The 72,089-nt window shown below is 36.3% G+C and overlaps 3 protein-coding genes across 4 annotated transcripts; all 3 read right to left on the bottom strand.

The window, feature by feature from the left end:
• Positions 1 to 4,311: 4,311 nt before the first annotated feature.
• Positions 4,312 to 7,344, bottom strand: LOC149814591 (alpha-glucan phosphorylase, H isozyme-like). The gene is made up of 5 exons (XM_089989176.1): positions 6,392 to 7,344; positions 6,204 to 6,264; positions 5,924 to 6,015; positions 5,431 to 5,554; positions 4,312 to 5,302 (listed from the first exon to the last, which is right to left on the bottom strand). Exons 2-5 carry the CDS (start codon positions 6,237 to 6,239, stop codon positions 5,150 to 5,152), a joined length of 405 nt encoding a protein of 134 aa, XP_089845302.1. The 5' UTR covers positions 6,240 to 6,264; positions 6,392 to 7,344; the 3' UTR covers positions 4,312 to 5,149.
• A 15,946-nt stretch (positions 7,345 to 23,290) lies between these two features.
• Positions 23,291 to 59,195, bottom strand: LOC149814592 (uncharacterized). Its single transcript, XM_089989106.1, has 3 exons — positions 59,098 to 59,195; positions 23,723 to 23,866; positions 23,291 to 23,580 (listed from the first exon to the last, which is right to left on the bottom strand). Exons 2-3 carry the CDS (start codon positions 23,799 to 23,801, stop codon positions 23,468 to 23,470), a joined length of 192 nt encoding a protein of 63 aa, XP_089845232.1. The 5' UTR covers positions 23,802 to 23,866; positions 59,098 to 59,195; the 3' UTR covers positions 23,291 to 23,467.
• LOC149814593 (uncharacterized) lies at positions 23,753 to 59,161 on the bottom strand. 2 transcript variants are annotated; one of them, XM_089989108.1, is made up of 4 exons: positions 59,098 to 59,161; positions 47,671 to 47,814; positions 47,392 to 47,528; positions 23,753 to 23,866 (listed from the first exon to the last, which is right to left on the bottom strand). In XM_089989108.1, the coding sequence occupies exons 2-3, from the start codon at positions 47,747 to 47,749 to the stop codon at positions 47,416 to 47,418; spliced, it is 192 nt and encodes a 63-aa protein (XP_089845234.1). In that variant the 5' UTR covers positions 47,750 to 47,814; positions 59,098 to 59,161; the 3' UTR covers positions 23,753 to 23,866; positions 47,392 to 47,415. The 2 variants fall into 2 exon arrangements, with proteins under 2 accessions (XP_089845234.1, XP_089845233.1); XM_089989107.1 differs by lacking the exon at positions 23,753 to 23,866 and having other exon boundaries at positions 47,016 to 47,528.
• Positions 59,196 to 72,089: the final 12,894 nt, after the last annotated feature.

The raw sequence follows: 72,089 nt of genomic DNA on the forward strand, positions 1-72,089 counted from the left end.
TGTCTTAGGAAAGTTGGTTTTAAGAACAACCAGAGAGCAGATAGCTAATGTGTTCCACTTATTCAATAGGGTATATGGTCGGTTTGTGACCCCTGGATGCTGAAGACATCCTTGGGGTGATCTTGTAGTTTTTATGGGGTGGAGACGATGGGGTCGGTCCATAAATTTTCCTTCATTTTGCCATATTTGGAACAATACGGATAGCTTAGTAATCAAGTAAAGGCTCTTTGTTGGGCAGTCTCCTTTCGAGAATTCCCAACAAAGGGTTGCACTATAAAAAAAAATTGTTAATTTTTTTTAGCTTACGCTCGGAGGACTCGCTTCAGCTTAATTGATTAGGCCTTTGGGCCTAGGCTTTTTTGTTGACTGAGTCACATGGGTCTTCCCCCTCTGAACCCCACCTACTTGGTTGAGCAACTTGAGTGAAAGGCGCATAGCCTTAGATTATGAAAAAGGAAAACCTAACTCCATACAAAGCTGGTGAGATAGAGGGAGTTGTGCCCTTGTCCCTACGTGGACTCAATGTTGTTAGAGTTGTTGTTCCTTAACCTAAAGATTAATGAGCAGCTTGAGTAAAAGGCACGTAGCCTTAGATTATGAAAAAGAAAACCTAACTCCATACAGAGGTGGTGAGATAAAGGAGAAGTGCCTCGTCCCTATGCAAACTCAAATGTTGTTAGAGTTGTTGTTCCTTAACCTAAAGGTTAATGAGCTACTATTGATGTTGGTAGGGAGAAAGAAAATATGGATTGTTAGTGAATTTGGCAATAACCAAAGATTGCTTTGCTATTACTATCCATCTTCTCTTCTATCTACGTGGATATGTATATTTATATTTGTTTCAAGTGTCGATTATGATCTATTTTTTTTATATATGATCCATTTATATGGTTATAGTTCGAGGAAATAAAAAATAAAATATAAAGTCAAAATAAATAATAATGTAAGTTGTACACCTCATTTTCCTGGGATTGTAGTTCAATTGGTCAAAGCACCGCCCTGTCAAGGCGAAAGTTACGAGTTCAAGCTGTGTCAGTCCCATCTTGGGATCCTATGAATCGATTGATTCATCTCTCCACTTTCTGCGAAGAGGGGGAGACAAAGAGCATGATCTAATTTCCGATGGAAGGATCCTTATTTCACATTTTTCATTGGGCAAGGGAAGCTCAATTACTAATTAGATTGAGAACAATCTCTTTATCTCGCCCAAATTGCACACTTGATTCTCAATTTATACGTCTCAAATAAGGAAGGATGATACATATACAAAAGATCAATCAAGATTGTATCCTTCTATTCTAGGGGTGAAAAATAAAAAATAAAATGAATAATCTTTTTTTTCTCATTTTCTGTCTTTCAAGAAGATTAGATTATCACAAAAACTTAGCTTAGAACATAATTTGTTTTCCAGTTCACTTCTACTGTTTGTATATATGATGAATGGAATCCTGGTTGAACCCCATTCATATGATATTTTATAATGAATGAGTACGACGGGTTATAGAAAAGAACGAAAGAGTAGAAAAATATGAGAAATTCAAAAGGATTCTTGGTTATGGGTCAAGAATGGAATTTTTTGATTCGGTATGGACAAAAGATCTTCCTATGTTATACTATTCAATTATTGATGATAAATTGATTTGATAGATCAAATAATGTTATTCATGATATTATAATCCGATTCAGTATCTTCAAGATTCAATTAATCCAATTCTATTGAATTCCAAAATTATGGAGAAAGATTTATGGAATCTGTTTCAAGCGTATATGACATGGTTCTTTATTTCAGCAGGGTGCAAATATATAAATTTCATCCTTTTTGATACTTTTTTAGACCCATTGTCGATGCTAAGTAGCAACCACAAATTTGTATCATTTTTTTATGATATTACGCATGGATCAGATATATCATAGTCAATTTTCCAGATTCCATTGTAGGCGATTCTTCCACAATGGAATCTGATAAGTGAGATTTCAAGTAATTATTTACAAAATCTTCTTCTGCCCAAAGATATGATTCATTGAAATAATGAATCACTCATTCCATTGAAATGGAAACATTTGAGAACACCAAATGTTCTAAAGTTTCTTTATTCAATCATTTTCCTTTTTATTGTTGGGTATCTTGTTCGTACACATCTTCTCTTTATCTATGTGGATATCAAATAAACAAAGTAAGATTTTGTGTAATTTGTTGTGTTGATTAGGCAACACCAGAATTTGAATTGAGGAGAAAGGATTTATAGTCTCTCGACTTACCACTAGGCCATGTCGACAAAAAATAAATGGGCATAAATACTCTTTTTTTGAGAGGGTTATTGAATCGTGAATCATTGGTTTTTATTGGATTTGCATCTTCCAATCCTGTTTTCCTTATCCATCTTTTTACCCAACTTACTCGTCATCTAGTTGAAATCATTTTCTTAGATTGATTCAAATCTATAATATCTCAACATAATAAGACCTAGAAACTTCTTTTTTTATTGATTGCATTGAAAGAAAAAGAAAATAAAGAACAAATTTTCAGTTAGAGCCATTCAATACTTAATTGAAACCATTAAATATTGAAGACGAATGTGAATTTACGAATGGCTCTTTGGATCTTCAACTGCCTTACCTTAATGTCATAAGAAAATAAATCAAATTGATACATGACAAATCAATCTCAATCCTTTTCAATTCCAATTAATTATAATAATTGTGTTTAAGTAAACCCCAAACAGGAAGATAGCTTGTGAATCATGATCCATTTGAAATAGAAATTCTTGATATAGCACAAACAAGATATATATCCAAGTGGAACTATGATAAAAGATGGGCTAGCTAGATAAGCTAGCTTCGCATTACTTCATTGATACAACTCCTCTTACGTACCGCAATCATATTCTAATAACAACTAAAATGAAATGGTCAAAATATATCTCTCATTTCTGTGAATCATCTTTTAAACAGCGAAATCATCGAGTTAAGTGCTAAAATAAAAGCCACTCAGATTTTTCTAATGTTCCTGATTAATCTGTTGTCTCTCTATTATTTATATAATATAGAACAAATCAAATCCTGAATCAATTCATTTTTCTGATTCCCAACATGGTCATAATATCATAGATGATAGATAAAAGGTAGAACATAGATAAAGAAATTGGATCGGATACATCTTTTTATATTCTCTAATAAGATTCAATAGGTATGGTATCAATGGCAGAATCCAATTTGTTTCCATGAATGTTTCGATCAAGTCATTTACATTTGCATATGTTGCTCGAATTGTAGTACAAAATTCTCCTTCTCCCTCCCTTCCTCCGTCCATACATTCCATATATATATATATATATATATATATATATATAAAACGTGTGTGTGTGAGGTTGGATAAAATAAAATTTCATGTGATTTAATAAACGGAATATACATTCCATCTATCCGTACGGTTTGGTAAAGAGTGAGCCAATAATGAGATTTTTTTAAAAAACAGAAAACTTAAGATGCTCCATGATGGTAGAGATGAGGGAATGTTTATAATAACTAGATTTAGTCATATCCAATTTGAGGAAGGTTCATTGATCAGGCTTGATGGAAGAACTTCATCAATTTCTAAAAATTGAGAATACAAATCAAGAAATTGAATTTCAATTATTTGGGGAATCAATTGGTGGAACCTTTGATAAAAGGAGATGTTGTGTATGAATCAATTACATATTCCTCTGCAGGGTTAATTTGAAGAACTGATAGAAATATGCAAGAACAAACCATATTGCTTGGAAACATTCCTCTAATGAATTCCTCAGGAACTTATATAATAAATGAAATTTACAAAATTGTCATCAATCAAATATTGCAAAGTCCAGGTATTTATTATAGTACAGGATTGGATCATCACAGAATTTCTATCTATACTGGCACCATAATATCAGATTGAGGAGAAAGATCAGAATTAGAGATGGATAGAAAAGAAAGGATATGGGCCCGTGTAAGCATGAAACATAAAATTTATATTCTAATTCTATCATCAGCTATGAGTTTAAGTCTAAAAAAAAATTTAGACAATGTTTGCTACCCTAAAATTTTCTTGGAAAACATAAGGTGGTTCAATACTATGTACCGTGCAGTGGTACACACTCGTTTGTAGATCAAGCCACCAAATATCAGATCCAACCATATTTAGCATGTGTTTAACATAGTTTATTTACTACGTTCGAAGGTTTTATAATGTCTAATTCACCATAAGATTTCATTTTTGACACGGTGAAAAATCAATATCTCACAATTCATGAAGTTGAAGGTGGTTTAAAAGTGACATAAAACATCATGTTTGAATCAACTTTAATAATTGAATAAATAGAACATGCCAAAGATGATCCAAGGTTTAGATTTTGCTTTTGGAGCATATATCTATATAGTCAACGCTCTCCTGCAGTGAGCTTCTTGGGAAGGAAGCTTTAAAGTTATAATAATAATGAAAAGAAAACTAACTTTTGCAAAAAACAAAAGCTAGTTTGCTCTTTTCTATATTCATATGTAGAGTTACAAGAAGAGAGGAGGATGGCACATTATATGGCCTTTCTACTTAATAATTTAGTCATCCCCCAAAAGGATCTAATATAGATGAGAAAAATCATAGCACAACTTTACATCATTTGTGCTTGAAAATATGTTGCCGGTGCATTGCATGAAATGTGCCTCTAGGAATACCCTCGTGAATATGAACAGTTCATCTTTCCAAGATGAGATCAACCAAGAACCAGAAATCACACCAGCAGAATTCAAAATTAAAAGAGAACGAGGATAGTAGTCCATTCTGAACAATGATTTTCAAGCTTGGAAAACCCATTGTGTGTGCCTGAGAGAGAGAGAGAGATGCTTGACCTCAACTTCAACCACTGAGTATACCATCAGTAGCATTGTAAGTCCTTTCCTCAAGTAGGTAGCTCTAGATCATGTTGCTGAGAAGGCTTTCTTTTCTTGTGCTGAAGCAAAGGAAATCAATCTCTCTCTCTCTCTCTCTCTCTCTCTCTCTCTCTCTCTCTCTCTCTCTCTCTCCATTGTAAATCCTTTCCTCAAGTAGCCTCTAGATCATGTTGCTGAGAAGGCTTTCTTTTATGACTTGTGCTGAAGCTCAGGGAAATCTCTCTCCATGAGCTTTTCTTCATCAAAAAGGACACCTGCAAGACTGAATATTCCATGTCTTCTCTGCATATTCAGCAACTGTTCTGTCGCTGCTGAATTTACCAGATCCTGCTGTGCTCAAAATGCTCATCTTTGTCCACTTGTCTTGATCAACAAATGCCTTATCAGCTGCAGCCTGTTAATGCGCCCCAGGCAATTTCAGAAACCAGAAAATAAAACATCATTATCCATGCTTTACACACATATCTTGTTAACAAACCAGGCATGCAATGCGCATAACCACAGAAAAGAACATGAATCCACCTGTGCTTCAAGATAGCTCATGAAGTCATATCCAAGGAGATAGAAATCACCACCAATATCATCCACACTGTTGCATAATGACTTGAAGTAATCCTTGTGGCCAAAATATCCATCTCGGACCATCCTTGGACAGTCATGTGTTGAAAAACATCAAGTTAGTGATTTCTATACATTTATGAAGATTAAGCATTTGTTCTACGAGAGTAGAGGGCATGATGCTGATTTTTGGCGAGTTGATGGGATATTGTTGTGAAATTTAAAGAGAAACTATACATGTTTCTCCTATAACATGACATGTAAATGAACCCATAGTGAAAAATTTAACCAATCTTAAGCAAAAGAAGCTGGACCATAAACAATCTTAATGCTGATGCATCATAATAAATTCAGCTGGTCTGATTGAACACAAGGTGCAATGAATGTCAGTAAAATAAACATTAAGTTTAGTTGATCTAAATAAAGGCTCACAAGGCAGCAAAGCTAATACACATACCTGACCACACGTGCAAATTGAAGAGGTGGTTGAAGACCACGCTTCTTTTCTCTTAAAGCAGGGACTTCATGAACATTGGCACCAAGTATGAACTGCACAAAGAAAACAAAAATTTGAATTCTGTTGGCATGATAATATTTAACGGCCAAGCATAACCACCAAAGAGACAACACATCCATCTGGAAGATAGTTCAGTGTTAAACAAGCTTGCTTGAGGACATGATGAAAGATAACATGCAGAAATTTCATACAGAAGTCTAAAAGTGTGCTTGCTGCTTACATTTTTTCTTCCACACAATTCAGCACACACGTACATTCACAAACAGCTTTTGCTAAAAAATCTGTATAACATGTAAGCTTATACAAAATTAGTTAAAAAAGCGAGAACAGCACTACAAGTTCAAATTTAGAATATACCCAAATAAAGAATCAACTCTTGATGGTCTGCTTTTATGGGACAATACTTACCATGTTATCTTCTCCTATCTCTTCAATAATTTCGCATGTTGAGCCATCAGCTGTTGCTAAAAGTAAACAGCCATTCATCAAAAATTTCATACAGCTGGTTCCTGATGCTTCATGCCCAGCCGTGCTGCCAAAACAGAACCCAAAAGTATCAGATGAGACACAAATGAAATTCAAGAGCTGTATAAAGTGATACTTCCAAGAATGCAAATTCTACAATAAGAGGACATTATGCATATTCTTTTGATTGAATTGCATATATAATTGGATAAACATATTGACTGCACTATCTCGAGACGGTTGTCAGTAGACATATGCTGGTTACAAAAGTCAAAAGAAAGTCTTTCATATCTTAAAAGAGAAAGAAAAGAAAAAAAAGAAAAGGAAGGGATCTTGTTTGTGGTGCTCAGAACCAGGATAGATCTTCAGGTACTGGGATTTTCCCCTGTGGTTAAACAAAATTAATCTGCGGGTCCTCTTTAAATGAGTGAAAAACCGAAGTGTGCAAAATAGCTTATATATACCTTTGTTATTTTTTGGAGGGAAATCTTATCTATACCTATATATGGGAATAAAAATGATATTTTTCCCACTTTTTCATAGATGTCTTGCTGCACATCCTCGCACCATTTTTATCATTTTCTCCTTCGCATTTGAGATGCTCAGCAGAATAAAGATAAAGATCGAGAAACTTCCAACATACATACAGGTAAAATATACAAATTTCAATTGCATAACTTTCCTCAATTATATTTTACTTTCTTTTATTTGGTACAAATCAGTCCTCTGCATGAGACCATGGTCACTAGGTTTTCTGGTGTGGATATGGTAATAAATGCACCAAAACCTTGGTACACTGAGGTAGGTTCTTTTGAACTAAAAATGATTTTATACTAGAAATGCAAACCACAATACAATACCCAAAGTGCTCTGGATGAAACACCATTTTCCCAAAAAAAAAACCACGTAGTTTAAGAATTTATGGTAATTTCAGCTGTATTTCATGTATTAGTTTAAGCACCAAACCATGGTTACCATAAGCTTCTACCTATGTTGGGAAGTTGCTTCAAAAGATAGAAAGTAAGGGTACATTTGGTTGTGTTTTTGAAAGGTAAAAACACTGTTCAAAAGAAATTCACTTTCAAAATCTCACAAGATTTCAAATCTCACGAGACCTCATGAGAAAGTGAATCTCACACAAATGAGATTTACTTACTAAATCTCACTTTTGGGATTCTGTACCAACTCACTTTTTATGAGTTTTCTTATGGGGTTCTTGTAAAAGTATCCTCAACAAGATACTAAGATCAAGACCTTAATATTCTTGATAACAAATACATGCACACATGCACGATAAGAACACTTGTGCACAAATGCACTAAAAGAATAAAAGGCTTTATTGAATGCTTGGGCTTTGACCCAAAGCCATATATAAATACAAAGGGGAGAGGCCCTATTTATAACAACCAAAAGGAGCCTTGGAGGGGCTCCACTCATAGACGTTGAAGCCCCTCCAACGGTCACAAATGTGACTGTTGGAGGGGCCCAACGTCTATTTGAGTGGGGCCCCCAAGGTACCTTTTGGTACTTAAAAGAAAAGAAATAAAAAATAAAAGAAAAAGAAAAAAAAATAAGTTACAATCATATTCATAAAAGTGAATGTGTGTAACAGTGAAAATGACTAAACTACCCCTATGACTAAAATATATATTTTATATATATAAATGGATAGATACATATACATATATATATATATATATAAAATATATAAGATTGCAAGGTTTCGTAACATAATTTAACAGTTCTGGGCAAACCAAATTTTATGTTTGATTGTTTTTTGAGTACTCTTCAAATGGGATTCACTTTCTAAAGTGTATTAGGAAATGAACCAAACATGCCCCAAGTACTTCTCAAACTCGCATCAGATTTTCAACATAAAAAATGACTTTTCACTAAAAAACAATATATTTATGTAGAAGGTAGATGTGATGCACAGACACCTGGGTAGAGAGAGAGAGAGAGAAAGAGAGAGAGTCGGTTGAACAATAAGAGAACACGTTAAGATGTTATTAGGGCTACTCTCTATGTTAAATAGAGAGAGACCAAAAAGAATAAATTACATCTAAGTCCATCATTAAATTAAAATTTCAAATAACCTCTAATCTAAGAAGACTTAAACTTAAAACCACCTAATCTCAACACTCCCCCTCAAGCTGGAGCATAGATATCAATCATGCTCAGCTTGTCACAACATTTTGAGAAATTTGGTCTAGCAAGAGGCTTTGTAAACATATCTGCAACTTGGTCTTCCGACTTTAGATATTTGGTAGTGATATGACCAGCTTGAACCATATCTCTTACATAGTGTCAATCAACCTCAATGTGCTTTGTTCTCTCATGAAAGACAGGATTGTTCGCGATATATGTTGCAGCCTTGTTATCACACATCATGGTCATAGGAGAGGAAACCTTCACCTGAAGATCATGAAGAACAGTACGAACTCACATAAATTCAGCAGTTGTTTGGGCCATAGCCCGATATTCTGATTCTGCACTCGACCTAGAAACCACATTTTGTTTCTTACTTCTCCAAGAAATCAAGTTGTCTCCCAGAAACACACAGAATCCTGTGGTAGATTTTCTATCCACTACAGATCCAGCATAGTCAGCATCAGAATAGGCCACTATCTCCAGAGTTCCACCTTTCCTGAACAATAACCCTTTTCCAGGAGAAGATTTTAGATATCTGAGAATCATTATAGTTGCATTCCAGTGTACCTCAGTTGGTTTGTCCATAAACTGGCTAACTTTGCTCATTGCTAAAGCAATATCCGGCCTGGTTACAGTTACATACAGTAGCTTCCCTGCTAGGGAGCGATAGCTTTTGCTATCAACCGGTTTTGACCCTTCTTCAAACAACTGAAGTTTATGGTCCATGGGAATATTTGTTGGTTTAGCTCCCAACATTCCCGTTTCCTTTAATAAGTCAAGAACATACTTCCGTTGAGACAAAACCATCCATTCACGGCTCCTAGCAACTTCTATACCCAGGAAATATCTAAGTGAACCAAGGTCTTTTGTAACAAAGTGTTTTTAAAGATGAGCCTTTGTGGTTTCAATATCTTTCACATTGTCTCCTGTAAGAATAATGTCATCCACATATACCACCATAACAACTATGCCTGAGTTAGTTTTCTTGATAAATAGTGTATGATCTGCCGCTGACCGATTAAAGCCAAAGCGTGACATCACTTCAAACAACTTTTGAAACCATGCACGAGGACTTTGTTTCAATCCATAAATCGCCTTTCTCAATCTACACACCTTCTGACACTCCCCCTCAACCTCGAATCCTGGAGGTTGTTTCATGTAAACGGTCTCAAATAGATCCCCGTATAGAAATGCATTTTTCACATCTAATTGGCACAAGCTTCAACCATGCTGAACAGCTACTGAGAGAACAAGACGAATGGTACACATCCGTGCAACAGAAGAAAAGGTTTTCAAAGAAATCAATACCATATGTCTGAGTATACCCTTTGGCTACTAATCTGGCCTTGTACCTTTCAATAGAACCATCAGATTTGTACTTTATTGTATATACCCATTTACATCCAACAATGTCAGCATCTGCTGGGGAATCAACTAGATCCCATGTATGCTGAGATACTAAAGCATCCATTTCTTCTTGCATAGCCAGCTTCCAGCGGTTATCAAGCGCTGCCTGTTGATAGTTCAGAGGAATAGTTTCAGCAGATAAGGCTGAAATAAAAGTTTTCATCTGATTTCCAATTCTGGCATCGGAGACAAAATGAGATATGGGATATAAGGTACATTGTCGTGTCCCCTTGCGTAGAGCAATAGGCCTGTTATCATCATCATGAATATCACTATTGTCAGTAGAACTTACCTCAGGGGAAGAAGAAGATGAAGGCACTTGCGGAGGTGGAGCTCTACGCAGATATACCAATGGAGGATTATTAAATCTTGAAGAGGATGAAGTTTGGTTCGGTAATGAGGGCACAGATTCCAAAGGAAAAGGAGGTATAGGTAATGGAAAAGACTCAGCTGGATCAACCTGCAGCGGGGAACCGGTACTAGAGTAATATGGAGTGGATTCCAAGAAAGATACATCCGCACTGACATACTCTCGGCGAGAAATAGGATCATAACATCGATATCCCTTCTGATTTTTGGGATAACCTATAAATATGCATTTTGTAGCTTGAGCAGCTAATTTATCACGATCAGGGCCAAGTTTGTGTACAAAACAAACACATCCAAATATTTTTGGCGAGAAAGAGAAGAGTGGGGCATTAGGTTTTAGGATATGTAATGGAATTTGATCACCCACAGAAGATGAAGGCATGCGGTTGATCAGATAACAAGCAGTGGTAATCGCATCACCCCAGTATAACGCAGGAACATTAGATTGAATCATAATGGTCCGGGCAACATCAAGCAGGTGCCGATGTTTTCGCTCAGCCACCCCATTTTGTTGAAATGAATAGGCACAGGAAGTTTGGGGTTGAATGCCATGATCTTGGTAAAATTGTAACAGAACTTTTGATTTAAACTCAAGAGCATTATCAGTGCGAACAATCTTGACAATAGATTCAAACTGAGTTTGTATTTCAAGAATTAAGGATTTGATAATACTTGGAACTTCAGATCGTTCTTTTATTAAAAACACCCATGACAACTTAGAGAAATCATCAACAATAACAAGATAGTATCGACACTGAGTCCTAGTAGGAATCTTACTAGGACCCCATACATCTGCATGAAGAAGTTCAAAAACTTTATTACTAGATTGACTCTGACTCGAAGGGAACGAACTTCGATGATGCTTGCCCAACTGACATGCTTCACACTGAAATGATGTAGTGAAAGCAATTTGAGGAAAGACCGAACGAAGCTTTGACAATGAAGGATGACCAAGACGACAATGCCACTGAACAGGACTGAATGAGTGTTTCACTGCAGCATGAACATTACCCACTGGATGATGTCGGTAGTAGACTCCATTTTCTTCATAGCCTCCACCAATCTTCTTCCCCGTCAACAAATCCTGAAAATGACAACCCATCGGATCAAATATTACTCTACAATTTTGTTCTTTTGTAAGGCAACTAACAGAGAGTAAACTTTGAGGAAAGTTAGGAGCATGAAGAACATTTTTCAACTGTAAGGTGGAGGATATAGAAATATTTCCCTGACCGACAACCGATGAGGAACTTTCATCGGCTAATGAGACTCCTCGATGAACAATAATATCCTTTAGATCTGAAAAGACAAGCGAATTTCCACACAAATGTCTGGATGCACCAGAGTCAATAATCCACTTACTATCATTCAGATGAAAATGATTCCCTGTTGAGTAGGCAACATCGGCTACAGGCGGGGTGGAACTCGAAGGACGAAGAGCTATCAGCTCATCATATTCAGCACGACTGAGGATGATACTACGGTCACTTGCAGAGATATTATCCTGTACATTTGTTTCCTCGAGAGTAGTAACATTTGCTTTAGGAGCATATGACTTTGATGAAGAAGAGGTTGGCCGACCATGCTTATCCCAGCAACGATCTTCTAAATGTCCAGATTTTCCACAGAATGTACATTAAAGCTTTCCTCTACCTCCCATACCTCGTCCACGACCTCGTCCTCTGATATTCTGAATATTTCCACGCCCATAACCAGATGAGACAACAAGAGCAGATGACTGAGTCACAGGCTGAGATTGTGGAAGAGAGATCGCAAGTCTACTCAGACGATTGTATGCATCAGCAAGAGTAGGTACATCTGATCCAGTCAACATTTGGACTTTTGCAACAGAAAATTCTGAAGAGAGACCTGTAAGAAAGCGAGCAACCATAGTTTGTTCTTGATGATCCTTTTGCTTCGAGCAACAAAGAGGCCTGTGAGCATTGAGTCTTTCAAACGCAGCTTTGACAGAGGCATAGTACTGGGCCAAGGTCTGATCTCCCTGCTGCAAATTATATATCTCCTGTTCGACTTGCAGGATACGACTCACATTAGTCTCTTGTGAGTACGTATCTCGAAGATTGTCCCACATCAGTTTGGTTGTATTATAGTAAATTAATCCATCTGCAATATGGGGTTCAACACTATTCATGATCCATGACATAACTATGTCATTATCTTCATCTTAAGTAACATATTTTCCCAATTTTTCAGTGGGTTCATCTTCCAACAAAATATGTTTTCTACGATGTCCAGATACCGACATCATAAAAGTTCTGGACCACCTGGCATAGTTGGTTTCATTCAACCTTACAGAAGAGCCGTACGAGAAGGGATTGGCAAAAGCCTTATACTCCCCAATATGTTCAATTTTGGAATCACATTTCGAAGTTTCAGCCATACTGAAGATGTAATTCTATTTCAGCAAACAAAAAAAATCAGATTACCTCACTTGAACAGCAAGTGTTATAATCACGCATCAGGCAATATGACAACCAGTAAAGAACATCAGCCCACAAACAGGAAGAATTTTCCAACACAGCAAGGAATCACGCCTGCTGTTTCCACGACAGAAAGAATAGCAGCCCACAAACAGGGGTATTTTCCAACACAGCAGGGAATCACGCCTGCTGTTTCCACGACAAAAAGATCACGCCTGCTGTTTCCACGACAGAAAGACAACTGAAACTAACATGCTTCTTTCACAGCACGCATGTTAAAAAAAACCATGACACAGCAGGGAATCACGACTGTTGATATCTATATTCTGAAATAAAACAACCAACTAAAATCTAGGGAATCACGACCAACGATAATATGCAGACGCAGAAAAGGAATCACGACAACTGCTGCTCCCAAACATATAAAGCTCGAGAGCCGATAAGAATATCAGTTCTTCAAGGCACGGTTAAACAAATCAGTCATATCTCGATCACACGCAACAACACAGGAAATGAATCTCGATCACACGCAACAGCACAGGAAATGAGATTGTTGTTGCTCCCAAACAGCAGGAAATCACGGCAGGAAATCACGAAAAAAAAAATCACGGCAGAAAAAAAAAATACTCCAAACTGAGGAGCTCAAGGGTTACGGCTACCAGAACAAAGACACGCATCCACATCTGCTCCCTTAGATCTGATGACAGATCTGGGTCAAATCCCAGATCTGTTATCAGATCTTATACAAAAAAAAGAGCTAACCTGATTTCAATATATATATATTTTTTTCGTTGGTGAAGATCAATCCCTATTGATCACGCTCCCGAGATCAAAGGCTTTGATACCATGTAGAAGGTAGATGTGATGCGCAGACACCTGGGGAGAGAGAGAGAGAGAGAGAGAGAGAGAGTCGGCTGAACAATAAGAGAACACGTTAAGATGTTATTAGGGCTACTCTCTATGTTAAACAGAGAGAGGCCAAAAAGAATAAATTACATCTAAGTCCATCATTAAATTAAAATTTCAAATAACCTCTAATCTAAGAAGACTTAAACTTAAAACCACCTAATCTCAACAATTTACATAATCAATGAGTTGTGATTCTGATAATTACATTGTTAAATTATACATATATATTTGTGTATATGGTATAGTATATATGTATATGTATACATCTATTTTGTAATATACTATATATATATATATCATATATAAATATATATAATATATAATTGGGGAGAAGTCAAACTGATTCGACCTTGACCCCAACGACTAGAATTCTAGCCATTGGGAGGTCTCTCTCCCACTTGTTATGCTCTCTCTCTCTCTCTCTTCTCCTTATTGTGTATAAATAGGGATGTTCTCCCCTTTGTAAAGTTATGCTTTTACACACTTATTTCATTGAATAAATTATATTTTTTATTGTGTGCCTTATTGTGTGAATCGCCTTTGTCGGGTTTGTGAGTGTGTACCTTAAGGAACACTTTTGTGGTTTCCTTTGTGGGATTTGTGAGTTTGTTCTTTAGCGAACACTTTTGTGGTTATCCACTCAAGCTGGAGTTGGTGGACTCTTGGTCTGTAAAGTCCGTAAAAAAAACATGTCAAACATGTGTCAGACACGTGCCGTTGTCGATTTGCTGCGTCGGATCCGAGCTGTACCCGAGCCCGACCCGGACCCGACTTCTTGAATGTTCGAGAGCCTGTGTCTTTAAAAAGACATGCATCATGGGCGAGGGGAAAACCCCTCGTCACTGTCTCTCTCCTCTCCGCCTCTCCCGTTTCCTCTCGTTCCCCCGCGGCAACAGGCGACCAGAGCCATCGGCGATCGTGCCACTGACTTCCCTGTTACCTCCTCCCATCCGACTGGCGGCTGCGCCAGAGCCCCCGATGCTGGAGTCTCCGATCTCGCCTCTCCTTTGTCCTCACTATTTCCCGTAGCCTCCCGGTCTATGAGCAGTCACCGGCGACGGAAGCCACCGGCCACACCACCCCCTCTGAGCACCACCACCTTCTCCCTCGTCTCTGCTACCATCGACCGTCTCCTCTTCAGGTAACCCCTCTCTCCCTTCTTTTTCTTCTTCTTGTCTTGTTCGACCGACAGGGGGGCGAAGCCCCCTGTTGTCGTCTCTTGTCGGCAGGGAGACTCCCTCCCCTGCCGCTTTCCTTGTTCGGTCGACAGGGGGGGCGGAGCCCCCTGTCGGCGGCAGGGGGACTCTCCCCCCTGCCTCTTTCTTTGATTCGGTCGACAGGGGGGCGGAGCCCCCTGTCGTTGTCTCTCGTTGGCAGGGGGACTCCCCCCATGCCTCTATCTTTGGTTCGACCGACAGGAAGCGGAGCCCCTTGTCGTCGTCCCTTGTCGACAGGGGGGTCTCCCTCCCATGCCTCTTGCTTTGTTTGGCCGACTGGGGGTCGAAGCCCCCTTGTCGTCATCTCTTGTTGGCCCCAACCCCTTTCCTGTTGTTCGGGCATGCAGGGAGCCTTGCTCCCTGCCCCTGCCACCGTATGTCATTGTTGCAGTCTACTTTCAGCAAGGCCTTGACATGGGCGTTTGTTGTTTAAGCAGGTAGGGAACTCAGGGCTCCCTGCCTTGTTGCCTATGTTGCTCTTCTGCAGAGAGCTCAACTCCCTGCCTACCCTCATATTCGGGGTCCGGTACTGTTGCAGGTCTTACCGAACCCCCTTCTCGTTTGTATTATGGTATATTACTAACGTTCTAAGCATCACAGGTTGAATGGTGGAACCAGCTCACCCTTTTCGTGGCTCGAGCTCGCGCTTACCTACGTCGGAGGCGTACAAGGACCCGCAACCCCTCAAAGTAGGGGATTATTGCGTGAAAGGACAATGAACAAATGAACACTAAAATAAGAAAAGATAATTAAAATATGAGAATGGAGTATATACGTATGCGTATAATATATATACGTATGCCTTTAACTTCAAGACGTGGTTTCGCGAACCTGGTCCTTTTTAATTCCTGCATTTTACTTTCCTGTTTGTCGTCGCGCTATATGTGCCCAGGCTTTTTACTTGCAGTCTTTTCTGTTTCTGCTTTACTTCCAGGACGCAGTTTTGCAATCCTGGTCATTCTTTACGTTTTCGCACTTTTCTTTCTGCCTCTTTGTTTTATGTTGCCCCGCGCTTTGCGCCATGGCATTTACTTGTATATGTATGCCTTTTAACTCCAAGACGCAATCCTGGTCCTTCTTTATTTTCTTGCTCGTTCTTTTCTGGCTTTTTGTATTATGTTGCCCCGCGCTTTATGTGCCAAGGCTTTATTTCTTGCTTTTGCTTTTCGTACTCTACTTTTATGTTGTCATCGTGCTTGCTTTCACACTTACTTTGCTGCCGCACATATGCTTTGCTCGTACATGTGTTGTTCTGCTCTTTGTAGTGTGCTCTTGTATTTTACTTGCTTGTGCTCATCGTTTAATCGAGGTACGACTCCGTGCCTCGTGAGTCATCTTTTGCACTTGCTTAGTCAGGATATGATTCCGTACCTCGTGAGTTGCTTATGTATTTGTCTACTTATGTGTTTCGATGGTTGAAGTATGATTTCATACCTCGTGTGTGCCTTGTGCGTTTTTCACTCGAGGTGCAGCTTTGCACATCGAGTCTTGCTCCTCGTTTTGCCATTACACTATAATGTGCACGGGTTTTTCCCTTGTTAGCTTGCACTCCCTAAGTGTAGCTTCGAGTGTATAGTGTATAACGTTTCGCTTATTTGTTTTAAAAGTCACGATGCTCACTTTGCACTTCGATTCTTCAAACGGTGGTTTAGGTGCAAACCTATTTTCAAAATGTATAGCTTGTAAAACAGATTTCGAAAGCCTTTTTGCGAGGTAGCAGTTGAATCTCCCAAATCGATGTATTTGGGAGAAGTGTGTTACAACTTCCGTTCGCGTATCAGATACAACTCGGATAACCCTGTTTAAGAGCATGTGCATGAGTTGGGCGAGAGTTCTATTGAGGAACCTGCACCATCGCTAGATCAGCACTACATCACCTCTGATGCGAGACCTAGTTTCTAGGCTTTCTGGTCAAACTAAGATAGTTGGCGCACTTCTTTCGCGAGATTATTGTTGATGGATTTCTTTTGAAAAATCCATGCTCCTCCCCTTGTAGTCGTACTCTTAGTCATGTACGATATGTTTGAACTACGAAGAGCAGGATGAGAGGTATGTAGTAACCTCGAAACGTGTATTGACACTTTAAGGTAATCATATAATGCTGATATTCGCCTAATAGGCAAGATGCTCGTGACTGTCTAAAGGACCCGAGCATGATAAGTTGGAACTCGAATGAGTTCACTATGGACTTCGGTAAAGCAGATGCATTGGGGGAATTCCTGTGAGAAATCCTTACCCTCTTATCATGGTTGTACTTTTGAACAGGTATGTTGCGTATTGCAGTGAGTAGGATGAGAGGTGTGTGGTTGTCTCAAACGCGCAATGGCGCGTGTAATTCACATAATGATAATTATGCGCCTTCACAGGCAAGATGCTCGAGTGGGTCGAAAGACTAGAGCATGTAGAATGGGATGGCGGTTAAGAAACCCCCGTCGTGCCCGTTCGTCATGGTTCATCAAGAGAGAGGATGGATGATACAAAACTCCGATAGACAAGCCATTAATGGCAGTCACAGGCAAAAGACCCGACTTCCCCAGTCATCAGAGGTTAGGGAAAATGCTACGAGATAGCCACTTCTGCAGAAGTTCGGATGCATCCATAAGCTTTTGAATGCCTTTGAGGACTTACTCTCTTGGTCACTGGCTGTCCCCTTAAGAGCGAACTCAGTCAGTCATTCAGGGTAGCATAAAATACATAGCATAATGGACCCCCAAATCGATCTTGGTTGTTTCTATGTTTCGTGTCTTGTGCATACCCACAATGGCCAGCTAATAATGAGAACAAAATATAACCTACGCACTTGATTATGAGATATGCGTGTTGTGACGTGAATTGATTGCTTGCTTGCTCGGTAGTTCAGTATGCTACTCGTTGAGCTATGCACACCTGTCGAGACATTATTCTAGTTGGTTAAACTGCTTACACAGTTCTTTGCTAAGTAATAACTCGCTTCTCATACTAGTTAAATGCTTATAATAATAGCATTATGCTAGTTGCTACATATTAGCATGTGACTTGCTTTACCCCTTGATTGAACTGCTTGGTGCTTATTGTAATGTAGTGTTTGTTGGCTTGTGTATCTTATGATTGATGTGATTGCTTACAGCTCGTAATCTACGAACTGTTTACCACTTGGATTAATGTAGCTGCTTGTCTTATAAACTGCCTACGTTCCGAGATAATTATTATCGTGTGATTGCTTATTGCGCGTAGCTTATAAATTGGTTGTTATGCAATGGCTTGCACCTTATGATTAATGTATTTGTTTGTTGGTGGAATGAAGAATTCAATAGTAATTGCATGCATTGTGAGTTCTATTATCAATGCCTATCTTATTCAGTTACTCGGCTTACCATATTGCTTGGTAGGGTTAGTCACTCTCTACTTGTAGAGTTAGTCGGACTGCTATAGTTGCATACTTGGCTTGTTTAACACTTTGGTTCTTACTGCTCTCGTATTTAGCTATTTGCTTTACTGGAGTTTTGCTTACTCGACAGCATGTTTGGATAGCTTTACTAGCTTTGCTTCTCCTGTTTAGTTTAACAATTATCTTGCTTATTGCAGTCTTTGTTCATTCTTGTCTTTGGCACCCCTACTAGTTTCTTGCGAAACTGACCCATTTTATTGGCATGTGGTGTACAATTTATACAGCTTGCGATGGCACGATGACGTGATGAGATCAAGATGAGCCCCCCTTCTCTTACGTTTCACTCTTGAGGACATTTTAGTAAAATATGGTACAGAGTTTTCTTTGAAAGTCTCTTTGATTAAACTCTGAGTTATTAAAACTGTATTACCAAAACTCTGTTTCTTATATTTATTTCAATAAATATATTTGAGTTGCTAATCGGTTTGTAAAAGGGAAGTTTGCACTGTAATGCGCTCAAGGTCCAGGGACTTGCTATTTCAAACATGATTTTCTGCTGAACTCTTCTTTTAAACTCTGATAAATAACCGATTTCAAAGCTTTCAACCTTTTTCATAAAAGGTTTCAAGTCCAGGATTTTGGGGCGTTACATGGTTAGTGATGGGAGACTCTTTAAATCTTTACATTACACCACCATATTTTGATCTACTTTAATTAGAGTGAAGAGTAAAGCTTAGTTTAATGGTAATATATTGTCTATAGTTGATAAAAATGTTATGAAATTTTACAAAACTTTATAATTCACTTCTTAAATGTTTCCTATTAACTTCTCACTTCTCCTTTCATGTGTACTTATAAATCCCTCCTATCTCGCTTCCACTTCCTGCATCGCTTCTCGATTCCACTTTCTTCTTTGGCAAACTCATGTTTAACCTACCTAAACCAAGCTCAATATACCAAAAAATAACTTAAATAAGAGACAAATATGCAGGCAAATATTGATTGCAGAGACCCAATCTAGGGGCAAAAATGATCCAACTGAGGTTAGAAACTGATCTAATATATACACTTTCTCTAATAATAAAGTCTGGGCCTAGTCTACAGGGTTTAGGAAAGTCAACTGACCAAAACCGAAATAATCTAAATGAGGTATGATTAATTTGGATCCATGATAAAGCCATATAAATTGGAAGGCACATATATATCTAGTAGCTAGATCAAAATATGAATAAACTAGACAGTCCTGGATTCAAATGAATGCAATTGGTCAAATCAGTGTTGTAAGTATCATACCTTATTGTGCATTACAGTACGATAAGTATCATTACAATGAGGGTTTTTGATACGATACCCACTCACATCGCAATCTATGTAGTCAAAAACCCTGACTAGCGTAAGTAAAACACCTAGGCTTTGCAATTCCTAGGTGGGTACCTTAAAGGGTACCAATTCTGCTGACTAGGCACTGACTAAGGCGCCTAGTCAGTGACTAAGCTGCCCCCACCTAGATATGAGAGCAGTTTAGTCATTTATTATTATATATATTCTATTATTTTTTTATATATATATATAATTATGTGTGTGCGTTTGTGTGATTTGTTCTGTGAAATGATGAAAACATGTTTTATTCATATATATATATATATATATATATATATATATATATATTTGTGTGTGTGTGTGTTTTAATTTGCTTTTGGGATTTTTTCTATGAAACACTGAAAGCATGCACAGTTAATTTTAATTGAATATGTATTTTTATACATGTTTGTGTTACTTTATTCCTGATGAATTTTTCTATAAAAGCCTGAAATCATGTTTAGTATTATGGATTATGTAATATGTTATTTATATATGTATGTATTATGCTTTCGGGAAAGGCTGAAAGCATATTTTGTTGATTATACTAAATATGTTATGAATAATTGAATATATATATATATATGTGTGTGTGTGTGTGCGTGCGTGTGTGTGCATGTACAATTATATATATGTATATTCTAGTTATGTATATTAATATATTTTGTAAAACCATGTGTAATTTTGTACTTGTGTGATGAAAACATCTTATTAGTAAGAGAATTAAACATATTTTTATGTATATTTTGTATACTTTTTTATATTATAATTGGGGTACAGACTAGTCCCGCCTAGTCCTCGATTAGTCTTTTTAGGGGTCTATCGACTAGGCGTAGCCTACCGCTTTTGACTACATAGATCGCTATATGAGTGTCTATCGTACCTGTATCGCGTTATGAGTGCATTGTACGATACTAGAGGTGCACTTTAAAAAGGGCAAAAACTTATTTTTAAAGTTTTGGGTTTTAAAGACCTTAGGACAGACTTCCCCATTTATGTAGAGGCCATTAGAGGGGAACCCATGCAAGCCATGAGAGCGATATAGAGGACGATTTGTGGGCAAGGGATAGGGCTTTTATAGTTTGCTCAAGTAAGAGTGCATCTTCGCCCGTTGTCTACTGAAGGAAGTGGGCTAAGATAAAAAATACTTATTCTTTGCTTCTTATTGAGTTTTTTTGGATGACAATGACATTAAATAATCTGGCATGGCAATGGGGCACTCAAGTAGTGACTGAGAATCGATTGAAGATCAAGTGCAACTTTTGCCATAATACTTTTTCTGGTGGTATTTATCGATTGAAGCATCATTTGGCAGGGACACATAATAATGTTGCCCCATGCACATCAAGGGATTTAACGGAGGTCGTGAAATGAAAATGTTGGAAGATGCTTAACACTTTGAGATAAAAAAAGCAAGGGGAGATGAATGAATCAAAAATGGGGTATTCGCAGCCATGGGAGGATGTTTATGATGTAGATGATGAACTATCTACTTTTGATCCTATAGCCCCTAACATAGCATTATAAGTAAGAAGCTCTATAGCGAAGGAAAAATGTGTGGTTGGTGCTAGCATTAGTGATGTGGGTAGAAAGAGAAAAGGAGGAGGAGGACGAAGTTCCTCTAGAGGAGGTAAAGTTGGAGGCTATATTAAGAGTCTTTTCCCTCCTAGGATTGCCCCTGTTGCAGCCTGACATTCACACTGCAATGACCCCTAAACATTTAGTTGAGGAAGCGAATGTCATGGTTGGGAGATGGTTTTATGATGTCTGCATTCCTTTCAATGCGAAAAATTGACGGTCCACAATTTTCAAAACTATTCAATGCTTAAAATGTAATATCATGTGTTTTTACACTTAGTTAAATACAGAGATTTTTGAAAATTTGGCTAAGTGTCGTAGGAAAATCGATAAATGCTTGATATTAGGTGGCATCAATTGAATCTGGGTCCGAACCAGGTCTCATCGACAACACCTAAACGAGCCAAACAAAATATGATGGGAACTTTTATTTTTGACCTTTAAAATCAAGCAAAATTTGGGTTAAATTCAGGCAAAATCCAGAGGCGAAGTTCAAGTTATAAATCATTAGATGTGCCTCGAAACGCTGAATTCAACGATATTTTATTTTCTTGAATTCAGGCTACAATTGGCCCAACAATCACAATTTTTCAAAAAAGGCCTGTCTCGATAGGACCGGATCTGGGTTGGATCAGACAGGATCTAATCCATATAATCCAAGTTAATATGGATCAGGACTTAGTTCAAAACCCATATTAATTAGGATCTAATCCAGTTCAGGATTCATAAGGATATTGGATATGATTTGGATCTTGGATCCGAATCCAAATCCAAAATCCAGGTGCAATGAAATTAAAGCTTTAAATTCAGTATAAAGGTTTAATTTAAGAAAATTTAGGGTTAAAAAGACTCCCAGAGGGATAAGACACCCTCTGGAATTTTTTGGATAATAATTAATTAATTATTAATTAAATTAATATTAAAAATAATTAAATTTCGAATTTCAGTTAACATGGTAGTTACCAAATAGTGGGGTCTCTAGAAGAGCCCAATTTGGTGGGTAAATAAGAAAAAAAAAGAAAGTAAGTAAAGAAAAATGAAAGAAGTAAAAGTGGAAAAAAAATCAACAATGGGCTTAGGAAAGGAGGACTGGAGATAAAGTCCCATATGGGAAACTCCATCTCCTAGTCCATATGGGAATCCAAAGAGGGGGGGGGTCACCCTCTAGAGGGCCCCTCTATTATAAAAACTCAAAAAAAAAAGAGAAAAAAAAAACTGTGGGAGAGAAAGAAGAAGAAGAAAAGGAGGAAGAAAGCCTTCTTCCTCTCCGATCATCCGATATTTTCTGGTCTTTTTTGAACTCCAAACAAAGGTACGAGCTTCTCTCTTGATTCGAATAGAGGAATAGCATAGATGAGGTTTATGTAGTGTTTTGGGTGGAATGAAAAAAAAAAAGAAAAGAATGAGAAATCCGATTTTATTAGGTATATATATGAGATGTTAAAACAGTCCATAAATTTTATTCTTTTAGCCTGAGCACGCTATTTTGGTTTTGGGTGCATATAGTTAGATTTTGTCCCACTATTCACAAGGACAAATCTAGACAGATCTGTCCAACCATGTGTACGGACAGATCTAGACAGATCTGACGAGCCTCACAGACATGCATATCTGGTCCAGATCTGCGGATATGAATGACTAAATTTTTGGCTTGTTATGCAACAGATTTTCAGCATATTACATAGCCTGATTTTTGGTCAGTTACATGACAGACTTTTGGCCTGTTACATACATTACTACGTTTTCCGCCTGTCATGTAGCTGACTTTTGGCCTGCACATGACTGAAAATTTTGGCCCGTTATATGGCTGGTTCTTGGCCTGTGCAAGCCTAGATTTTTGGCCTGTACATACTTAAATTTTTGGCCTGTACATACTTAAATTTTTGACCTTTACATACTTAGATTTGCGGCCTGTACATGACTGAATTTTTCAGACGGCTGTATGGCTGATTTTTGGGCCTGTACATGACTAAATTCTTGGCCTGATATATGGCAGATTTTCAGTCTGTCATATAGCTAATTATGGCCCGTTTCATAACAAAAATTTCATCCTGTAATATAGCTGATTTATTGCCTGTTATATCAAGGAGGAGGATTATAGATCTAAAAGGACGAATCCCACCCACATTTTCAATCTCAAAACAGACTCAGTTCAGTGTTGTCAGAGTGATCAAGAAACAATCATGAGGAATCTAAGTCGGCATTATGGGTATCATCTGTCTTATACATCCTCGCCCCTTGATTGCTCTCCACTAGACTCCAAATTCCTATTGTATTCAGCCATTGCCCGCTCCATGTTCTGCGCCCTTCTTTCCAAAGCAACCATGTAGAGACCTAAACAAAAGCAAAGACACCCACCAAAAGGATTGCAAGCAAATGTGTTAAATTGCGTTGCTTGGAGAAGATTGCAAATCTATGGCAGCAACCATGGAAAGACGGTGTCCAGCAACTGCAATTAAATAGAAAGAAAGCATACCTATTGCGCTTCCGATGGCACAAAACCACAGAATCCTCGTAGACCATTTGTCACCAATAAGTCCTCTTCCTCCCAACATTTTTGCGGATTCTGAAGTTGCTTGAATATCAGTGTATGATCGATGATGGATGAGGCCTTGATCACCTAACAGAGCAGATGCAATGTGACTACTGTAATGCCTTTTGAAGAAAAAAATATGTGAAATAGACTGAGAGAGAGAGCTTGTAAACTTGTACTTTACATGAGATAGACAACTCAAAAAAATCATATATATAAAGATTTAAGATATATATCGGGTCAAGATCTGCATTGAATCCAAGCCATAATCGATCATGATTCCTTCACGAAGCACGATCTCGAACCAAAGAGTCCCAAGTCCCAAAGAGGAAAAATACCAAGAAATTTTTCTTGGCTTTATACAGTGTAATGAAATCAAGTGGAAAGCAATCAATGGCAAATACATGAGATCATAAGAGGCACCAAAGAGCATGCACAAAAGAACACAAAAAAAACATAAAAAATAATAATCTTATTTGAGATAGAATGCTTATGAAAGCAATACTTCTAATGGGACAAGAGGTCCCTATTTATATACAAGCAAGAGGGCCAAGAGGACCCATATAGTTGTTGGGAAAGGCTTCAACAGCTAGAAATGTAGCTAAAATTATACCTGTTGGAGATTTCCAACAGCTATATTCACTAAAAGACAAAACTGAATGTATCTGTTAGAGATTCCCAACAGCTATATTGACTAAAAGACAAAACTGCCCTTTACAAAAGTGTAAAGGACAGAATAAAAAAAGAGGCCAGTTCTGTCCCTAAAGGGCAGAGCCTATTACATGTACAATATGCCCACAATACCCCTAAAGGGTATTATCTATTACAAAGGGAAGTAAAACAATTTAAAATTATATAATATATACATATACACTCATATGTGAATATATATTATATACACTGATATATGAATATATATATATATATATATATATATGAATCAATACATTTTAACACTGGTCATGATGAAGTGGTCCAATGGTAGATGAAAGAAAAAATTGTATCTCCCTCATACTTGCACTAAATCACTTGGATTGTGCTTATAAAATCATCTAAAAAATTGTCTTCTAACTGAAGCAAAAGGAACCAAACTGAATAGGGCTCTCATTCGATCAATCCTCCAGCCTTGATGAAAGCTGCTGATGTCACTGGTGGCAACTCAAGTTCAAAAAAGCTTGTCCCGCAGCCATAGCTGAGATCTGAGACCATTTTAAAACTTAAATGGCTACATTTTGAAGGTGCTTAGAGAGAAAGCCAACAAGATAGAGAAATACGGTGAGGTTAGGCCATTAGCATGTGAAACAAAGAGGAGAGTAAGAGAGGAAAAGTAGGGAGAGTTAAGGCAGAAAATGATAATATTCTCTTATTAATTGTATTGAGTTTTTTTACAAGAGATTAAAAAAAATGTATACACAAATACCCTTAGAAATTCAAGTAATAACAAGAATTTGCAATGTAGGGCTAGAAAGACAAAATTGGCCTTGTATAGAAATGTTAATCACTAATATGATTACTACTCCCCTTGCAACAACTTGTTGGTCCCTATGGTGTATGTATGTATGTGTATCTATACATGTACTCACTCACTCACGAAGGAAGCCCATGTTCCTGTAAATGTCTTGGAAACATAATGCTTATTTAACATTTGACAAGGGATCCATTTTCAAGTATTCTATATATGTTCTGATAAGATTTTTAGATGATGACTATTATTGAGTAGATATTTTATGAGGAAATTTTGATTTATATTTTCACTACATTCAATTTTTCTAAGAGTAAATTATGAAAACCCAACTTATCACGTGTTTACATGTAAATTCTAACTTTTCAGCCCTTGCATTCAACTGCCTGGTTTTGCTTAATTCATTTCAAAGACCCAAGCCATGACCTGAAACTCGGTTTTTTCACCTTCATGGGTAAAACAATTCAGCCATATGTTCTTTTGCTAATGGACATTTTAGTCATGATATTTGACTAAAGCATGGTCACTTGATAGATGACAGGTGTTCTTTTGTGACAATAATGGGAAATTCTGTAAATATGGGATATGTTAATGTGGAGGCATTTGTTTGTTATTTTGATGCTTGATTGAATTTTAAGATCTAGCTTTGAAATACCTTTATTTAACTATATCTTTATTTGCAAATTAAAAAAAGCTACATCTTTGTTCAAGGAATCTTTAGTTTGGAGTTTTTTTTATTGCAAGTTTATTCTGAATATTAGCCAAAGTTAATTATTGTATGCATAAAGTTTCCTATGGTAATACTTATCAAGGTTGAATCTAATCTTTAAGATGTTCCTGCTAACACTGGGTACATTATTGGAATTATGCTGTTCAAGAGAGAATGTTAGGCGTTCAATTCAAATCCAGATGTTCATTTGGTTAACTGTTGTCATTTAATTTATTTCGGGAATTTGTTATGGCTAAAATCTCATAAGGGAGACTCCAAATAGAACTAGCTGTATTTTTCATTTCAATTTGATTTTGGGAATTTGTCATAATTTTCTTGGGTTTTTTAGTGGCCAGCAGGTTTCTTAATACAACACCATCCTTGGTCATCTAAGTATAAGCTAAGACTTCGCAACTTTCAAAATCTACCCTGATTGAAACCTGTGGTTGGCTCTACTTCAGGTTAACTTGACAAGGTTTCAACTTTATTGACACCCAAAATTCATCAATTAAACTGAATGAACTTTTTTTTTCTTGATATGAGAAACTTAATAGAAAAAAGCAAAAGTTCTATTGTTTGGTATTAGGAGGCAAATGATAACTTTGATGTATTGCTGATATACATGTGCTGCTCTTTTTTTAATTGTTTTTGTTCTACCTTGCATTTATTTGTTTGATTTATCTTTTTTTTTTTACTCATTTTCGACATGCTTATAATTTATTCTGCCGTTTGTTCCAGATTACAATGTTTCTGTAGCTGAATTAGTGATACCTGGAAGCGACCTTTCACAACATTTAAGGTTGTACTCAAATACAATGCTATCATGGGGATATCTGTACACCCTCATTCTCCTTCATTGATTCTCTTTGGAGCTTCACTTACCCCATTGGGTTCCATAATTTTTCTTGTTTCAACAGAAATGTCATAGTTTCCATAGTTTTAAAAGTAGTTCGGGGAAAGTGCTTATAAATGAATATGTACAAAATCCTCAAGCCCCATTTCTTCAACAAAATGGTGAGAAAATAACCCATTTCATTGGAAAACTGGCATTTTCTTATCTGTGAGATAAACATTTGGAATGTGACCAACAGTCAATTTTGTGTTGATCGCTTTCCTATGATCATACCTTCCCCACTAGAGAAAGAATTTCCACCTCTATTTCCTCGCCTGATAGGAACAAGGGACTTTGATGTGAAACAATTTTTGACTTTCCCATCTGAAAACAAATGGGATCTTAGGGGATATATATTGTATGATAACATAATGAAATCTCTGAAAAATGCAATTTGAGAAATTTGATTGTTAGTTTCTTTGTTTCCAACATTGACTTGTTATAAGGTCTATGATTATGAAGTAAGCTACTTAGGATATGTACTCTCTTTGACTACTTTTGGACGAAACATAGTTGAAATCTAGATTTGCTAATTGTTTTACCTATTTGAGAGCATCTGAAATGCATTGTTTCAGAATTTTTATTTACTAGTCGCCTTTTAACGGTCTTTCCATAAAAGTGATGCAGATTCCATCCTCTCCATCACTCCAGTCTCCTGCTTGTTCTTTCATGTCAAGGGTTTGGCTAACTACTTAGCTTAACCATCTCTTGATTTATTGTCCAAGTCTTTATTGCTTACTATGTAACTAGAACTGGTTATGTTCCATCTTGTATGATTTCTAACCTGCATTTCATAATTTCTTCCTTGATTGGTACATGGATTTATTGGTTTCCATTGTTAAAAAATTAAAATCATCTCTTCTAGATCCTTTCAGTCTTCTCCAGTCAATATGGATGGATAATTGTTATCCTTCTGGAGTTGTTTCTTTTGGATGTGTTGTAGTCAGTGTTGTGAAAAGCGTTGAGGCGTAGCGAGGTGCTCCACCAATGTAATATCGCGTATTTTCATACTTAGTCATTTTATGAGATTTTCGAAAATTTGTCCAAGTCTGGGAGAAAAATTGTTTGAGCCTCAATTTTAGATCGATGATTTTAAGTCTGGGCTTGGCCCAGGTGTCATCGACAAGGTCGAGACGAGCCAATCGAAACGTGAGAAAAAGTTTTATTTTCGACCTTTAAATTCAAGCAAAATTCGAACAAAATTCGAGTTATTTTCAGGCGAAATTCGGAATTTGATATTCGTGTTATATGTCATTGGATGCGTCTCGAAATTCTGAGTGCAATGATATTTTATTTTTCTAAATTCGGGCCACGGTTGGCTCGCATTTTTTTCAAAAAATGAGCAATTTGTTGAAATAGATCTAGAGTTGGATCGGGTTTGAACCGATGCATATGATTCGAACTATTATGGATTTGGATCTTATTTAAGACCTACTTTAATCTAGATCTAATCCAGATCTTGATCCATTTTCGTTTTGGGTATGGGTTTGGATTTTGGATCTAGATCCAAATCCAATGCCCAACATTTTTACAAGCTTTAAATTCAGTTAGGGGCTTTAAATTGGAGTTAATTAAGTATAAAAAGTCTTCCTAGTCAATTTGACTATTTTTGAAAGCTTTTAAACAATTAATAACTAATAAATACAAAAAAATAATTATTTAATTTTTATTAATTCTGAGTTTGAAATTAGGGCTGATTAGGGTTCCTAAGATGAGTCCTCATACTTACCTATAAAGAGCTAAGAGGGTTTAAGAAGGACTCTAAAAAAAATTAGAAAGTTTAAAAAAAAAAAAATTAAGTTTGGAATTTTTGAAAAGGTGAGAGAGGGTCTCAAGGGGGAAACCCTCCCTCTCCTGCCCATCTAAAGGGACAGAGAAGGGGCCCTCCCTCACTTTATAAAAAAAAATTAAGAAAAGAGGAAAGAAGAAAGAGAAAGAAAGAAAGAGAGAGAGAGAAAAGAGAAAAAGAGAGGAAGAATAAGAAGGGGGGATTCAACCTTCTCCAACCATCAAATCCACTTTCCACCATCGTTTTCTTCATCTCGGATTCATGGTATGGGTTCCTCTCTTGTTTCGGATGAGTAAAAGAGCATGGATTTGTATTCCATGCAATATTTTCGATAAAAATCCATGAGAAAGAGTAAATCTGAATATTTACTCTAAGATTCATGGTGGAAATCAAAGTATTTCTTTCTTTTCAAAATTTATTTTGGAACAAAATCATACGTGGTGAGAGTATATATATATATATATATATATATATATATATATATATATATATATATATATATATATATATATATATATTGGGATGCAAATCTATTGTTTTAACGTTTTAAAAAGAAAAGTGGGCTGTGATTTGCACATAGATGCATCCTTTTTATGTGTATTTGCTGGTTATGATCGTTTTTATGCTAAAACAGAATGTTCGTTATGTTAAATCAATACGCTAAGGTGTTTGTCCATGGCAAATATATTCCTTCAAACAAATGGAAACAAATCTGTGCCTGCCTCAACGTGAACTTATATGCATATGCCTACCTAAATTTAAATCTGAACTTGTTTATAATTTAAAGGTGAATATGTGAGGACGTGTATTTGGCTTTGAATCTGCATATTTAAGCATATTTGCTCATAAACCAGCCTGTACATGCATGCTGAAATACTTTTGTTTTCTGAACATGACTGTATTCCTTATAAAAACAAAAAATTAAATTAATAATTTAAAAAATATATATATATATATATGTGATCGGGTCTTATGTTTGGCCCGGTTGGTAGGCCAGACGAGGCTGGCTCAGTTGGCCAGGTCTGACCAGACTTGGCAGCTCTATGACAGACCGACCAGGCCCAACTGAACTGGGTTCAGCTGGCCTGGTTTCGCCTGCCAGGCACGTCCAGCCCAGCTGGGTCGGCTGGGCTGGGAAATCGACCCAGCCGACTGGGTCGGCTGGGTTACGTATATATAAAAAAAAGATGTGTGGGTGGTGGATTTTGTTTTACAAAAGAAAAAAAAATCATGTTCAAGCGTGCTGTGTGTGTGAAATAGGTTTATAAGGCTGAAATCACCATGCCAAATCAATTATGTATACATGTTAGAAGGATGAACGTTTGCCTATACATCGCAGCAAAAATGTGAATACGCATAAGTATGTTGTCCAATGAAACTCTGGATTACATATATATATAACAATATATATAGTTTTATAGATGTTTTGTCGGCATCGATAGGGTCAGATCGAGGCCCTGCCAGTCCAGTCGATCGGTTGGGCTGGTGCAGGCCTGGCAAGTCCTTCCAGGCTAGCTGATGGGCTGACAGGTTGTGCTGAAAAAAAAAAGAGTTGCGATGTTTTCAAAAAAAAAATCTAGGTATAATTTTTGTTGGGTTTCCTGGTGGGCTGGTTGTCAGGCTAGCCGAACCTGGCCTGACATGTTAGGTCCTGCCAGGCTTAGCTAGGGTCTGGCTGGGTCAGACCAGACCCGGCCTTGTGCTGGGTGGGCACCTAGCAGCCCAGTCGAGTGGCTCGGCTGGGCATGCCGGGCCCTTGCCTGCCTAGTCTAGACTTCGGCTGGACTGATACATGACCTGCCAGCCTCGTGCCAGGTCTACCGAAGTCAGACCCAGCTGATTGGGTTTAGCTGGGCCTGAACCGAACCCCAGCCGACTGGGTCGGTTGGGAGCAGTTGATTCTTTTTTAGAATCTTTTGTTTACAGAATTAAAATTTAAATGCTACCTTTAAGTATCATTACATGTCTAGATTTTGACTAGATATATATAGAATTGATACATGGTAAATTCCTTTAGCTTATGCATATTTCCTATGCATGATTGAGCTTAAATGGAAACTGCATGTTAATTTCCAGATTGATTATGTGCATTAGACTTGGCTGCATGCATATAAAAGAATTTAAAATTTCACATGCTTGTACACTTGTATATCATGCTTAAGAGAAGTGTTAATACACAATTATTCTTATGTGCAAGAGTAATCTTGCAATTGATGTGTTTTGCATGTAAGTCTTCGCATGAATGTTCACATGCTTAAACTGGACATTCTATGCTAAGTTAAAGTGTTAATGTAAGGTGGTTCTTCTTATGCATGAGCAGACATGAAATTTATATGTTGATGTATGTACATAATTGCATGAGTGTTCATAGGCTTTAATTGAAAGGTTTTCCTAATGAAAGCAAACATTTGACATGAATACATGTATTAAGTGGAATCATGCATTGGACATAAATATGTGTATTGAATGGGAGCATGCATTTAGTGTATTGAATGGGAGCATGCATTTAATCTGGATATGTGTGAACTCGTGCATATGCTTACAAATTTTATTGTTTCATGTACATCTCTAAAATTGCTTGTATGAGTGTGCATTGAAAGACATGAGAAATGAATGCATAATGGCATGTGATTAATGATTTTTGCATATGAATGCATGAGTGATCAAAGTGGATCATCATGGGCTATAGGATACCTTTAGCCGGTGTGCTCCTTGTTTTACTTGTTTATGCATTGCAAAGATCATATTTGATATTGTGGTTTTAATTGCACTGTTCTATTGTTGTCACGGGTGGTAGATCGTGAAAAGCTGCACATGCAATTTGCATGTTGATTTGCAAATTTATGGATTTGATTTGAATAACAAGATAAGAAAGAGAACAGTGTAATCTACATTTTCTTGATGTCCCTTCTTTAGTGTGAGAATCTTGGATATTATGGTTTTGGAAAAACCGTGAGGATACTAAAACTCTGTGTGCGTTATTGTTGCCCCTGAACCCGATATTGAGGTTCTTCTCCTGGCCACAGTTAGTGGCACTTGTGGATGCTGATGTCCCTAGTGTCCCCGACATTAGATGCTGATTTCTAATATTCTGAAAGATGATGTTTCCTGATATGGGTCGAGGACTAAGTTTGAAATCCAGTAATAAAATACAAATTGTGTGTTAAGTTACTCTGACAACCTAACTTGACCTCGGAGATTTTACTCGTTTTGAGTATTCACGGGCAATGGTAATTAAAAAAATGAACTTAAATGTGTGTGCATCCTAATAAAGACATGCATATAAAAGAAAACTTGATTAAAGATAATAAATTATGCATGCATTGCATTGAAATCATGCATATTTACTTGTTCCCTTAATTATGATATATTGATGAATGCATGATGTTGTTTCTTAATGCATGTTAAATGTATTTAATGCTTAGATTGTGATCTTTGTTGTGATTAAATGTTTTCTCTTGCATACAATGGCTACAAAGAGCCTAAATGTGCACAAATACGAGTCCACAAAGGGACAATAATACAAGGCAATCAATGGCAAATACATGAGATCATAAGAGGCACCAAAGAGCATGCACAAAAGAACACAAAAAAAACATAAAAAATAATAATCTTATTTGAGATAGAATGCTTATGAAAGCAATACTTCTAATCGGACAAGAGGTCCCTATTTATATACAAGCAAGAGGGCCAAGAGGACCCATATAGTTGTTGGGAAAGGCTTCAACAGCTAGAAATGTAGCTAAAATTATACCTGTTGGAGATTTCCAACAGCTATATTCACTAAAAGACAAAACTGAATATATCTGTTAGAGATTCCCAACAGCTATATTGACTAAAAGACAAAACTGCCCTTTACAAAAGTGTAAAGGACAGAATAAAAAAAGAGGCCAGTTCTGTCCCTAAAGGGCAGAGCCTATTACATGTACAATATGCCCACAATACCCCTAAAGGGTATTATCTATTACAAAGGGAAGTAAAACAATTTAAAATTATATAATATATACATATACACTCATATGTGAATATATATTATATACACTGATATATGAATATATATATATATATATATATATATATATGAATCAATACATTTTAACACTGGTCATGATGAAGTGGTCCAATGGTAGATGAAAGAAAAAATTGTATCTCCCTCATACTTGCACTAAATCACTTGGATTGTGCTTATAAATCATCTAAAAAATTGTCTTCTAACTGAAGCAAAAGGAACCAAACTGAATAGGGCTCTCATTCGATCAATCCTCCAGCCTTGATGAAAGCTGCTGATGTCACTGGTGGCAACTCAAGTTCAAAAAAGCTTGTCTCGCAGCCATAGCTGAGATCTGAGACCATTTTAAAACTTAAATGGCTACATTTTGAAGGTGCTTAGAGAGAAAGCCAACAAGATAGAGAAATACTGTGAGGTTAGGCCATTAGCATGTGAAACAAAGAGGAGAGTAAGAGAGGAAAAGTAGGGAGAGTTAAGGCAGAAAATGATAATATTCTCTTATTAATTGTATTGAGTTTTTTTACAAGAGATTAAAAAAAATGTATACACAAATACCCTTAGAAATTCAAGTAATAACAAGAATTTGCAATGTAGGGCTAGAAAGACAAAATTGGCCTTGTATAGAAATGTTAATCACTAATATGATTACTACTCCCCTTGCAACAACTTGTTGGTCCCTATGGTGTATGTATGTATGTGTATCTATACATGTACTCACTCACTCACGAAGGAAGCCCATGTTCCTGTAAATGTCTTGGAAACATAATGCTTATTTAACATTTGACAAGGGATCCATTTTCAAGTATTCTATATATGTTCTGATAAGATTTTTAGATGATGACTATTATTGAGTAGATATTTTATGAGGAAATTTTGATTTATATTTTCACTACATTCAATTTTTCTAAGAGTAAATTATGAAAACCCAACTTATCACGTGTTTACATGTAAATTCTAACTTTTCAGCCCTTGCATTCAACTGCCTGGTTTTGCTTAATTCATTTCAAAGACCCAAGCCATGACCTGAAACTCGGTTTTTTCACCTTCATGGGTAAAACAATTCAGCCATATGTTCTTTTGCTAATGGACATTTTAGTCATGATATTTGACTAAAGCATGGTCACTTGATAGATGACAGGTGTTCTTTTGTGACAATAATGGGAAATTCTGTAAATATGGGATATGTTAATGTGGAGGCATTTGTTTGTTATTTTGATGCTTGATTGAATTTTAAGATCTAGCTTTGAAATACCTTTATTTAACTATATCTTTATTTGCAAATTAAAAAAAGCTACATCTTTGTTCAAGGAATCTTTAGTTTGGAGTTTTTTTTATTGCAAGTTTATTCTGAATATTAGCCAAAGTTAATTATTGTATGCATAAAGTTTCCTATGGTAATACTTATCAAGGTTGAATCTAATGCATGATGTTGTTTCTTAATGCATGTTAAATGTATTTAATGCTTAGATTGTGATCTTTGTTGTGATTAAATGTTTTCTCTTGCATACAATGTTCTCTATTGCATGAATGATCATTTGAATTATGAATGTGTTATATTTATGTCCCTCTAAAATATTACATGAATCTTATTTATATTCTTTTTACTTATTTGAATCATTAGAGGGACCTGTACGCAGGATTCTTTGAAAATCCAGTAATAAAATACAAATTGTGTGCTAAGTTACTCTGAGAACCTAACTTGACCTCGGAGATTTTACTCGTTTTGAGTATTCACGGGCAATGGTAATTAAAAAAATGAACTTAAATGTGTGTGCATCCTAATAAAGACATGCATATAAAAGAAAACTTGATTAAAGATAATAAATTATGCATGCATTGCATTGAAATCATGCATATTTACTTGTTCCCTTAATTATGATATATTGATGAATGCATGATGTTGTTTCTTAATGCATGTTAAATGTATTTAATGCTTAGATTGTGATCTTTGTTGTGATTAAATGTTCTCTATTGCATGAATGATCATTTGAATTATGAATGTGTTATATTTATGTCCCTCTAAAATATTACATGAATCTTATTTATATTCTTTTTACTTATTTGAATCATTAGAGGGACCTGTACGCAGGATTCTTTGAATTCTGACACCCTATTTTTTGTGTTTTTCGCAGCCTCAGATGCCTAGTGGGGTGACCTGCTTCTGAGAAGAGTCATGAGAGGACTACATTACTACAGGGCAGAGTCTTGGGATGACGTGACTCTTTCTTTTTGCTTTCTTTACTTTTATTTACTTGTCTCAGACTCTTTACAATTGAATAAATGAAGTCAGGTTTGATTTGGTACAAAAGATGAGTATAAGATCCCTTGTGGTGGTGGTTGTGTATAACTGTAAGGCCCCAGGCTAAGTCACATGGGTGCGGGAGTACGGCACTTTCAAAAACCTAGGGTGCGGGGGTGCGGCAGGGCAAAAATGTAAATATATATGTATATAATTTTAAAGTTTTAATAGTCAACATTGTCATAATATTATTCATCATGCATACAATACATCAACCTAAATATCAATCAAATAAGTAAAGCAATTACATAAATCAACCTAAATATCGATCAAATAAGTAAAGCAGAAAAAACTAAATTACATACCAAAAGTAATGGATCTTAATAATTTTCTTCTTCATCATCAAATGCATCATTAGAAGGAAGACAGGCTCAAAACAATTCATGTTTGTCATGTTGAAATCATGGTCTCCCTCAAAGTCACACTCTTCTGGGTTTACATATTAAAATTTGGATGTTCCTTGTCTACGTTACAAACCCAATTTGAAAATGTTAAATACAATAAAAGTATATTTAAATAAAAAATTAAAAATTAAATAATCAAATAATTAAGAGGGAGCCAGCCCCTCCTCTGAAATAATAGGGAGCATGGAAGGGGCCTCGACCCCTCCCCTGCCGACCCATCAAGAGAGCGAGAGAGGGGGCTCGACCCCCTCCCCTGCTGAAAACAGAGGGAGCAGGGGGGGCTCAGCACCTCCTGAAATGAAATAGGGATCTTCAAAATACGAGCTTAAATTCACAAGGGAAAGTGTCAAGAATGACACTAAAGCATAACCCTTAAAAAGGGTATAACTGAAAACAAAATAAAAATAAAAAAGGTATTCTTTATTGATATGAAAAACCAATTGCTTAAGAATCATTGGAATTAAATACAAGAGGGGCTGCACCCCTTTATATACACAGCTGAAAGAGGACTTAATAGAGTCGTTGGACTGTGTCCAACAGCTCTATTGTTAGTCAAGTCTGGACAGGACTCGACTAGCAATTGTCATTCTAGTTCAAACTGAACTAGATGTCATAAAGACAAAAAATAAAAATAAGCAAGAAAGTTACAAAAAAGAAAGAAATGAAAAATATTTATATATATATAATAATATAATATAATTATTATATATATGTAAAGTTTTACATTTTAACACTCCCCCTCAAACTTACGGTACAATGAGCGAAAGTTTGTCTAAGAGAAAGTGAAATCGGGGAGCAGCGAGAGGCTTTGTAAAGAAGTCTGCTAACTGATATTCTAAAATGACATATGGTAGATCAATTATCCCGTGTAAATATTCCTCTCTAACGTAGTGACAATCCATTTCGATGTGTATGGTGCGTTCGTAGAATGTTCTGTTACTAGCAATGTAGATCGCACTTTTGTTGTGACAGCACATTTGTGAAGCCTTTGTTGCTTCAGCTCCCATGTCAACACGGTCGTCAGAACCAAACTACTTTCATGGTCGTGGTTGTCATGGCTCTGTATTCGGCTTCGGTGGATGAGAGAGATACCTTCTGCTGCTTTTTACACCTCCACGAGATCAATGATTCCCCAAAAATAACACAAAAACCAGTGGTTGAGTGTCTGTTATTGGGATCACATCCCCAATCAGCATCAGTATATACAATTAAATCAAGAGAAGAGGAAGATAAAAAAAAGTTATCGTGAAAGAGAGGACTGGATGTATCTGATAATACGCATGATTGCTCCCATGTGAACAGAAGTAGGAGCATGTTGAAATTGACCTGCTGTGTGAACATGTGCTATATCTGGTCTGGTAATAGATAGATAAGAAAGTTCTCCGACAAGCTGTCTATAAGGAGTAGGGTCTGCAAGAAGTTCTCCATCATCAATCTTCATTTTAATATTAACAACTTCTGGAGTGTCGACTTTCTTATCATCAGTAATACCAGACCTGAAAACAATATCAAAAGCAAATTTAGTCTGAGATAATAAATATCCTCTAAGAGAATAAGCAACTTCAATGCCTAAAAAATATCTCAACAAGCCTAAATCAGTCATTTCAAAATGAGATTTAAGAAGTGTTTTGATTGTTTCAACTCCCTATTTATCGCTTCCGGTGATGATCATATCATCTACATAGAGAAGAAGCACAATGATCACTGCATCAGAATTCTTAATAAACAAAGCAGTGTCAGTTAAACAGAATTGAAAACCAATATCAATTATAACACGACTAAACCTATCATACCAAGCTTTTGGTGCTTGTTTAAGTCCATAAAGAGCTTTTTCTAAGCGAAGGACTTTATCCTTAGGAATACTTAGACCAGGAGGGGGTTCTATGTATACTTCTTCAACTAGCTTTTCATTTAAAAAAACATTTTTGACATCTATTTAAAAAATAGACCATTTTTTGATAGAAGCTAAGGCAATTAAGGTTCGAACAATTGTCATATGAGCCACCAGAGCAAATGTTTCTTCATAATCAATCTCATATTCTTGGGCATAACCTTTGGCTACTAATCGGGCTTTATATCTTTCAAGAGTACCATCACTCTTGGTTTTAGTTTTATAAACCCATCGACATCCTATAGTTTTCTTTCCTGAAGAAAGATCTTGAAGAGTCCATGTAGAAGCCTTTTCAAGTGCATCTAATTCAGCTTTCATGGCTTCTATCCATTTGATATTATTTTTTGCTTGAAAATATGTGGATGGTTTTTCATATGAGTGAATTAATGCAATAATTGCCCTATATGTGGGTGAGGACTCGTATGATACAAACTTTCCTGGAGGCCTCGAGACTCGAGATGATTGTCTAGTTGGAATGTTAGAATATTTTTCAAGTGCACATGGAGGATTAGACTCTTGTCGCCTGAAATATTGAATACTAGTATCCCTATGAACTTCTTCATTTTTAATATTATGATTAAGATCAATAATTCTTTGATCATCATCAAAGTTACAGTCAAGGTCATATTCATCAGATGTTGATGTTAGATCTAGCAAAAAGGGGTACTTAGTGACGTTTTTTAATTTTCTAAAATCAAAGAAGCTCTCCTTTTCAAGAAAAGAAATATTTATAGACACAGTCTATTATTTTTGAAGTCAAAACATCTATAACCTTTCTGATTTTCAGCATATCCTAAAAAGGCACAGGGAATCGCACGAGAGGAAAGTTTATCATTTTTGTCAGTAAATATGAAACATTTGCACCCAAATATTCTTAGTCTATAGTAGTCTGGGTTCATAAGTTTTTCAATGGGAGTGATATTTTGTAACGAAGAAGATGACATCCTATTAATAAGATAGGTGACAGTTAAGACAGCTTCTAACCAAAAGTCTTTCGGAACTTGATTTGCTATTAATAAAGTCCTAGTGGTTTCTATAATATGGTGATGTTTTCGTTCCGCCAATCCATTTTGTTGAGTTGTATAAGGACAAGATCTTTGATGTGTGATGCCATGCAACTTAAGATAATTTTGAAAATCTGTAGATAAAAACTCTCCTGAATCTGTGAAAAATAGCAATATCATTTTGAAACTTGTTTTTAACCATATTATGAAAAGTTTGAAAGTATGAAAATACTTCAGACTTATGTTTGAGAAAGTAAATCCATGTATATCAGGAGAAATCATCGACAAAAATAACATAGTAAACAAATCCTCCTTTAGAAATTACTGGTGCAGGACCCCAAACATCCGAGTGTATTAATTCAAGTAGTCTTGAAGAGAAAAAGGTTCTCTTCTGGAATGATAATCTTTTCATTTTGCCGAGAATACAATCTTTACAATCAAATGATTCAGAGTTACAAAATTTTTCTAGATTTGGAAAATGTTGGATTTTGGTTATATATGGATGACCAAGTCTCTTATGCCACAGTTCCAACTCTATTTTCTGAATATTATAACAAAAAGCTTTTTTTGGCATTTCTAAATAATCCATGTAATAGAGTCCTCCTTCTCTATGACCTTCCCCAATCAGCTTGCCTGACTGGCGATCCTGTACCCAACAACCATGAGAAGAAAAGGAAATATTACACCCATAATCAGAAATTTGAGATACAGATAAAAGATTTAAATTTAATTTGGGAACATGTCTAATTTCTGAAATAGAAAATTTCTTTGTTTCATAAATTTTTTCAAAATTTCTCATTCCTTCTATTTCAAGAGAAGTCCCGTCAGCAATAAACACCTTTGACACACTTGTTTTATTTTTAACACATTTGGATAGAGTTTGATTATTTGGGGTCATATGAAAAGATGCACCAGAGTCAAGGAGCCAAGAAATTTTACCTAGATCAGAAAAAGATGAGGTTGATGCGCCGGTTGAAGCTTCAAATGAGGAAGAGACACCTTTGATGAGAGGCTGAAGAATCTTCATTAGTTGAGCCAGGGAAACTGGTGCATCCTGATCTTTGGGCTCCAATCCAGCAATTGCAGCTCTTTTTTCTCTCAGCTCCTTAAGTTTGGGACATTGTGGCCTGTAGTGTCCCGGTTCATGACAGTGATGACAAATAACTTTCTTCTTATCATAGTCATCATTTTGTCGATTAAAGTGAGGAGGCCTATATGATCGAACATGATTCCCTAGTCTAGACACGGCTAAAACAGAATCATCTTCAATTTTTGAAGAACCTTTCCGGAGACGATTTTCTTCCATTGTTAACTCTTTAATAGTTTCAACAATAGAAGGAATTTTTCCCCGGTGTAGGAGGGCCGATTTAGTGGTTTCAAATTCCGGCCTTAATCCAGTGATAAACTGGTAAAAATGTTTAGCATCGAGTTATTTCTGACGAAGCTCGATGTCTTCGGCACAATGCCACTTTGGTTCCAAAAAGGAAAGTTCTTCCCAAGGTTCAAACAACCCATTGTAATATTCACTAATAGTTTTGTCTCCTTGTGTCATCATTCGAATTTTTTCTTGGAAGTTGCACATGTGTGCAATATCTTTAAGGGAATACATATTCTTAACGTATTCTCATGCCTTATCGGCATGATCAAATTTGGCAAGACTTGAGCATTTTTTAATGTCAACGCTATTGATAAGCCATGACATTATCTTCGTATGAGATATTCTTCATTCTTTCTATTTCTTCTCGTATGAGGCAAGAGCCTTGATTTTCTCTTCTTCTGATAGAGGGACCTCTTTATCTCTCCTTTTTAGTAAGAGATAGCTTGGGTTCCGAATCGGAACCATCCACAATCCCCCATAGGCCTTTTCCCCATATATGGTGTTTCATGATTGAAGCCCATGTTACATAGTTCGTATCACTTAGTTTCATAAGCATGATGGTGACTTTATCATTGTCATCCATTGATTACAAGGAGAGAAGAAAAAGTGATAGAAGAGAAACAAGAAGAGAAATGAAAAAGAAAGAAGAAAATACAATACAACAAGATGTGAAATCTTCCCCAATGAAGTGATAAAACACTTCTCTTCAAGTGGCGAACGCTTTTGCAAACGGGTACGAAAAACCGAGGCAGCTTTTCCCTGCACCCGCACCCCTGCACCCGCACCCATGTGACATAGGTTTCCGCACTTGTTAAAAAAAAATTGCACTTTTTAAGGAGTATAAGTTGGGGGTCGTTGTAATGAAGAGGGGCAGAAGCACCAATAGAGCAAAAGCACTCTTTAAGAGTGACCACAAGAGCCAAGAACAGAAACACTAAAAGTGTACACACAAAACTCACAAAAGTAGAAAATGACTTAAAGTCATAAGTTGAATATTATTGAAGAAAGAAAGAGGAGGGTGAAAACCCAATGCCATTACAAGTGTGAGCCTCCTCTATTTATAGAGGAGGAGAGCTAAAAAGGGGACCATAAAGGGGGCTCCCTTCTAGTCGTTGGGAGCCCCAACGGTCATAAATATGATCGTTGGGGCCCCAACGCCTAGATGGGTGGGGCCCCTTATGGTCCTTAAAAACAAAAAATAAGAAATAAAAAAAGGAAAAGAAAAAAGGAAAAATACAAAAAGGAAAAAGTACATGGTGATTTACCAAAACACCCCTATCGGGTTTTTGGTTGTACAGAAAAAGAAAATAAATTATGTATATATACATATATGTATATATATACGAATGTATATATATATAAGTATATGTATATAAATATTAATATATACATAATTTAACAGTCGTTACAGGTTTGGTATCATAGCACACCACAAAATCTTATATTTTATCATCTTTTTGTATTAAAAGTCTCTTTTGGTAATTAAGCCTTGTCCAAGAATGCCAGCAAGTCGTGCATCGTGCTCCAAAGCAGTCTCCGTCACTGGTAAGGCTATGAGGTACTGTTATGAAAGTACATGAATTTCTTATGTATTCATGGTTTATTTCTTATTTTTTGTAATATGAATTAAGAAATTGTAATGTGCTTGTATAATTGTATTTATTGTATTTGATATCAATCCTAAGAGGGTAGGATCGATCAGGGTATAAGTTTTCTAATTTTTCATGTTTTAGATGTATACCCACAATTAATCGGTACGTTCTAATTTTGAGGACGAAATTCTTTTAAGGGGGTAGGGATGTAATATCGCGTATTTTCATACTTAGTCATTTTATGAGATTTTCAAAAATTTGGCTAAGTGTGAGAGAAAAATCGTTTGAGCCTCGATTTCAGATTGATGCTTTCAAGTCTGGGCTTGGCCCAGGTGTCATCGACAAGGTCAAGACGAGCCAATCGAAATGTGAGAAAAAGTTTTATTTTTTACCATTAAATTCAAGCAAAATTCGGGTTATTTTTGGAAAAAAATCGGAATTTGATATTCGTGTTATATGTCGTTGGATGCATCTCAGAATTCTGAGCGTAGAGATATTTCACTTTTCTAAATTTGGGTTACGGTTGGAGCGAAAATCACATTTTTTCAAAAATTGAGTACTTTGTCGAAATGGATCCGGAGTTGGATCGGGTTGGATCCGATGCATATGATCCAAATTATTATGGATTTGGATCTTATTTAAGACCTACTTTAATCTAGATTTAATCCATATCTTCATCCATTTTCGTTTTGGCTATGAGTTTGGATTTTGGATCCGGATCCAAATCCAATGCCCAATTTTTTACAAGCGCTTTAAATTCAGTTAGGGGCTTTAAATTGGAGTTAATTAAGTATAAAAAAAATTTCTAGTCAATTTGACTATTTTTTGAAGCTTTTAAACAATTAATAATTAATAAATACAAAAAAATAATTATTTTATTATTTTATTATTTAATTTTTATTAGTTCTGAGTTTGAAATTAGGGCTTCCTAAGATGGGTCCTCATACTTACCTATAAAGAGCTAAGAGGGTTTAAGGACTCAAAAAAAAATTTGGAAAGTTTTAGAAAAGTCAAAAAAAATTAAGTTTGAAATTTTTGAAAAGAAGGTGAGAGAGGATCTCAAGGGGGAAACCCTCCCTCTCCAGCCCATGTAAAAAGAGATGGAGAAGGGGCCTCTACTCACTTTATAAAAAAAAAATTTAAGAAAAGGGGAAAGAAAGAAAGAGAGGAAGAAAGAGGGGATTCAACCTTCTCCAACCATCAAATCACCTTCCACCATCATTTTTTTTCATCTCGGATTCATGGTACGAGTTCCTCTCTTGTTTTGGATGAGTAAAAGAGCATGGATTTGTATTCCATGCAATATTTTTGATAAAAATCCATGAGAAAGAGTAAATCTGAATATTTACTCTAAGATTCATGGTGAAAATCAAAGTATTTCTTTCTTTTCAAAATTTATTTTGGAACAAAATCATTCGTGAGAGTATATATATATAATGGGACGCAAATCTATTGTTTTAACGTTTTAAAAAGAAAAGTGGGTTGTGATTTGCACATAGAGGCATCATTTTTATGCGTATTTGCTGGTTATGATCATTTTTATACTAAAACAGAATGTTTGTTGATGTTAAATCAATATGCTTAAGGTGTTCGTCCATGGCAAATATATTCCTTCAAACAAAAGGAAACAAATATGTGCCTGCCTCAACGTGAACTTATATGCATATGCCTACCTAAATTTAAATCTGAACTTGTTTATAATTTGAAGGTGAATATGAGTGGACATGTGTATTTGGCTTTGAATATGCATATTTGCTCATAAACCAGCCTGTACATGCATGCTGAAATACTTTTGTTTTCTAAACATGAATGTATTCCTTATAAAAACAAAAAATTAAATTAATAATTTAATTTTTTTATATATGTGATCGGGTCTTTTGTTTGGCCCGGCTAGTAGGCCAGACGAGACGGGACTGGCTCAGCCAGACCTGGCAGCTCTATGACAGCTTGGCCAGGCCCAGCTGAACAGGGTTCAGCTGACATGGTTTGGACCAGAGTTGCCAGTTGAGGAAGCGGGAGCGGGAAGCGATACGGGAAGTGGGAGCGGGAAGCGAGGCACTTTCAAAAATGTAGGAAGTGGGGAAGCGTGGGACCACTTAGAAGAAAATTACGAACCGTCTCGGAAGCGACCTAGGAAGCGAACCGGGAGCGACGGGGAAGCAAAAAAAATGGGGAAGCGAGGGGGAAGCGTGCTTCCCATAAAAGGGAAACGTGCTTCCCAAAAAAGAGAAGTGCACTTCCCAAAAAGGGGGGCGCTTCCCCACGCATTTCAGAAGCACGATGTTTCGCGCTTTCGAAGCGCATATCGAGGAAGAGCGCTTCCCCATTACCCTAGGCGCTTCCGGTAACTCTGGTTTGGACTGCCAGACACGCCGAGCCCAGCTGGGTCGGCTGGGCTGGGAAATTGACCCAGCCGACTAGGTTAAGTATATATAAAAAAATGTGTTGGTGCTGGATTTTGTTTTACAAAAGAAAAAAATATCATGTTCAAGCGTGCTGCGTGTGAGAAATAGATTTATAAGGCTGAAATCGGCATGCCAAATCAATTATGTATACATGTTAGAAGGATGAACGTTTGCCTATACATCGCAGCAAAAATGTGAATACCCATAAGTATGGGTGTACAATGAAACTCTGATTTACATATATATAAAACAATATATATAGTTTTATAGATATTTTATCGGCATCGGCAGGGTCAGATTCAGACCCTGCCAGCCCAGTCGATCGGCTGGGCTGGTGCAGGCCTGGTAAGTCCTGCCAGGCTAGCCTAGCCGATGGGCTGACAGGTTGTGCTGAAAAAAAAAAAGAGTTGCTATGTTTTTTAAAAAAAAATATAGGAATAATTTTTGTTGGGTTTCCTGGTGGGCTGGTTGTCAGGCCAGCCGAACCTGGCCTGACATGTCAAGTCCTGCCAGGCTTAGCTGGGGTCTGGTCAGGTCAGACCAGACCCGGCCTTGTGCTGGCTGGGCACCTGGCAGCCCAGCCGAGTGGCTCGACTGGGCATGTCGGGCTCTTGCCTTCCCAGTCCAGACTTCGGTTGGACTGATACATGACCTGTCAGCCTCGTGCCAGGTCTACCGAAGTCAGACCCAGCTGATTGGGTTTAGCTGGGCCTGAACCGAACCCCAGCCGACTGGGTCGGTTGGGAGCAGTTGATTCTTTTTTAGAATCTTTTGTTTACAGAATTAAATTTAAATGCTACCTTTAAGTATCATTACATGTCTAGATTTTGACTAGATATATATAGAATTGATACATGGTAAATTCCTTTAGCTTATGCGTATTTCTTATGCATGATTGAGCTTAAATGGAAACACATGATTTGCATGTTAATTTCCAGATTGATTATGTGCATTAGACTTGGCTGCATGCATATAAAGAATTTAAAATTTCACATGCTTGTACACTTGTATATCATGCTTAAGAGTGTTAAAATATGTAATCTCATATGTAATCTCATGTAATTTTCTTTTTTCTTTAGTTAGTATTTGGTTTAGTTATTTCTAGTTGAAACCTAACTAAAACTAGCTAAATCAATCCATTTTAAGACTCTTATAACCTTCACCTTTTGACTAGTCAAAAAGGTGTACAGCCACAATAGAGCCGTTGGGAGTCCAAAGACTCCCATGAGGCTTCTCTCTCCTTCCCTATAAATATGGGGACTAATCCCCTTTGTAATTCATTCCTTTTGTATGGGATTTTATCCCAATTCCTTTTGTATGGAAGTACTGCAAATTTTCTTGCAGGTATATCATGTGTCAAGTGTGCGGTACGGATGCCGAGTGTGATTTTCAGAACATACAAGTATAAGTAAAGATCTACGCTACAACAATCAACAATTTATAAGAAGCTAACTGGCAGGCTATGTCACACGGACTCGCCTCCAAGGTCGCCGCACCGGCATCGGCACGCATGGACATGGGTGCGGCTCGGACTCGGTCAACCCGACCCTGGGTGCGGTCAACGCACCCAAGGTCATTTTGGTCTATTTTTTAATTATTATTTTTAAAAAAAAATTCTGGGCTACAGAATTTAAGGAAAAAACCGTGAATCAGACTTCACAACTCATCACCTGTCCCCTAATGGACACAACTTTGATCGAGTCTTATATATATATATATAGTCGAGTCCCCGTGTCCAAAATTTTTGAAATTGTGCCGCACCCGCACCCATGTGACATAGCTGGCAGGTAACATCATTAACAATATTTAAATATCTCTTGTCCCATTAGAAGTATTGCTTTCATAAGCATTATATCTCAATAAAGATTATTATTTTTTATGTTTTTTTGTGTTCTTTTGTATATGCTCTTTGGTGCCTCTTATGATCTCACGTATTTGCCATTGATTGGCTTGTATTATTATCCCTTTGTGGACTTGTATTTGTGCACATTTAGGCTCTTTGTAGCCATTGTATGCACTTAGATGCATTTGTATTGCTTTTGGCATTTGTATTGTCCTTTGTAGGACTTGTCCTTGTACTTATACATATTATAGTTTGCTTTCCACTTGATTTCATTACACTGTATAAAGCCAAGCAAAATTTCTTGGTATTTTTTTTCTTTGGGACTTGGGACTCTTTGGTTCGAGATCGTGCTTCGTGAAGGAATCGTGATCGAATATGGCTTGGATTCAATGCAGATCTTCACCCGATCACCCGATATATATCTTAAATCTTTATATATATGATTTTTTTGAGTTGTCTATCTCATGTACAGTACAAGTTTACAAGCTCTCTCTCTCTCAGTCTATTTCACATATTTTTTTCTTCAAAAGGAATTACGGTAGTCACATTGCATCTGCTCTGTTAGGTGATCAAGGTCTCATCCATCATCGATCATACGCTCATATTCAAGCAACTTCAGAATCCGCAAAGATGTTGGGAGGAAGAGGACTTATTGGTGACAAATGGTTTACGAGGATTCTGTGGTTTTGTGCCATCGGAAACGCAATAGGTATGCTTTCTTTCTATTTAATTGCAGTCGCTGGACACTGTCTTTCCATGTTTGCTGCCATGGATTTGCAATCTTCTCCAAGCAATGCAGGATCTTCTCCAGGTAAACAATGAAGAAATATAGATTTTTTTTTGATAGGCAGGCTCAGGAATATCCCTAGTGGGATTTGAATCCAAGGCCCCTCAATTAAGATATTATGAATTAACCATCCAACTACCCCATTTGACCATATCTAGTTAACACCACAGAAGCCATAAGTTGACCCGACCATAAAATGAGTAAAATTAGCCAAGTTCAGTAGGAAAGTTGAACCATACTCAAGAATACGAGGTAACAGTATCTACGTCAACACGGTGTGACAGGGGTGCAAGGGCTTACTAAGAGTATGCACGATACATAGCTTAAGGGTTGCCCCACAATCCCAGCATTTAGAACACACAATGTCAGGATCTTCAACTCATGGAAAATCTTGCCGGCGTCATCAAAATGACCACATTTTGCATAATATCAACCAAATAAATTGAAAAATGTAGCCAGACTTTGTCTCAGACATCGTGCGGTCATTCTGCTGTTATCTTACCACAGGCAGAGATAACAAGTGCCAATGTTACCTGGTTTGGCAGAACATTTTGTAAGGGCATTCTGTCAAAGAGCTCCAAAGCTTTATTACAATAACCACTTTGAGAATAACCAGCCAGAAAAGCATTCTGAGCAGTGACCTCTCTCTCAGTAATTTCATCAAACAACTTCGGCGCACGAGATGCAATCCCTAGATGGCAACTAATTGGTATTATGGCCTTATTCTAAAAACAAACTGCAAGCCATTTACACAACAAAATAGCAATCTAACTTGTAAGAAGTTTCCAACAATAATTATAACTAAGTATCAACAAAAGTGAAGTCAAATAATGCTTTATTCCAGTGTTTGATTTTAGGATGATCAAGAAGGATGATTATAGATCTAAAAGGATGAATCCCGCCCACATTTTGAATCTCAAAACAGACTCAGTTCAGTGTTGTCAGAGTGATCAAAAAACAATCATGAGGATTGGCATAGATTTGCAATCATGTAAGAAGTCAAATAATGCTTTATTCCAGGATTACAGATATATGGCAGTGTTTGATTTTAGGATGATCAAGGAGGATTATAGATCTAAAAGGACGAATCCCACCCACATTTTGAATCTCAAAACAGGTGATCAAGAAATAATCATGAGGAATCTAACTCGGCATTATGGGTATCATCTGTCTTATACATCCTCGCCCCTTGATTGCGCTCCACTAGACTCCAAATTCCCATTGTATTCAGCCATTGCCCGCTCCATGTTCTGCGCCCTTCTTTCCAAAGCAACAATGTAGAGACCTAAACAAAAGCAAAGACACCCCACCAAAAGGATTCAAGCAAATGTGTTAAATTGTGTTGCTTGGAGAAGATTGCAAATCTATGGCAGCAAACATGGAAAGACGATGTCCAGCAACTGCAATTAAATAGAAAGAAAGCATACCTATTGCGCTTCCGATGGCACAAAAACACAGAATCCTCGTAGACCATTTGTCACCAATAAGTCCTCTTCCTCCCAACATTTTTGCGGATTCTGAAGTTGCTTGAATATCAGTGTATGATCGATGGTGGATGAGGCCTTAATCACCTAACAGAGCATATGCAATGTGACTACTGTAATGCCTTTTGAAGAAAAGAATATGTGAAATAGACTGAGAGAGAGAGCTTGTAAACTTGTACTTTATAGAGAGAGAGAACTAGCCACACTCGGCTCGGGTCACCCTAACCCCATAGTTGTCCCACCAAGTGACTCGGCAAGACTTAGATGACTGGCTTTTTTAGCATATTTTATAAATAAAATTTCTAAATAAGATAAAATATATATAATATTAAAAATAAATAAAATAAAGAAACATGCAAGGATTATTCAAAAACACACCACTCGAATGAGTTTCAATGGTTTTTTGGTAACTTTCAGTTTTACTACAGATCAGAAATTGCTAGGGTGTTTGCTTAGACTGACTCACCAAGTCAACAGTTTGACTCGAATGAGTTTGCCAACTATGCCCTGACCCATTTGGGTCGAGCACAAGTGGTGCCCACCCCCACCTGAGGGCAATGCCAGGGTGGGCACTATCTACCTACGCTCTGGGTCAGCAATTACCATTTGAGCATATTTTCTGGGTCAGGGTGGGCATGTGTCCACCCTGCTTTGCCACCACAACCAAAAAAATCATGCACATAACTCTGTCAATACTTGTGGCAGTCCAATCCAAATGGTACTGCGTGAGATTCTATTACCTTCAATTTCATACGAGAGTACTATTTGTTAACGAGAAGCGTGAACTTTCCAAGCACCCTTCCTCATGTCACCTTCATTCCACACCCGAATGAAAAACATGCCATCATGGATGGCCAAAACTTTGAGCTTGATATTATTAGGCCATGAGGCCCTCAGTGTATTAAAAAATAAAGCGGTATTCCATCTGCTTTTGGATAATCCTCCTTGAAAACCAACAATCATCAAACCTTGGCAAGGCAAAAGCATGTTAGAGTAACATTAAGCAGAAATCATCACGAGGACGCCCCTCAACCTTCCCAACACAGATGGGAGGTTGCTTAGACTAGCTGGTAGGTTTGAAGCCTACTCCATGATTAGTAGAGTCGGGCACCACTGAAGCCCACGAACGTGGTAGCGGTGAAGATGATGGTGGGCCTCTGGGATGGGGCCCCGCCCCTTTTGTGCAACTGACAGCGTGTGATCAGCAACACAAATCTATTTGACCTGTGTTTTGGGTGTTCTAAGAAACACTAACGGTGGATGCCCTTCCGTCAAACAAAAATCGGACGTGCTCAGAATGTCCAATTGTATTTTTTTTTGTGATTTTAGGGGTTTAGTGGTGGTCTTGACCGCCACTAAAGCGCCGAGCAAAAACAACCTTTAGCAACGGCTAAAGGTCATTTTTTTTGTATCAGCAGCAGGAGTGCATCCACGTTAAGCCTTTTATATATATATATATATATATATATATATATATATATATATATATAAGCATTATTTAAAAGGGCCTTTAGCACCACACAAAAGTGCCAATGAAGTCCTTTACGACCATTCCAAATCACCAATAAAGGACTTTTCACACAAGCGTGAGATGCACGTGCGATGGAATGTGCATGCGCATTTGCCGTCAATTAGCAAGAAAGTGGCAGGCAGATACCAATATATATATATATAGCGGAATGAAAACCTACCCAATAAAAAACCTCTCAAACCTACCTAATAACAAACATTTATTGGATTTTTGGTGTCTTTTCAAAATTCTGACCTTACAGATGTGATCTATGCGCATTTTTTTATAGGAACGAGTTCTTCGAGCATTTGATTTAGATGCATGGATATGTTTTTATAAGGTTTTAAAAATCAATGGCCTACAATTTCATAAAATTTTGAGGCTCCAAATATCATTTTTTCCATCCAAAATGCATGGTCCAAATGTTGATTTCTAGTAAATCAATCATGATGAACACATATGTAAGGTCAAAAATTTGAAAAAATCACCAAAAATTCGATAAATGTTTGTTATTGTATAGGTTTGGAAGGTTTTCTATTAGGTAGGTTTTCATTTCCCATGAGTATCCAACTCTAGTAGAGTCAAGAACGGGGAGCTCTCCCCCTTTTTTTTGCCCGCCTTTTTGGTCTTGTCTTAGGAATGCTGGTTTTAAGAACAACCAGAGAGCACATAGCTAAGGGTATATGGTCGGTTTGTGACCCCTGGATGCTGAAGGCATCCTTGGGGTGATCTTGTAGTTTTTATGGGGTGGAGACGATGGGGTTGGTCCATAAATTTTCCTTCATTTTGCCATATTTGGAACAATATGGATAGCTTAGTAATCAAGTAAAGGCTCTTTGTTGGGCACTCTCCTTTCGAGATTTCCCAACAAAGGGTTGCACTATAAAAAAATTTGTTAGTTTTTTTTAGCTTACGCTCGGGGGCCTCGCTTCAGCTTAATTGATTAGGCCTTTGGGCCTAGGCTTTTCTGTTGACTGAGTCACAGGGGTCTTCCCCCTGTGAACCCCACCTACTTGGTTGAGCAACTTGAGTGAAAGGCGCGTAGCTGGTGAAATAGAGGGAGCAGTGCCCTTGTCACTACGTGGACTCGGAAGTTGTTAGAGTTGTTGTTCCTTAACCTAAAGGTTAATGAGCAACTTGAGTGAAAGGCGTGTAGCCTTAGATTATGAAAAAAGAAAACCTAACTCCATACAAAGGTGGTGAGATAAAGGAGAAGTGCCTCGTCCCTACACAAACTCAAATGCAGTTAGAGTTGTTGATTGAGTTATTGTTCCATAACCTAAAGGTTAATGAGGTACTATTGTTCTTTGTAGGGAGAAAGAAAAGATGGATTGTTAGTGAATTTGGCAATAACCAAAGATTGATTTGGTATTACTATCCATCTTCTCTTCTATCTACGTGGATATGTATATCTATATATCTGTTTCAAGTGTCGATTATGATCTATTTTTTTATATATGATCCTTTTATATGGTTATAGTTCGAGGAAATAAAAAATAAAATAGAAAATCAAGATAAATAATAATGTAAGTTGTACACCTCATTTTCCTCGGATTGTAGTTCAATTGATCAAAGGACCGCCTTGTCAAGGCGAAAGTTGCGGGTTCAAGCTGTGTCAGTCCTGTCCCATCCTGGGATCCTATGAATCGATTGATTCATCTCTCCACTTTCTGTGAAGAGGGGGAGACAAAGAGCAGGATCTAATTTCCGATGGAAGGATCTTGATTTCACATTTCTCATTGGGTAAGGGAAGCTCAATTACTAATTAGATTGAGAACAATCTCTTTATCTCGCCCAAATTGCACACTTGATTCTCAATTTATACGTCTCAAACAAGGAAGGATGATACGTATACAAAAGATCAATCAAGATCATATCCTTCTATTCTAGGGGTGAAAAATAAAAAATAGAATGAATAATCTTTTTTTCTCATTTTCAGTCTTTCAAGAAGATTAGATTATGACAAAAACTTAGCATAGAACTTAATTTGTTTTCCAATTCACTTCTACTGTTTGTATATATGATGAATGAAATCCTGGTTGAACCCCATTCATATGATATCATTCTATAATGAATGAGGACGACAGGTTATAGAAAGGAACGAAAGAGTAGAAAAATATGAGAAATTCAAAAGGATTCTTGGTTGTGGGTCAAGAATGGAATTTTTTGATTCGGTATGGACAAAAGATCTTCCAATGTTATACTATTCAATTCTTGATGATGAATTGATTTGATAGATCAGGTATTGTTATTCATGATATTATAATCCGATTCAATTAATCCAATCCTATTGAATTTCAAAATTATGGGGAAAGATTTATGGAATCTGTTCCAAACGTATATGACATGGTTCTTTATTTCGGCAGGGTGCAAATATATAAATTTCATCCTTTTAGATACTTTTTTAGACCCATTGTCGATACTAAGTAGCAACCACAAATTTGTATCATTTTTTATGATATTACGCATGGATCAGATATATCATAGTCAATTTTCCAAATTCGATTGTAGGTGATTCTTCCACAATGGAATCTGATAAGTGAGATTTCAAGTAATTATTTACAAAATCTTCTTCTGCCCAAAGAAATGATTCATTGAAATAATGAATCACTCGTTCCATTGAAATGGACACATTTGAGAACACCAAATGTTTGAAAGTTCCTCTATTCAATCATTTTTCTTTTTATTGTTGGGTATCTCGTTCGTACGCATCGTCTCTTTATTTATGTGGATATCAAATAAACAAAGTAGGATTTTGAGTCATTTGTTGTGTTGATTAGGCAACACCAGAATTTGAATTGAGGAGAAAGGATTTATAGTTTCTTGCATTACCACTAGGCCATGTCGACAAAAAATAAATGGGCATAAATACTCTTTTTTGGATAAGGTTATTGAATCACGAATCATTGGTTTTTATTGGATTTGCATCTTTCAACCCTATTTTCCTTATCCATCTTTTTACCCAACTTACTCTTCATCTAGTTGAGATCATTTTCTTAGATTGATTCTATTCTATAATATCTCAAAATAATAAGACCTAGAAACTTCATTTTTTATTGATTGCATTGAAAGAAAAAGAAAATAAAGAAGCAATTTTCACTTAGAGCCATTGAATACTTAGTTGAAACCATTAACTATTGAACGAATGTGAATTTACGAATGGCTCTTTGGATCTTCAACTGCCTTACCTTAATGTCATAAGAAAATAAATCAAATTGATACATGACAAATCAATCTCAATCCTTTTCAATTCCAATTAATTATAATAACAATTGTGTCTATGTAAAGTAAACCCCAAACAGGAAGATAGCTTGTGAATCATGATCCATTTGAAATAGAAATTCACGATATAGCACAAACGAGACATATATCCAAGTGGAACTGTGATAAAAGATGGGCTAGATAGATAAGCTAGCTTCACATTACTTCATTGATACAACTCCTCTTACGTACCGCAATCGTATTCTACTAACAACTAAAATGAAATGGTCAAAATATATCTCTCATTTCTGTGAATCATCTTTTAAACAACGGAATCATCAAATTAAGTGCTAAAATAAAAGCCACTCAGATTTTTCTAATGTCCCTCTCTATTATTTATATAATATAGAACAAATCAAATCCTGAATCAATTCATTTTTTTTATTCCCAACAAGATCATAATATCATAATTGATAGATAAAAGGTAGAACATAGATAAAGAAATTGGATCGGATACATCTTTTTATATTCTCTAATAAGATTCAATAGGTATGGTGGTATCAATGGCAGAATCCAATTTGTTCCAATGAATGTTTCGATCAAGTCATTTACATTTGCATATGTTGCTCGAATTGTAGTACAAAATTCTCCTTCTCCCTCCTCCCTCCATCCATATATATATATATATATATATATATATATATATATATATATATATATATATATATATATATATATATATATATATATATATATATATATATATATATATATATATATATATATATATATATATATATATATATAACGTGTGTGTGAGGTTGGATAAAATAAAATTTCATGTAATTTAATAAACGGAATATACATTCCATCTATCTGTACGGTTTGGAAAAGAGTGAGCCAATAATGAGATTTTTTCAAAAAACGGAAAACTTAAGATACTCCATGATGATAGAGACGAGGGAATGTTTACAATACCTAGATTTAGTCATATCTAATTTAAGGGAGGTTCATTGATCGGGCTTCATGGAAGAACTTCATCAATTTCTAAAAATTGAGAATACAAATCAAGAAATTGAATTTCAATTATTTGGAGAATCATATCAATTGGTGGAACCTTTGATAAAAGGAGATGTTGTGTATGAATCAATTATATATTCCATTAAGTTATATGTACCTGTAGGGTTAATTTGAAGAACCGGTAGAAATATGCAAGAACAAACCATATTGCTTGGAAACATTCCTCTAATGAATTCCTCAGGAACTTCTATAGTAAATAAAATTTACAAAATTGTCGTCAATCAAATATTGCAAAGACCAGGTATTTATTATAGCACAAGATTGGATCATAACAGAGTTTCTATCTATACTGGCACCATAATATCAGATTGAGGAGAAAGATCAGAATTAGAGATGGATAGAAAAGAAAGGATATGGGCCCGTGTAAGCATGAAACAAAAAATTTATATTCTAGTTCTATCATCAGCTATGAGTTCAAGTCTAAGAGAAATTCTAGACAATGTTTGCTACCCAAAAATTTTCTTGGAAAACATAAGGTACAATACTATGTATCGTGCAGTGGTACACACTCGTTTGTAGATCAAGCCACCAAATATCAGATCGAACCATATTTAGCATGTGTTTAACATAGTTTATTTACTACGTTAAAAGGTTTTATAATGTCTAATTCAGCATAAGATTTCATTTTTGACACGGTGAAAAATCAATATCTCACAATTCATGAAGTTGAGGGTGGCTTAAAAGTGACATAAAACATCATGTTTAAATCAACTTTAATAATTGAATAAATAGAACACGCCAAAGATGATCCAAGGTTTAGATTTTGCTTTTGGAGCATATATCCCTGTAGTCAACGCTCTCCTGCAGTGAGCTACTTGGGAAAGGAGCTTTAAAGTTATAATAATAATGAAAAGAAAACTAACTTTTGCAAAAAACAAAAGCTAGTTTGCTCTTTTCTATATTCATATGTAGAGTTACAAGAAGAGAGGAGAATGGCACATTATATGACCTTTCTACTTAATAATTTAGTCATCCCCCAAAAGGATCTAATATAGATGAGAAAAATCATAGCACAACTTTATATCCTTTGTGCTTGAAAATATGTTGCTGGTGCATTGCATGAAATGTGCCTCTAGGAATACCCTTGTGAATAGGAGCAGTTCATCTTTCCAAGATGAGATCAACCAAGGACCAGAAATCACACCAGCAGAATTCAAAATTAAAAAAGAACGAGAATAGTAGTTCATTCTGAACAATGATTTTCAAGCTTGGAAAACCCATTATGTGTGCCTAAGAGAGAGAGAGAGAGAGAGAGAGAGATGCTTGACCTCAACTTTAACCACTGAGTATACCATCAATAGCATTGTAAGTCCTTTCCTCAAGTAGGTAGCTCTAGATCATGTTGCTGAGAAGGCTTTCTTTTCTTACTTGTGCTGAAGCAAAGGAAATCTCTCTCTCTCTCTCTCTCTCTCTCTCTCTCTCTCTCTCTCTCTCTCTCTCTCTCTCTCTCTCTCTCTCTCTCTCTCTCTCTCTCTCTCTCTCTCTCCATTGTAAATCCTTTCCTCAAGTAGCCTCTAGATCATGTTGTTGAGAAGGCTTTCTTTTATGACTTGTGTTGAAGCTCAGGGAAATCTCTCTCCATGAGCTTTTCTTCATCAAAAAGGACACCTGCAAGACTGAATATTCCATGTCTTCTCTGCATATTCAGCAATTGTTCTATCGCTGCTGAATTTATCAGATCCTGCTGTGCTCAAAATGCTCATCTTTGTCTACTTGTCTTGATCAACAAATGCCTTATCAACTACAGTGTAACGCCCCGAAATCTCAACCCAAATTTTGAGGAATTTTTTTTCATAACAGGGGAAACAAGTACTACTATAAGGTTAAGCATTCTGAAGCACTACATTGAGGAGCAAGCCAAAACATTTATTTCATTTTATTATCAATGAATAACAACATCAGAGTTTTAATGACATGTTTTAAAAATGAACTCAAGCTATCCCGAGAACAGTAAATCCAAAATCTCAATCGAAGCTTCATCCCGCAGTTGCTCATAAACTCTATTCTTCACGTGAAAATGGTAGATTGATTAGAATTAGACTACAACTGTTTAAGTAAGAAGTACTGCAAATTTTCTTACATATCATGTGTCAAGTGTGTGGTGCGAGTGCCGAGTGTGATTTTCGGCACATACAAGTATAAGTAAAGATCTACGCTACGACAGTCAACAATTTATGAGAAGCAAACTGGCAGGCAACATCATTAACAACATTTAAATATCTCATAACCACATATACGAATTCATGTAATAATTCAGAGGAATGCAATTATGACAATTACATAATTCAGGTAAGCATTCATGCAACATGGTCATTTATTAGGCATAAAAGAACATTAATCAATAACATGAATCACAATTTGAGTAAAAGAGACATTTAACATGCATTAAGAATTAAACATCACGTATCCACCACCATGTGACAATTAAGGAACAGATAACATATGCATGTTCTAATGCATAACAGGAATATGCATGATGTATGTGCAATGCATGAACACTTTATTATCTTTCATTAAAGTTTCTTCTTCCATATGCATGCCCTATTAATTACACACAACTTTAAGTTCCTCTTTTTTATTACCATTGTCCACGGATACACCAAACGGGTACAATCCCCGAGGTCAAGTTAGGTTTCCAGGGTAGCTTAACACCCAATTTGAATTTTATTACTGGGTTTCAACTTATCCCTCGACCGATATAAGAAAACAACACTATCCATCGAAATATTAGACCTCCACATTTAATGACGGAGACACCAGGGACACCCCATGCCCACAAGTGTCACTTCCTTGGTATACCAAAACAACAACAACTATGTCAAACACACCACCCCCAGGTCAAGTGGCGGACTCTCCCTAAACCGTGGCCAGGAGAAGGAACCTCAATATCAGGTTCAGGGGACAAAAATAAAGCTCACGGAGTTTCTGTATCCTCACAGTCTCCTCAAGACCGGAACTCTAAGATCTCCATTCTCCAGATCCCAGAACGTATATTACATTGTTCTTTACTTTCTTTTTTTCTTATTATTAATTCATCTCTTTTATATTTGCAAATCAACATGCGAAATTAATAACATAGGCTTGCACATCAACATGCAACCATAAGCTCGCAAATCAGCATGCACAGCTCTTCACGGTCTACCACCCGTGGCAACAAGAGAACAGTGCAATAAGCCAATAATATCAATTTCATAAATTTGCAAATCAACATGCAAACATAAACTTGCAAAACAGCATGCCAAGCTCTTCACGGGACCACAGCCCGTGGCAACACATAGAATAGTGAAATAAAAATAAACGTGATTTTTGTGATGCATTTAAACAATTAAAGAAAGAGCAAACCAAAGCACAAGGTTCTCCAGGCCTGTGATGGATTTAGATCATCGATGCATCATACGCAAAAATCATAACAATATGCAATTTATGCAATGATACCAACATGATTCCAAATGCACGTTCATTCATACCAATTCAACAATGTGCATAAGCTACCACAGTCATATGCATGTGTTCACTATCTATGTAAAATTGCTTTCGTGAAATCACTAACACGCATGCATTCATTCATGATTCATAAGTACATGAGAACATTTATGCAAGATTGTACATGCCAAATACACATTGATTCCATGTATGCACATGCACTTGAAACCAAATCATAAGTGCACGATAATTAAACATGTCCTATAAATGTAAGCACATGAAACTTTTCATTCATAACATGTGTTAACATCCGCACGCATGAACATAACCCAGATCTAGAAATTAAAATTTCGGGGTTGCAGACATTCATATCATGTATGCACCGTACCAAAGCAATAACATATTAACAAAAAATCAAATATCTCACATGTTATAAATTCTACAGCACAAACACCAATGCCCTGATACCTTTAAACCAGTCAGGCATACAACATTTAAGTTTAAGTTTTCTATCAGTTTTACTGTCATTGCGCACAAGTTAACCACCCAAGTACCTGCATCGGGTATTCAACCCAGATTGCCCATTAGGCAAGTTTTCCCAAACAACACCATTTGTAGTTCATTCACTCCATTCTTGGTTCTATTTCAATATAATATGCGTTTGAACATCAAAAGTTATGGACCTTAATATGCACTTGACTCATCAATTTACTAAGCCGCTAAATATGCATTTGAGCATCGTCTTAACATGCAGCTAGCTATGCATTGGAATGCCAGAGAATTTTACAGTTTAATATACACATGCCTATAAGAGAATATGCAGCTTAACAGGCATTTGAGTATTATTAATTTCAAAACATATTGGTCATTGAATATTTCAGAAAATCATACAGGACATAGCTCATTTTATGTAATTTCAGGGATTTTCCCAGTCAAACAACAAGAATTCATATGAGCAATATCTTTCTTGAATGATTAACTGTCTGTAACTAGAGCAAAACAGAATTAGAACCTACTAGGTATGGACGTTTCAAGTTATAGATATCAACAACTACAATTCAATTTCAATACACTCAGGTGGTTTAATAAGATTTCAGCATGTATATAACTTAATAGGTATATAAGCATCAAAATTATGCAGCTTAACAAATAAAAACATCGCAGGCATGGTCAATATTTCAGAACCCATTTCATAACGAGTCTAAGTGGAAATATGCAGAGCATACTAACATGTGCCATTAAATATTCAAAACTCAGCTGTATATATGTAATAACAAATAGAGTTATCGCCAAAACCCAAAGTTTCTCAACATAACCTAGGATCTGAGTATTAATCTGTCAGAACATGTGGTAGGGTGACCATGGAACCATAATCTGAACATGGCATATACGTATGATGTGGGTGTTCACATCGTCAAAAATTTCCTGGGTGACCTACCAATATACACCGGCTGGACAGTTTCTCAAACAAAACAATTTTGTCTCAGACAGACCATGCTGCCACACAGTTCTGATTAAGTGCATATATCATCGTTCATGCATCAAATGACAATTTTACAAGATATTTTGATTTCCAAACAAAACACATATTCTCAAAAACCTATGAATCATGATTTTCAGCAGGGGACAAACAGTAACAGTTTAATGATTGAGCAAGGCAAGATTATTTTTTTCAAGAAGGCAAGTACATACTTTTTTTTTAACAGTTGGTATCTAATCTCGCCGAGATTTATCACATCGGATTCAGTATTTTCTGTGAGTACACACTCATCATTTGCTGACGAAGGGTTCCTGTGTGTGCAACTCAAACGCAGAATCGTGATTCTGCATTTTTACACAGCTTAAACCCACTCATAGTGGTCATGCTCAACGATTTCACCTATTGAAACAGGTAGGCTACGAAATCTCAGCAGATCCTATATTAGAATCGAAAATCCCCAAAAAGATTTCGAACAGCAACACAAAGCATACTTGAAATCGATACATATGCAAAAGCACAGAAACCCTACTATTGGCGATCCGAAATCCCCAAATCTGTCGATTGGGGTTTCCAGCACCTCAAACCCCAAAACCCTATTTTCGTTAAGGATTTACGGAAACCCCACACTACATACTCAACATGTGGTACACCTAAAGAAGAAAAACAGTAAACCTACCTCTTCCGGCGTGATGGTGGTTGCCTCCGCGAGTGGAGAGGTCCCGGGCTTCGGTTGCTCTGCTGCCGAGCAAGAGATTCAAGAGGGAGAGCGAGAAGCCGAGGTATATATATATATATATATATATATATATATATATATATATATATATATAGAGAGAGAGAGAGAGAGAGAGAGAGAGAGAGAAGAGAGAGAGAGAGAGTTCTGCTAAAAACGAGTGTTAGGGTTCGTTTCTGAACCCTAACACTCGTTTTTATCGGGCTGCCTGTTTCGGGTTTTTTTTTTTTTAAACCTGGTTCGTAACACGGGGCGAGGCCCGGGTCGGAGACCCGCGAACCCGCCGCGATCTGGATCAGCGGATCCTTTACTCAGTTGAGTTTGCGGTTTGGACCCATACGGGTCCAATTATGGATCCAGATATATATATTAGGGGTGGCAATCGGGTCGGGTTGGCGTGTCAGCATACCTCAACCCGAACCCGACCCGTTTATTAAACGGGTCGGCTGTGGCAAACACGAACCCGACCCATTTAATAAACGGGTAACCCGTCATGACCTGCCAACCCGTTTAATAAATGGGTTGGGTCGGGAAAACGGGTTGGCGGGTCGGGTTGGCAGGTTGGTGGGCGGGTTGGCGGACGGGTTCGCAGGTCGGGTTGGCGGGTTGGCGGGTTGGCATACCCCCAACCCGAACCCGACCTGTTTAATAAACGGGTTAGGCGGGTCAACCCGTTTATTAAACGGGTTGGCTTAAGCCCAACCCGAACCCGCCTAAGAGGCGGGTTGGCGGGTCGGGTTGGCGGGTCGTGTCAGGTTTTGCCACCCCTAATATATATATATATATATATATATATATATATATATATATATATATATATATATATATATATATATATATATATATATATATATATATATATTAACACTCCCAATTGGGTACGGTTTCGGTTTGGCCGCAACCCATTCATAAAAGGGGTCCATGTTTTGGTCTATTCGGATCCATCCAAGGATCCGAATCTGCAAAGTTTTGAATCATTCCCTTTATAGATGCCAACGTGGTTTATATGGGCAACTTTAAGTCTAAGGATCCAAAAATTTCCTCTTTATTACATGATTGAAACTATAGATCCAAAATATGTAATTTAGATCCAAACCTTCAGTAGATAGCTCCAAAATAATCTATTAAGGATTCTAATTAAGGTTTTTTTTTTCTTAAGACCCGTTTTAAAATTCCTAGATCCCTACCATTCATTCAGGATCCAATGTCAATTCTAACTCGGATATTGAGGACCCAAAATCAGAGGCCCAAACAAGAGATTGAAATTTATTGTTAGATATCCACATAATATATTTGTGATCCAATATCTACGATTTGAATAGAATATTAGGGATTTGACATTGAAGATCCAAACAGGATACCCAAGACCCAAATACAATTAAACAAATACGATGCTAAAAAAATATCCTTGTACCAGCTTAAGGCTCTAACTCTCGAGTTTATTTATCTGATAAAAATCACGGGTATTACATCCTCTCCCCCTAAAAAGAATTTCGTCCTTGAAATTCATGTACAAGGACTGCTCGAAAAGACTGAGGTACTTTCCTCTCATACTGACTTCAGGTTCCTATATGGTTTCGACGGTACCATAATATTGGCATCTCACATTGATGGTATATAATGTTGTAAGTCTTCATACTTAGTAATATCGGGTAGGGTCAGGTTAACAGTAATTTCTTCACGTCCAATATTATTTATGTGGCTAGTATGTAGATTACATATATAAAATTTTATTCGATAGGGTTATATACGTCTAATACATGCTTCATTGGTTCAATGTTCACACCTATTAAGGTCTGTAAGGTCTACGATATAAAAGAGTATGACCTCATAATAAAAATAACAATTAACATGACTAATAACAAAACAAAATGAATTATACTCACATAGCGCTTGCAGGGTGTGGCAAAACCGTGATCTTTGATTTAGTGTTCTCATGCTCTGATACCATAACTATAACGTCCCAAAATCTCAACCCAAATTTTGAAGAAATTTTTTATATATATATATAACAACGGAAACAAGTACTACTATAAGGTTAAGCATTCCGGAGCACTACAGTGGAGAGCAAGACAAAACATTTATTTCATTTTATTATCAATGAATAACAATATTAGAGTTTTAATGACATGTTCTAAAAATGAACTCAAGTTATTCTGAGAACAGTAAATCCAAAATCTCGATCGAAACCTCATCCCGCAGTTGCTCGTAAACTCTATTCTTCACCTAAAATTGGTATATTGATTGGAATTAGACTACAACTATCTAAGTATGAAGTACTGCAAATTTTCTTGCAGGTATATCATGTGTCAAGTGTGTGGTACGGGTGTCGAGTGTGATTTTTAGAACATACAAGTATAAGTAAATATCTATGCTAAGACAGTTAACAATTTATCAAAAGCTAACTGGCAGGTAACATCATTAACGACATTTAAATATCTTTTGTCCCATTAGAAGTATTGCTTTCATAAGCATTATATCTCAATAAAGATTATTAATTTTTATGTTTGTTTGTGTTCTTTTGTGTATGCTCTTTAGTGCCTCTTGTGATATCATGTATTTGCCATTGATTGGCTTGTATTATTATCCCTTTGTGGACTTGTATTTGTGCACATTTAGGCTCTTTGTGGCCATTGCATGCACTTAGGTGCATTTGTATTGCCTTTGGCATTTGTATTGTCCTTTGTAGGACTTGTCCTTGTACTTATACATATTATAGTTTGCTTTCCACTTGATTTCATTACACTGTATACAGAAGAGAAAAATTTCTTAGTATTTTTTCTCTTTGGGACTTGGGACTCTTTGGTTCGAGATCGTACTTCATGAAGGAATCGTGATCGATTATGGCTTGGATTCAATGTAGATCTTCACCCGATATATATCTTAAATCTTTATATATATATGATTTTTTTAAGTTGTCTATCTCATGTACAGTATAAGTTTACAAGCTCTCTCTCTCAGTCTATTTCACATCTTTTTTTCTTCAAAAGGAATTACAGTAGTTACATTGCATATGCTCTGTTAGGTGATCAAGGCCTCATCCATCATCGATCATACACTGATATTCAAGCAACTTTAGAATCCGCAAAAATGTTGGGAGGAAGAGGACTTATTGGTAACAAATGGTTTACGAGGATTCTGTGGTTTTGTGCCATCGAAAATGCAATAGGTATGCATTCTTTCTATTTAATTGCAGTTGTTGGACACTGTCTTTCCATGTTTGCTGCCATAGATTTGCAATCTTCTCCAAGCAATGCAATTTAACACATTTGCTTGCAATCCTTTTAGTGGGTGTCTTTGCTTTTATTTAGGTCTCTACATGGTTGCTTTGGAAAGAAGGGCGCAGAACATGAAGCGGGCAATGGCTGAATACAATAGGAATTTGGAGTCTAGTGGAGAGCAATCAAGGGGCATGGATGTATACGACAGATGATACCCATAATGCCGGCTTAGATTCCTCATGATTGTTTCTTGATCACCCTCACAACACTGAACTGAGTCTTTTTTGAGATTCAAAATGTGGGTGGGATTCATCCTTTTAGATCTAAAATATGATAGCTTGATTGAAGCCTACTTACTATATTATAGATCCATGAATAGCTAGAGATGGGTAGGTATGACCAAGTTTTTTCAAAAAGCTGAGTACATGGGTACAACACATGCAAACAAGCATATAAAAGAAAACCACAATTATGCTACATTTTACAAAATCTTTTATATATGAAGTTATACAGTTAATTATAAACTAACAATAAACAAAACATATTAAAGTTACATAATTAAGAACTAACAATGAAGAAATATAGATTTTTTTTTTATAGGCAGGCTCAAGAATATCCCTAGTGGGATTTGAATCCAAGGCCCCTCAATTAAGATATTATGAATTAACCATCCAACTATCCCATTCGACCATATCTAGTTAACACCACAGAAGCCATAAGTTGACCCGACCATAAAATGAGTAAAATTAGCCAAGTTCAGTAGGAAAGTTGAACCATACTCAAGAATACGAGGTAACTGTATCTACGTCAACAAGGTGTGACAGGGGTGCAAGGGCTTACTAGGAGTATGCACGATACATTGCTTAAGGGTTACCCCACAATCCCAGCATTTAGAACACACAATGTCAGGATCTTCAACTCATGGAAAATCTTGCCGGCGTCATCCAAATGACCACATTTTGCATAATATCAACCAGAGAAATTGAAAAATGTAGCCAGACTTTGTCTCAGACAATCGTGCGGTCATTCTGCTGTTATCTTACCACAGGCAGAGATAACAAGTGCCAGTGTTACCTGGTTTGGCTGCACATTTTGTAAGGGCATTCTGTCAAAGCGCTCCAAAGCTTTATTACAATAACCACTTTGAGAATAACCAGCCACAAAAGCATTCCGAGCAGTGACCTCTCTCTCAGTAATTTCATCAAACAACTTCGGCGCACGGGATGCAATCCCTAGATGGCAACTAATTGGTATTATGGCCTTATTCTAAAAACAAACTGCAAACCATTTACACAACAAAATAGCAATCCAACTTGCAAGAAGTTTCCAACAATAATTATAACTAAGTATCAACAAAAGTGAAGTCAAATAATGCTTTATTTCATTGTTTGATTTTAGGATGATCAAGAAGGAGGATTATAGATCTAAAAGGATGAATCCCACCCACATTTTGAATCTCAAAACAGACTTAGTTCAGTGTTGTCAGAGTGATCAAGAAACAATCATGAGGAATCTAACTTGGCATTATGGGTATCATCTGTCTTATACATCCTCGCCCCTTGATTGCTCTCCACTAGACTCCAAATTCCTATTGTATTCAGCCATTGCCCCCTCCATGTTATGCGCCCTTCTTTGCAAAGCAATCATGTAAAGACCTAAACAAAAGCAAACACACCCACCAAAAGGATTGCAAGCAAATGTGTTAAATTGCGTTGCTTGGAGAAGATTGCAAATTTATGACAACAACCATGGAAAGACGGTGTCCCGCAACTGTAATTAAATAGAAAGAAAGTATACCTATTGCGCTTCCTATGGCACAAAACCACAGAATCCTCGTAGATCATTTGTCACCAATAAGTCCTCTTCCTCCCAACATTTTTGCGGATTCTGAAGTTGCTTGAATATCAGTGTATGATCGATGATGGATGAGGCCTTGATCACCTAACATAGCAGATGCAATGTGACTACTGTAATGCTTTTTGAAGAAAAAAACAAGTGAAATAGACTGAGCGAGAGCTTGTAAACTTGTACTTTATAGAGAGAAAGAGAACTAGCCACACTCGTCTCAGGATCACCCTAACACATAGTTGTCCCACCAGGTGACTCGGCAAGACTTAGATGACTGACTTTTTTAGTATATTTTATAAATAAAATATCTAAATAAGAAAAAATATATATAATATTAAAAATAAATAAAATAAAGAAACATGCAAGGATTATTAAAAAACTCATAGTTGTTGGTTTCTAGTAAATGGTAATGATGGTGATAGTAACCCACAAGGGCTCCCCTCGACTGCCGGGGGTGAATTGTAAATGCCGCCATGTTGACGGGACATCACAAGTCCAAAACCCATGGGTCCTATGACGCAAGGTCAAAGCTGGGTGAACTCTCTGGTGGGCAAGGGAGACCTTTCAAGGGTTTTACCAACTAGAGGCCAGACAGTGGGTGGGTGTGAGGGTGGTGTTTCTCTTGAAACAAAAGGATGGTGATAGTGGTGAAGTTGGATGCACGCAATGTCATTTCTATAATGGTGGTGGTGGTTGTGGACCTCGGCAACTAAAATTAGATAAAGGGTCGCAAAATCCTCTGTGCTATCCAATATAAAACTCAAATTGGATAAGAAGATAATAGAGGTTCATCTAAAATCACAGCATAAAAAGTACTCGGATCTGATTAGGTTTTCCTACTATCCAATAGAATTATAACTATTTATAAAAATCATAAAGAGAGTTACCGGTATTTTAGGGTTTATTTTTCTAGCCAAGATAAGAAAGTAATAGACTCTCTCTCTCTCTAGAGTAATGAAAAAACTACTTATTGTGTAATAATATTGTAGATAAGAAGAAAAAAGAGCACAAATGGTTATTTGAGTGGTAATCGATTGAAAAGCTGAGATAAGATTAGGATTTATTGAAAGTAATGGGTAGGTTTGGTTTCAACCTAAAACGCCAGCTCTTTTAGGAGTTTTATACCAGTTTGATCTTTGGGTTTTACACGAAAAATTGGACTGCTAAAAGCTGGCCGATTTGGCCAGACTTTTACATCATTGGTGTTCTCCAATTTGTTATGTAGCCTTTTTTGGTGCATTCCTATAAAAAAAATTATGGAAAATTTCCAACAGGACAAGAAACATGATGTTATTTGCTTGGATCATGTTGAAGTTTTTGTTTATATCTGGCCACACAATAGCTTTGAAATTCGTGATTACTATTTTGTTCCATGTATGATCATTGAGGCTGCGACTGGCGGTGGGCAATGGAGGCGATTCTGCCCGACCTGAACTCTTTTAGCTTTGGCCCATCGGGTTTTTGGGGTGACCCAGCCTGACAGCCTCGCCTCGTTTATTAACGAGCCGAGTTTCAGTCCGATTCTTAATAGGCTTAGATCTTAAAGGCAACTTGTGTCCCAAACCCTTGGTCCATTTGGCCAATCAGTCATGTGGAACAGGCATGGGCTGAAGTGAGACATTTGTAGTAAATTGGTGAAATTGTAGCAACAAATCACAAAGCCAACATGAATGTTACGTGCACAAGGTATAAGAAGGAAGAAAGAGGGAAAAGGAAAAGAAAAATCATAAAATGACTATACTGTTCTTGCAAACTGGCATGCTTTCCAAAATACCTAAAAATTTGATAAAATCTTTCACATATCCAAAATCGCCGATAACCAACTTTTTTATGATATTGTTGTCTTCGCACATGCAGACCTGCTGAGGTTCGCACGTTATATAGGTAGAATGTAGCGCAAATATAATACAACATTAACAAATACAATATGACCTTTGCAAATATAACATGCAGACCTCACTTAAGTAAATACTCTTCAAGGAGCTCTGCTAATGTGTGTTGACATTCGCAGTCACCTATTGCGAATGTTTTCGACATTTGCACTTTGACGAGACCTCTTCAAATACAGTACAACATTCACAAATATAGTATGACTTTCGTGAATATAAACTGCAAATCTCTTTTAAGTAAATACTCCTCGAGAAGGTCTGCAAATATTTGTTAACATTCGTAAATACTTGTTGTGAATGTCTCTGACATTCACACTCTGATGATACCTTCAAAAATATAGTACGATCTCCATAAATATAACCTATGAACTTCCTTTAACTAAATACTCATTGAGGAAGTCTGTAAACGTCTGATGACATTCACAAATACCTATTATGAATGTCCTCGATGTGTGCACTCTGATGAGACTTTTGCAAATACAGTATGTCCTTCACAAATATAACTTGCAAACCTCCTTTAAGTAAATACTTCTTGAGGAGGTCTACAAATGTCCGTTGACATTCACAAATACATGTTGTGAATGTGCCTAACATTCACACTCTGATTAGAACTTCACAAATATAATATGACCTTCGCAAATACAATACAACCTTCATAAATATAGTATGACTTTTCTCTTTGCGTCGATTCTTGTGAAATCATCTTGCAACATTTCGATGAGGTTACAACACTCTTTTGGTCAACTTTCGATTAGGTCTTGAAGTGAGTTCTATTATATATATATATATATATATACATTATTTTCTTGCAATCTTAAGTTATTTTTTTGTAGATATATATATTTAATACAACCTTGTAGTATTTGTATTTGGTTGTTGCCGTGAAAGATTTATGTATGTTTGCTTGTGTTTTAATTAATATTTGGTGCTAAAAATTTTGTTTAAGATTTACTATTTAAGGGTTATTTTATAGATATATATTTGTTGGTATTGTAGATGATTTATGTTTGTTTTCTTATCTTTTATTTAATATTTGATAGTTTTGTCTTGGGGTAATGGAGTTAAGATTGACTATACACAAGCATTTAATTAGTGTGATGGGACTAGGTTGACTGTGCACAAATATTCAATAAGGTTAGGGTTTTTGTAGGTAGTTGGTTTTTAGAGTGGTTATTGTTAGTTTTTTTAATTGAATGTATAAATGATAGGTTAGATGACTTTTTTGTTCCATGCAATTTTCATTAGATGAATGATATGTTGTGTGGTTGGTGTAAGCAGTTAATGAAGACATCTAAAAGTGTTAAAGTACGTTACTATATCACTAATCACACTAATTAGAGATCTATAGTGGTTTTCAAAAATAGTAGGTTTAAGGAATTTGTGGCTTTGATGTTTTGTAAAATCGGATATGTAGAAGAGTTATTGAGCCTATGGTATAATTATTCTTCAAACATAGACAACCAACAAATATGGATAAATGTTTTGGACGATTATGATTTAGAATCATTGTTATTTAGTGGTGATGTTTACTTGGAGGCTCTCAGAGTTAAATAATGAGTAGTTGCTTTCATATCTAAACAAAAAGCAGTTGAAAGTGATGTATATAAAGGAGTTGATGATAAAAATGATGAGAATCCTATAAAGAATATGCATTTAACTCAGGCATCATCTATTGAATTTAGTATTTTGGTGAACATTCATCTGTCCCAAGCAGTGAGCAATATTGTTGTTCTTAACATGCATGCAGAGGGCATGTAGTTTCCCAAACCAATTAGGGATATAAATTTTATATGTGCAGGCAATGAAGAACCTTCATGAACAATTGATGTTGTATATAATCAAAGGATTATTATAGATGATGTACAACTATGTCAACAAACCAATGCTATTGATCTTTATTATAGTAGTTTTAACAACATCCAACCTTCTAAGGCAGATGACATAACTAGGTACAAGTTGTTGGACTTTGTAATTTATATTTGAGATATAGGTGTGATATTGAATGTGTTATTTTTATAGTTAATCATGAAATTTAAAAATCTAGAAATGTTGCATGCATAAAAGCAAATAAAGTGATAAATATAATGATTGTTGATTTAGTTTATGCATTCGAACAATCAATTAATTGTAACAATGATCACGTTGATAGTGGAGAATCAGATAATTATGATGACTATATTATGTCAGATGAGGATGACTCATAAAGGATAGGAGAAGACCAAGACACTGATGATATCGGATAATTAATGGCAGGTGCAAATGATACACAAATGACAATTGAAAAGTTGAACCTTTAGTGTTTTGTAAAAGCTATATAAACATTTATTTGATAGTAAAATTATTTTATGTTTTTGTACTAATGAGACATGGTTGAATAAGTTCTCATTTAATGGATTCACATACAATGAAGAACAATTGAAATTCATTAAAGCGTTTGTGGTTAGATATTTTTTATAGCATTTGTAGTTGTAGATAAGGAGTCCAAAGAGTCATGAGTATGGGTTTTGAAGTCTATTAAGCACGAATTCAGACACATTGACAAGTTTAGAGAGTAAACAAAATTGACTATTATCACATATAGGCACCCATGACTAAAGTATGCCATCTCCTATATTTTTTGTAGATGTTATATTGGATATTGCATGAAGCATTTGAATATTAATATAACATAATGCTTCAATTCTTGGATTCTCCCCATACATGATAAGCCCCTAGTGCCTCTTTTAGAAAGACTTTGTCTTATGCTGATGAAATTGATTAAGAAAATAAAGCATATTAGGCAAAAAATGTCAACCAGTGTGATTGTGTATGAGGCAAAAGAAAAGGTAGAAGCATATAAGAGAAAAACACAACAACTACATGTACATTGCATCACAAAAATCAAGCGTAGGCCTCTATTGCATATGAGCACAAATAAACAATCATTCGTGTGTCGATCCGACACATGCACACATTTAATAACACAAGTGTTCACACATATGTCTCAATTACATACACATACATAATGTCACCCAAGTATTCACACGTATGACATCATTGCATATGTACATGCTGCCTATTGACAACAATTATATATTTGTACGTATAACATAATTGCATATGTTCAGTTCTCATCAACATATATTTATATGTATGCATAATTGAATACATATCCATTTTAACACTTGTTTATACATATGCCAAACTTGCATACGTATGTATTACCTCAACATTCATACATATGCCATACTAGCATACACACACAAATATCTCAAACATTCATATGTATGTCACACTGACATACACACACATCACATCAAACTTTCGTACATATGTTTCATTTGCATACACATATACCACATATCAACAATCAGTTATACATAAACCACCCAAATTCTATTTTCTTGTATGTATGCCACGATTGCATACATACACGTCATATAAGTCTATAAGTATGCCTTAATCACATACACGCACAATTATATGCTCATACGTATGTCGTCTTGACACATGCACACAAATAAAAACATAATTTTCATATGTATATTGTAATTGCATATGTATGTATCATGTCACTCGTGTTCATGCGTATGCCTCTTACATACACTCACAAATATGCATAATACTAGCATTCACATGCATGCCTCAATTGCATATGCATGAATAACAACACAAAAATATGTGTATGTACAATACAATGACATACATATCTATCACATATTGACGCTCAATCATATACATTACCCTAAGCACATGTAAGATATTTGCATCTAAGTTAAACTGTGACATATATTTGAAATTGATAGAATGTTCTAATTGAAATAACTGCTTAATGGTTTTGAAATTGATATCATGTTCTGATTAAGATAATTGTTTAATTGAAGTATGTATGTGAATGAATGCATGTTCTATTTATTATTGGTTTTATCCATATGTACTGCGCAATTATATTTCTTACTGAGACTCGATAAGTCTGACTCCACTTATAAATATGTAGGTATTAATTGAGAAGCCTTGTGATAATGAGATGTTGCGACAGTATCAAGGTCAAATCATTTTCCTTTCTCAGGAATACTTTTTAGAAAACAATTACTATTTATTTTGGACTTGAGATACTCTGAATAAATTGTTAATTTATTTGGGACTCAACTCATTTTAGTGATGAAGGTTATTCATATTTTAATTCAGTTGAGATGATTGTATGATCTGTAACTAGCCTAAAGTTCTATCAAAAGCAACACAATGTTTTCATTATTGTAAAAAAAAAATTATGTGTTTTCGATTAGAATTTTGGGGGGTTACACTAACTCAATCGTGTTATATTGAGAAAGTGCTTAGAAAATTTAACTATTTTGATTTTAAGACCGTTGACACTCCACTTAATCCTAGTTTTAAATTATCTAAATACACTTGTGTATGCTATGAATAAAACTAGACTAGACATAGCATTTTGCATAAATAAACTAAGTAAATATACTACCAATCTACGACCTGAACATTGGGATGTGTTTTTTAGGGTCCTAAAGTAACTTAAAGGGACTTTGGATTATAGATTATTCTATAAAGAGGAATCCACTAACCTTGAAAGTTATAGCAATGCTAATTGAATCTAGGATAGGAATAACTTGATAAACATAAGCGGATGGGTCTTTACCCGGTGATCTGGGGCTATATCATGGGCTTTCAAGAAGCAAACCATTATAACTGAATCCACTATAGAGGCTAAACTCATAGCACTAGCATCTGCTAGTGTGGAAGATGAATGACTAAGGAACCTCTTGATTGAGATTTCATTGGGTAGCAAACCCTTGCCTGCTGTAGCTATTCACAATGACAACTAAGCTGCTATATATAAAACATGGAGCAACATATACAATGGACAATCTAGACATATCAGTCTAAAGTACAATACTGTGAATAATTTACTCAGGCTATAAGTAATTTTTAGTGAAATATGTGAAATATTGTCAAAATTTGGCAGATCTACTTACAAAAGGCCTTTCACCTAAAATCATTAAAAGTATATATGAGGGAATGAGATTAAAACCCACTAAAAAGATTACCAATGATGAAAACCCAAACGAGTGACTTGGGTCACCTAAGTTCTTGGTTCAATGGAAAGAAAAGTCACTGAAGTAATTGGGTGAGCACAAAGGAATATATAAAGATAAAGAGTATCTTGTCACATTCTGATATAAATGCACGAAAAACTTGTGATATGAGTATGAGCCTCTTCGCACTTAATGAGATCTCAAAGCCAGATTAGCTAAAGTGGTTTAAAGAGATGTTTACTTTTGACAGACTCACCTGTGAAGGTGTGGGTCGACTTTTATAAGATTGAGGTTGCCTCTAGAGCACTCATAAAATAGGATATTGCATAAGACCTTAAATAAATGCATCCATTATATATTGATGACATATATAGTTACTTGAAAGAAGTATGTGTGTGACTCAGCCTAAAAAGTTCACATTAGAGGCTAAGTTCAAAGCTGATAGCTAATTAGTTTACGAGACTATCTCAATCTTGTTCACACTAAGTGTAGGTTCAAACCAAAAGGTACCTTCATTTATGGATATAACTTTCATGAAAAACTTTGTTCTTCCCTTCTATCCTATATTTTGACCCATGTGGGGGATTGTTGTCATTTGGCTCAAAATATATCTCTTTGGAATCAAGGTTTCTAGCAAAATAACCCTTTCTTTTGGAAAGTTGTTTGAGAAAACCTTTTGGAGGAAAAAACCCATTTTATAAAAATGTTTATTCCCATATTGGTCATTGTTGAAAAATCTCAAAAGTTAAAAATGAGAAGAGTTGCTTTAGAGAGAAACACCCTCAAGGGCATTAGATCTTGGGCTTGTCTAATAAACTTTTAATAATCATTAAATATTAATCATTAATGATTTTGATTTGGACCCGAATTCAAACCCAGACTCAGCCTTGGCCTTGGCCTTGGACTTGGTGTTGGCCTATCTTTGTTTTCTCGCCACTCTTTTTGAA

Source organism: Nuphar pumila, chromosome 15 (genome assembly GCF_984573655.1).
Source record: "Nuphar pumila chromosome 15, dmNupPumi1.hap1.1, whole genome shotgun sequence".
Classification (NCBI taxonomy): domain Eukaryota; kingdom Viridiplantae; phylum Streptophyta; class Magnoliopsida; order Nymphaeales; family Nymphaeaceae; genus Nuphar; species Nuphar pumila.

Bases quoted from the DNA above. Each gene is read 5' to 3' on its own strand.
- LOC149814591 (XM_089989176.1), bottom strand. From the start codon at position 6,239: ATGTACGTGTGTGCTGAATTGTGTGGAAGAAAAAAT. The intron at 5,555-5,923 runs GTATGTGTATTA...TGACTGTCCAAG, and splicing joins CAATTTGCACGTGTGGTCAG to GATGGTCCGAGATGGATATT. The intron at 5,303-5,430 runs GTGGATTCATGT...GCGCATTAACAG, and splicing joins TGAGCTATCTTGAAGCACAG to GCTGCAGCTGATAAGGCATT.
- LOC149814592 (XM_089989106.1), bottom strand. From the start codon at position 23,801: ATGTTGGGAGGAAGAGGACTTATTGGTGACAAATGGTCTACGAGGATT. The intron at 23,581-23,722 runs GTATGCTTTCTT...GCTTTTGTTTAG, and splicing joins TGCCATCGGAAGCGCAATAG to GTCTCTACATGGTTGCTTTG.
- LOC149814593 (XM_089989108.1), bottom strand. From the start codon at position 47,749: ATGTTGGGAGGAAGAGGACTTATTGGTGACAAATGGTCTACGAGGATT. The intron at 47,529-47,670 runs GTATGCTTTCTT...GCTTTTGTTTAG, and splicing joins TGCCATCGGAAGCGCAATAG to GTCTCTACATTGTTGCTTTG.